Source organism: Squalius cephalus (assembly GCF_949319135.1).
Source record: "Squalius cephalus genome assembly, chromosome: 1".
Lineage (NCBI taxonomy): Eukaryota > Metazoa > Chordata > Actinopteri > Cypriniformes > Leuciscidae > Squalius > Squalius cephalus.
The window spans coordinates 6844875-6916963 of NC_137122.1; the positions used below are offsets into that span (position 1 = coordinate 6844875).

Consider the following 72089-nt stretch of genomic DNA (forward strand, 5'->3'; position numbering starts at 1 on the left):
CTCCACCAGCCCTTACGAGACCCTCCATCACTCCACCAGCCCTTACGAGACCCTCCATCACTCCACCAGCCCTTACGAGACCCTCCATCACTCCACCAGCCCTTATTAGACCCTCCATCACTCCGCCTGCCCTTATGAGACCCTCCATCACTCCGCCTGCCCTTACGAGACCCTCCATCACTCCCCCTGCCCTTATGAGACCATCACTCCACCTGTCCTTATGAGTCCCTCCATCACTCCACCTGCCCTTATGAGACCCTCCATCACTCCACCTGCCCTTACGAGACCCTCCATCACTCCACCTGCCCTTACGAGACCCTCCATCACACCCCCTGCCCTTATGAGTCCCTCCATCACTCCACCTGCCCTTATGAGACCCTCCATCACTCCACCTGCCCTTATGAGACCCTCCATCACTCCACCTGCCCTTACGAGACCCTCCATCACTCCCCCTGCCCTTATGAGTCCCTCCATCACTCCACCTGCCCTTATGAGACCCTCCATCACTCCACCTGCCCTTACGAGACCCTCCATCACTCCCCCTGCCCTTATGAGTCCCTCCATCACTCCACCTGCCCTTATGAGACCCTCCATCACTCCACCTGCTCTTATGAGACCCTCCATCACGCCACCTGCCCGTACGAGACCCTCCATCACTCCCCCTGCCCTTATGAGACCATCACTCCACCTGCCCTTATGAGACCATCACTCCACCTGCCCTTATGAGACCCTCCATCACTCCACCTGCCCTTACGAGACCCTCCATCACTCCCCCTGCCCTTATGAGTCCCTCCATCACTCCACCTGCCCTTATGAGACCCTCCATCACTCCACCTGCTCTTATGAGACCCTCCATCACGCCACCTGCCCGTACGAGACCCTCCATCACTCCCCCTGCCCTTACGAGACCCTCCATCACTCCACCTGCCCTTACGAGACCCTCCATCACTCCACCAGCCCTTACGAGACCCTCCATCTCTCCACCTGCCCTTACGAGACCCTCCATCACTCCACCTGCCCTTACGAGACCCTCCATCACTCCACCTGCCCTTACGAGACCCTCCATCACTCCACCTGCCCTTACGAGACCCTCCATCACGCCACCTGCCCTTACGAGACCCTCCATCACTCCCCCTGCCCTTACGAGACCCTCCATCACTCCACCTGCCCTTACGAGACCCTCCATCACTCCACCAGCCCTTACGAGACCCTCCATCTCTCCACCTGCCCTTACGAGACCCTCCATCACTCCACCTGCCCTTACGAGACCCTCCATCACTCCACCTGCCCTTACGAGACCCTCCATCACTCCACCAGCCCTTACGAGACCCTCCATCACTCCACCAGCCCTTACGAGACCCTCCATCACTCCACCAGCCCTTACGAGACCCTCCATCACTCCACCAGCCCTTACGAGACCCTCCATCACGCCACCTGCCCTTACGAGACCCTCCATCACTCCCCCTGCCCTTACGAGACCCTCCATCACTCCACCTGCCCTTATGAGACCCTCCATCACTCCACCAGCCCTTACGAGACCCTCCATCTCTCATCCTGCCCTTACGAGACCATCCATCACTCCCACTGCCCTTACGAGACCCTCCATCACTCCCACTGCCCTTATGAGACCCTCCATCACTCCACCTGCCCTTACGAGACCCTCCATCACTCCACCTGCCCTTACGAGACCCTCCATCACTCCACCTGCCCTTATGAGACCCTCCATCACTCCACCAGCCCTTACGAGACCCTCCATCACTCCACCTGTCCTTACGAGACCCTCCATCACTCCACCTGTCCTTACGAGACCCTCCATCACTCCACCTGTCCTTACGAGACCCTCCATCACTCCCCCTGCCCTTATGAGTCCCTCCATCACTCCACCTGCCCTTATGAGACCCTCCATCACTCCACCTGCCCTTATGAGACCCTCCATCACTCCACCTGCCCTTACGAGACCCTCCATCACTCCCCCTGCCCTTATGAGTCCCTCCATCACTCCACCTGCCCTTATGAGACCCTCCATCACTCCACCTGCTCTTATGAGACCCTCCATCACTCCACCTGCCCTTACGAGACCCTCCATCACTCCACCAGCCCTTACGAGACCCTCCATCACTCCCCCTGCCCTTATGAGTCCCTCCATCACTCCCCCTGCCCTTATGAGTCCCTCCATCACTCCACCTGCCCTTACGAGACCCTCCATCACTCCCCCTGCCCTTATGAGTCCCTCCATCACTCCACCTGCCCTTATGAGACCCTCCATCACTCCACCTGCTCTTACGAGACCCTCCATCACGCCACCTGCCCGTACGAGACCCTCCATCACTCCCCCTGCCCTTATGAGACCATCACTCCACCTGCCCTTATGAGACCCTCCATCACTCCTCCTGCCCTTATGAGACCCTCCATCACTCCACCTGCCCTTACGAGACCCTCCATCACTCCCCCTGCCCTTATGAGTCCCTCCATCACTCCACCTGCCCTTATGAGACCCTCCATCACTCCACCTGCTCTTATGAGACCCTCCATCACTCCACCTGCCCGTACGAGACCCTCCATCACTCCCCCTACCCTTATGAGACCATCACTCCACCTGTCCTTATGAGTCCCTCCATCACTCCACCTGCCCTTATGAGACCCACCATCACTCCACCTGCCCTTACGAGACCCTCCATCACTCCACCAGCCCTTACGAGACCCTCCATCACTCCACCAGCCCTTACGAGACCCTCCATCACTCCACCAGCCCTTACGAGACCCTCCATCACTCCACCAGCCCTTACGAGACCCTCCATCACTCCACCAGCCCTTATGAGACCCTCCATCACTCCGCCTGCCCTTATGAGACCCTCCATCACTCCGCCTGCCCTTACGAGACCCTCCATCACTCCCCCTGCCCTTATGAGACCATCACTCCACCTGTCCTTATGAGTCCCTCCATCACTCCACCTGCCCTTATGAGACCCTCCATCACTCCACCTGCCCTTACGAGACCCTCCATCACTCCACCTGCCCTTACGAGACCCTCCATCACTCCCCCTGCCCTTATGAGTCCCTCCATCACTCCACCTGCCCTTATGAGACCCTCCATCACTCCACCTGCCCTTATGAGACCCTCCATCACTCCACCTGCCCTTACGAGACCCTCCATCACTCCCCCTGCCCTTATGAGTCCCTCCATCACTCCACCTGCCCTTATGAGACCCTCCATCACTCCACCTGCCCTTACGAGACCCTCCATCACTCCCCCTGCCCTTATGAGTCCCTCCATCACTCCACCTGCCCTTATGAGACCCTCCATCACTCCACCTGCTCTTATGAGACCCTCCATCACGCCACCTGCCCGTACGAGACCCTCCATCACTCCCCCTGCCCTTATGAGACCATCACTCCACCTGCCCTTATGAGACCCTCCATCACTCCACCTGCCCTTACGAGACCCTCCATCACTCCACCAGCCCTTACGAGACCCTCCATCTCTCCACCTGCCCTTACGAGACCCTCCATCACTCCACCTGCCCTTACGAGACCCTCCATCACTCCACCTGCCCTTACGAGACCCTCCATCACTCCACCTGCCCTTACGAGACCCTCCATCACGCCACCTGCCCTTACGAGACCCTCCATCACTCCCCCTGCCCTTACGAGACCCTCCATCACTCCACCTGCCCTTATGAGACCCTCCATCACTCCACCAGCCCTTACGAGACCCTCCATCTCTCCACCTGCCCTTACGAGACCATCCATCACTCCCACTGCCCTTATGAGACCATCACTCCACCTGCCCTTATGAGTCCCTCCATCACTCCACCTGCCCTTATGAGACCCACCATCACTCCAACTGCCCTTACGAGACCCTCCATCACTCCACCAGCCCTTACGAGACCCTCCATCACTCCACCAGCCCTTACGAGACCCTCCATCACTCCACCAGCCCTTACGAGACCCTCCATCACTCCACCAGCCCTTACGAGACCCTCCATCACTCCGCCTGCCCTTATGAGACCCTCCATCACTCCGCCTGCCCTTACGAGACCCTCCATCACTCCCCCTGCCCTTATGAGACCATCACTCCACCTGTCCTTATGAGTCCCTCCATCACTCCACCTGCCCTTATGAGACCCTCCATCACTCCACCTGCCCTTACGAGACCCTCCATCACTCCACCTGCCCTTACGAGACCCTCCATCACTCCCCCTGCCCTTATGAGTCCCTCCATCACTCCACCTGCCCTTATGAGACCCTCCATCACTCCACCTGCCCTTATGAGACCCTCCATCACTCCACCTGCCCTTACGAGACCCTCCATCACTCCCCCTGCCCTTATGAGTCCCTCCATCACTCCACCTGCCCTTATGAGACCCTCCATCACTCCACCTGCCCTTATGAGACCCTCCATCACTCCACCTGCCCTTACGAGACCCTCCATCACTCCCCCTGCCCTTATGAGACCCTCCATCACTCCACCTGCTCTTATGAGACCCTCCATCACGCCACCTGCCCGTACGAGACCCTCCATCACTCCCCCTGCCCTTATGAGACCATCACTCCACCTGCCCTTATGAGACCCTCCATCACTCCACCTGCCCTTATGAGACCCTCCATCACTCCACCTGCCCTTACGAGACCCTCCATCACTCCCCCTGCCCTTATGAGTCCCTCCATCACTCCACCTGCCCTTATGAGACCCTCCATCACTCCACCTGCTCTTATGAGACCCTCCATCACTCCACCTGCCCGTACGAGACCCTCCATCACTCCCCCTGCCCTTATGAGACCATCACTCCACCTGTCCTTATGAGTCCCTCCATCACTCCACCTGCCCTTATGAGACCCACCATCACTCCACCTGCCCTTACGAGACCTTCCATCACTCCACCAGCCCTTACGAGACCCTCCATCACTCCACCAGCCCTTACGAGACCCTCCATCACTCCACCAGCCCTTACGAGACCCTCCATCACTCCACCAGCCCTTATGAGACCCTCCATCACTCCGCCTGCCCTTATGAGACCCTCCATCACTCCGCCTGCCCTTACGAGACCCTCCATCACTCCCCCTGCCCTTATGAGACCATCACTCCACCTGTCCTTATGAGTCCCTCCATCACTCCACCTGCCCTTATGAGACCCTCCATCACTCCACCTGCCCTTACGAGACCCTCCATCACTCCACCTGCCCTTACGAGACCCTCCATCACACCCCCTGCCCTTATGAGTCCCTCCATCACTCCACCTGCCCTTATGAGACCCTCCATCACTCCACCTGCCCTTATGAGACCCTCCATCACTCCACCTGCCCTTACGAGACCCTCCATCTCTCCACCTGCCCTTACGAGACCATCCATCACTCCCACTGCCCTTATGAGACCATCACTCCACCTGCCCTTATGAGTCCCTCCATCACTCCACCTGCCCTTATGAGACCCACCATCACTCCACCTGCCCTTACGAGACCCTCCATCACTCCACCAGCCCTTACGAGACCCTCCATCACTCCACCAGCCCTTACGAGACCCTCCATCACTCCACCAGCCCTTACGAGACCCTCCATCACTCCACCAGCCCTTACGAGACCCTCCATCACGCCACCTGCCCTTACGAGACCCTCCATCACTCCCCCTGCCCTTACGAGACCCTCCATCACTCCCCCTGCCCTTACGAGACCCTCCATCACTCCACCTGCCCTTATGAGACCCTCCATCACTCCACCAGCCCTTACGAGACCCTCCATCTCTCCACCTGCCCTTACGAGACCATCCATCACTCCCACTGCCCTTATGAGACCCTCCATCACTCCACCTGCCCTTACGAGACCCTCCATCACTCCACCTGCCCTTACGAGACCCTCCATCACTCCACCTGCCCTTATGAGACCCTCCATCACTCCACCAGCCCTTACGAGACCCTCCATCACTCCACCTTTCCTTATGAGTCCCTCCATCACTCCACCTGCCCTTACGAGACCCTCCATCACTCCACCTGCCCTTACGAGACCCACCATCACTCCACCTGTCCTTACGAGACCCTCCATCACTCCCCCTGCCCTTATGAGTCCCTCCATCACTCCACCTGCCCTTATGAGACCCTCCATCACTCCACCTGCCCTTATGAGACCCTCCATCACTCCACCTGCCCTTACGAGACCCTCCATCACTCCCCCTGCCCTTATGAGTCCCTCCATCACTCCACCTGCCCTTATGAGACCCTCCATCACTCCACCTGCTCTTATGAGACCCTCCATCACGCCACCTGCCCGTACGAGACCCTCCATTACTCCCCCTGCCCTTATGAGACCATCACTCCACCTGCCCTTATGAGACCCTCCATCACTCCACCTGCCCTTATGAGACCCTCCATCACTCCACCTGCCCTTACGAGACCCTCCATCACTCCCCCTGCCCTTATGAGTCCCTCCATCACTCCACCTGCCCTTATGAGACCCTCCATCACTCCACCTGCTCTTATGAGACCCTCCATCACTCCACCTGCCCATACGAGACCCTCCATCACTCCCCCTGCCCTTATGAGACCATCACTCCACCTGTCCTTATGAGTCCCTCCATCACTCCACCTGCCCTTATGAGACCCACCATCACTCCACCAGCCCTTACGAGACCCTCCATCACTCCACCAGCCCTTACGAGACCCTCCATCACTTCACCAGCCCTTACGAGACCCTCCATCACTCCACCAGCCCTTACGAGACCCTCCATCACTCCACCAGCCCTTATGAGACCCTCCATCACTCCGCCTGCCCTTACGAGACCCTCCATCACTCCCCCTGCCCTTATGAGACCATCACTCCACCTGTCCTTATGAGTCCCTCCATCACTCCACCTGCCCTTATGAGACCCTCCATCACTCCACCTGCCCTTACGAGACCCTCCATCACTCCACCTGCCCTTACGAGACCCTCCATCACTCCCCCTGCCCTTATGAGTCCCTCCATCACTCCACCTGCCCTTATGAGACCCTCCATCACTCCACCTGCCCTTATGAGACCCTCCATCACTCCACCTGCCCTTACGAGACCCTCCATCACTCCCCCTGCCCTTATGAGTCCCTCCATCACTCCACCTGCCCTTATGAGACCCTCCATCACTCCACCTGCTCTTATGAGACCCTCCATCATGCCACCTGCCCGTACGAGACCCTCCATCACTCCCCCTGCCCTTACGAGACCCTCCATCACTCCACCTGCCCTTATGAGACCCTCCCTCACTCCACCAGCCCTTACGAGACCCTCCATCTCTCCACCTGCCCTTTCGAGACCCTCCATCACTCCACCTTCCCTTACGAGACCCTCCATCACTCCACCTGCCCTTACGAGACCCTCCATCACTCCACCTGCTCTTACGAGACCCTCCATCACGCCACCTGCCCTTACGAGACCCTCCATCACTCCCCCTGCCCTTACGAGACCCTCCATCACTCCACCTGCCCTTATGAGACCCTCCATCACTCCACCAGCCCTTACGAGACCCTCCATCTCTCCACCTGCCCTTACGAGACCCTCCATCACTCCACCAGCCCTTACGAGACCCTCCATCACTCCACCTGCCCTTATGAGACCCTCCATCACTCCACCAGCCCTTACGAGACCCTCCATCACTCCCCCTGCCCTTATTGCAACACAACACATCACGCAACAACCTCAGGATTGAGTGTATATACATTTAGAGTGTATTCATGCATAGTTATGTCATATGACATGCATTTCATTTTGTTTGTTTTATTGAATTATCATTTTCATTAAAAAGTCATATAATTAAGTATTGGTCAGCATTTATCGTTGTTATTATTGTATGTTTTGGGTTGGGATAGTAATGCAATTCATTCTGGGGTAATATTAATTTTTAATATTAATGATACTTAAATTTTTTCGAGTATAAAATCAACAGTTTTCTAAAGGTGAATCTGCGCACAGCTGCCCTTTGTGCAGACAATACAAACGCTGAGGAAAACCGTTCTAGTTAGGGCTGTCGAGTTACTGATGTTATGAGGTGTGTGTGTATATATATATATATATATATATATATATATATAGCTTGTATTTTCTTAAATAATTCATTATAATACATTTAAAAAATGCATTTTCAGTAATTTATAGGCCTGAGGGATGAAACGAGAGTTAAATTCAACAAGAAAAAGAGGAAAACAAAGCAGTAAGCCACTTTTGCTTATGGATGAAAATGTTTGGGTATAAAATAAAGAAATTAACAACATATTTAAGAGATGACAATTTTGGGATTTCGTAATAAATAACTATTGTTAAGGATAAAACGGTGGGTCACATTAGTAAGGTTAAATATAAGAACTTAAATCAACCCTAAATGTATTCACAAAATAAATGGGCAGCAGTTTCTTCAAAAAGACCACAAAATTAGCAAGTTTAATCAATATCAAGATATTTACAGATAGATGAATTAAACGTGTCGTTCAAATCTTTAAAGTTGTTGCGCGTGTGATAACGCGTCGTAGGTCACATGATAACGTCAACATGGCAGATGTCCGGTTCGCATTCATACTCAACGAGATCTGGCTATAAAGTACCTACTCTTTTAGCGCTCGTTAAGTACTTATTGAAATTAAGGCCTACTCGTTGAGTATGCGCTTTCGAACGCAGCCCGAGTGTGTGGTCCGCACGCGAGCGACATGCGCGAGAGAGACCAAGTGTGTCCGAGAGCGTGTGCAGCAGGCCCGGCTCCAGATATGAGATGGAAGGTGGGCCAAGTGTTGTTCCAGGTGGGCCGGGTGTATTTTTTTTAGTTTTCTTTTTTTTTTACTATTTAGTAACACTATAGCTATATATATATATATATATATATATATATATATATATATATATATATATATATATAGGCTATATATATACAGTACATATATAGAGAGAGAGAGAGAGAAAGAGAAAAAATTCCATTTCCTTTAAATCCTCGCTTGTCGGGCTTATGCTACTCTGCCTGAACTTTTTTTTTTTTTTTTTTTTGTATTTTGAGCACTTGCGTTTTTTGCATCTGCACGATGACTTGCTTAATTTAGTCCTAATTAGTAAGTCGCTTTGGACAAAAGCATCTGCTAAATGACAAAATGTAATGTAAATGTAAAAATGTTTAACAGGTTTATTTTTACATTCTCTCTTTTTGCGTTTGTAATATATATATATATATATATTATATTATAATTTTTTTTTTTTTTTACCCCTTAACAGATCCTGTACAGTATCAATTAAGTAACTTTAGATTTTTAGATTTGATAAAAAGGGACAGGTCGTTTAAAATAACTATTTACATCACTATACCATTTGCAACAGCTTTTTGCTCATTTTAGAAAACTGTTACAAACTAAAAATGTTAATTTTATCTGAAATGCTGTTTTTCTTAAGAATTATTCTCACGTCTGTTAATGTAGTATAACATTACAGATTTGTGTCCATTGTTATTTTTTACATTTTTATTTTTACATTCTTATGTAGCCTATATTTAGAATTTTTATTTTATTTTATTATTATTATTTTTTTACCACATGACAGATCTTGTATCAGTTTAGTAACTTTAAATTTGAGGAAAACGGGGCAGGTCTTGAAAAAGATCTACTTCATCACTATAAGTTACAACATTAGCTTTCTACTCATTTTAGAGAATTCTGTTACAAACTCATCCATGTCCAGTTCATGTGTTATTGCTTTTTCATGAGCTAAAAATACAAGGTCTTCCTCTCAGAACAAGAAATCTGTTCATGTTGTGTTTTATTAGGCTATACAGAGTGTGGTAACTCTTGATTACAAATCATCATGAAGATTCAAACTTCGCAGGGAGTTTGATTGACAGGCGATCTGACCAATCATAATCCGCCATCTGCGTCCGACAAAGCAGTCAGGAGAGTTAGTAGATTAACGTCGGAGGATTTGAATTTGAAAAACGGAGTTTACTGACGTCTTTCCGCGGTTAAAACAACATTCTTTCTGATGTTCATTTATGTTTATTTAATACTATAAATGAACTAGAAGGAAGAGATGATCGGTTCACCAAGCTATAGCTTTAACTGAGGCTCTACAGCGATCTGTCAGACACATTAAAAAGACACAAAACGGTATTTGTTGTTTAAATTGCGTTAAAAAATGACCAAATTTGAAAGTTGAGACTTTGTTTCATATTAAAAGTACCCTGCTCTGTCCTGTCTGTCAGCGCGTTGTCAGTGTCCTCTCTGCTCCGCGATGTATGTTTCACTGCATAGGAACATGATGCGTGTGTGGCGTGAGAGCAGCGATTGAAGATTGAACAATTTTGTGATTGGCTGTTATGTGGTGTGGGGCCAAGGTGGGCCAAGCTTCTGATTGGGTGGGCCAGGCCCACCCTGGCCCCCCCGTGGAGCCGGGCCTGGTGTGCAGTGTCCGAGAGAGACCAGTGTGTCTATGGTCTGCGCGCGAGAGAGACGTGTGTCCGAGCAAAATTGTATAGTTAATTCCTATATAAGAGGCATGTAAGTTCGATAAATAAAACAATAATAAACAAAATAAAAACAATAATTAAATTCTTACCACCACTGAATTAGCAGGATGTAGGCCTACTTCTCTCTTTTGGTCAGTAAACAAAAACTTGCATAACATAATGCTTTCTCGCCCAATTAGGCCTACGTGTCAAACCTCTCTGAAATCACACTATTTCATATTTATAATAAATTATTCTTCATAAACCAAACTCCAGTGTTACTCGTCCCTAAATAGAACCACAGTGTCACTCGGTCTCTCTCGCGTACCATGGAGCGCGCTCTCGGACACACACTCGGTCTCTCGTCTCGCGCACTATGGAGCGCGCTCTCGGACACACACTCGGTCTCTCCCGCGCACTATGGAGCGCGCTCTCGGACACACACTCGTTCTCTCTCGCGCACTATGGAGCGCGCTCTCGGACACACTCTCGGTCTCTCTCAGCTCGCACCGCGATGATCAGCTGGCCGTGAGCGCGCTGGGTCTGCTGCTGTTTCGCTGCCGGCTCTGTTTTCCTCAGTGAAGAAGACTTCTGTAAAGTTCTGCGAGGTCCGAAGATATCACTGAACATTTATTTAGCCATAGCAAAAGTAGCCTAAATATGTTAATTTTTCATCTCTAATTTTGGTGTTCATTTTAAATTAGACAAAATCTGATATTATTTTAATCTTATATCTGTTATTTAACAGTTGGTTCTTAATGCTTCGATAACCAGCAGAAACACCCGCCCGGTTTATATCCCAGCTGCTCAGGCGGGGCATGTTGTCACACAATGAGCCCCTATTAGAACTATGATATTTTATACTATACTTTTATGAGTTCTATTGAGAAAACATGAGAAACAGACTAAAGACTGAGAGTCAATTTTCAGAAATGATTAATTATTATTAGCTTATGTTTTGAGCTATGCTGTATAGCTGTGGTTTCCAGTGTGTTCGTTGTCAAACTCAAAGAAATAGTTTATATTTAATTATTAAAAAGTGCTATTATTTTATATGAAAAAGTTAATAATTATATTTTATTGAGAAAATATTTTAGTTTGTCTTGTATATTTCTTTTTAAATCTGTCATAAGGTCATGTTACAATGTACTCCACCTATGGGGCATGTTCTTGTTAAAATATACACTGAAACCAGTGAGGATGAGGAATGAACTGTAAAGATAGAGGAGCGATGCGGAAACAACCGAGAAGAAGAAGTGCGAGCCTCTTTAATCTTGTGTTTCCTCTCTAGCTGTAGGCCATTTCCTTTGAGCTAAACCTCTTGCGCGCTGTGTGTGTGTGTGTGTGTGTGTGTGTGTGTGAGTGAGAAGCCACAGAATCTGCTGTTTAAAACATGACCGTGAAATAGGCAATCCAAACTGTGAACTGCAGTTAAGAGAATGTTTTTGCTCTTCAGTTCTTGAAAAACACTTCTTATTACCGACACATTTACTCTGTTTTTATTAGGGGTTCAAGCACTCAGTTATTGTTAATTTTCGGAAAGAGATATTTTCACTACACCTAGGACACATGTTCATGAGCTCAATCTGAGGTCACATGAAAAAAATCGCAACGATTGGCCACATGGTGGCGCTATAACAGGGACAAAATCATGAAAATGGCTATAACTATCATTTTCAATACCTAAGAACTGGTAGCAAACTTATTGGTCGGTTATTCTGAATATTAAGCCATTGCTGCATTTTTCTGAAGATGAATAACCTTTGAATCTTTCCAAGCTAAAGGAAAATCCTTTTTAAATACTGATATTAAAGATGTGGCAAACTGATTCTGCCAAAAAAACATTTCTTCTCTTCATTTATCAACTTTATTTACGAAAAAATCATTGAAATAATATCCAATTTCATATGGTTTTAAAATGAGTCACCTGTATTAGTAAAAGAAGGAATTTTTACCTAGATTTCCTATCCATTATTTCATTGGGTGTGCTCCACATTTTTTACAGTCATATTTACATTATTTACATTTTGTAAAACATTATTTTCTTTTTCCTATTCATTTGAGTTTCTTGATTTCTTAATTTGCAATAGATGTCCCAAACCTCCTTGTTCCCAGTTCTGTTTGCTGTTATCCTTTGCCACATCTCTCTCAAGCATGTTTTTCATTTTGTAAAAATCCATTGTGCCCTAACATTCTTCACTATACATACATATACAGAGTATTTTGATTTTTTTACATTTTTTCTTGTTCTTGTCTTTAACTGGTCATTTATTTCAGAGGAATCACTATTCTATTCATCAGGGCTGCTGAGATCCTTTCCCGAGGCGGCCGTGCCTGTTTGTGGGCTGGAGATTGTTGTATGACGTGTGTGAATAGACTGAGAGGGAAACTTTGTTGGGTTTTTCCCCTATTAAGCTTAGCGGTGGCTGTAGATTTCCCTGAACGCTGTTACCCACGTCTGGTAGAGGTGTAAGAAAGCAAAGCCAGCAGTACACTCTTATTATTGCTTTTGTATGTTTGGTTGACACTGCAGGAGGGATTTTGGCCCACTCCTCCACACAGATCTTCTCTAGATCAGTCAGGTTTCTGGGCTGTCGCTGAGAAACACGGAGTTTGAGCTCCCTCCAAAGATTCTCTATTGGGTTTAGGTCTGGAGACTGGCTAGGCCACGCCAGAACCTTGATATGCTTCTTACAGAGCCACTCCTTGGTTATCCTGGCTGTGTGCTTCGGGTCATTGTCATGTTGGAAGACCCAGCCTCGACCCATCTTCAATGCTCTAACTGAGGGAAGGAGGTTGTTCCCCAAAATCTCGCAATACATGGCCCCGGTCATCCTCTCCTTAATGCAGTGCAGTCGCCCTGTCCCATGTGCAGAAAAACACCCCCAAAGCATGATGCTACCACCCCCATGCTTCACAGTAGGGATGGTGTTCTTGGGATGGTACTCATCATTCTTCTTCCTCCAAACACGTTTAGTGGAATTATGACCAAAAAGTTCTATTTTGGTCTCATCTGACCACATGACTTTCTCCCATGACTCCTCTGGATCATCCAAATGGTCATTGGCAAACTTAAGACGGGCCTTGACATGTGCTGGTTTAAGCAGGGGAACCTTCCGTGCCATGCATGATTTCAAACCATGAGGTCTTAGTGTATTACCAACAGTAACCTTGGAAACGGTGGTCCCAGCTCTTTTCAGGTCATTGACCAGCTCCTCCCGTGTAGTTCTGGGCTGATTTCTCACCTTTCTTAGACTGAGAGGGAAACTTTGTTGTGTTTTTCCCCTATTAAGTTTAGCAATGGCTGTAGATTTCCCTGAACGCAGTTAACCACGTCCTGTAGTGGGTAAGAAAGCCAGCAGTAGGCCTAGTGGCCTACACTCTTATTATTAATGTTGGTATTGCTTTGTTCACCAGTGAGGCCCTATTTTATGTGTGCAACTACTACTGGTCCCCCGGCACTATCTGTGTGTAAAGTAAGGGGGTCGGAGGGCAGGCTATTGTTATTTCCCATATGCTTCTTATACTGTATATTGATGACGGCGATGTATTTATCGTGAGTGGTATTGATAGTATGACCTGATTGATATTTGCTTTGCTGAATATATTATCCTGTTTTTTGATGCCTTATACTTCTCTAAGCAGACTTATTGCTGATTATCATTAAAGGGCACCTATTATGCAAAATTCACTTTTACATGGTGTTTGAACATAAATGTGTGTTGGCAGTGTGTGAGCAAAACCACCCTAGAATGATAAAAATCCACCCAGTGGTTGTTTTACAATCTCAATAAATCATAAGCACTGTCTCAGAACGCCCTGTTCTCAGATTGCTCTCACTGTGACGTAGAATTGCGCTAAGCCCCACCGACGTGATTTGATTGACACTGTGGTTACCCCGCCCTCGGTGATCTGTACACCATCCTCCATTGTTTCAACGACAGCCGGTAATGTCTCCTAAGAAATGTAGGTGTTCTGCTTTGGGATGTAAGAATGGACATAGTAGTCTTCACTGACATCAGAGCCACTGAAAACACAGCGGATGGATTTTATTTATGAAGAAAAGGAGCCACTTAAACTTCCTAAATACGTTTATGTTTGCACGAATCATTTTCTGACTGACTGTTTAGTGAACGAGGGTCAAAGTTAATCCTCAAGTGTGGATCGTTGCCTACTGGCCGCGATCCAACGTCACCTCCAGAAGAATTAAGTGTATTTTATGTCAATCGATGTCAGTTCATCAACAAATGCACCTAAAGCTATTGTCATCGTCAAAGGATGCCATGTCACGTATTATTTTTTGCAGCAATTACAAATGTAAATAAATTAATACAGCTCTATCTCCATAGAAAGTATATAAATGTCAATCTCCTTGCAGCATTTGTTTTCTGGTTCTGTAGCCATCTTCTCACATTTGCCACATAAGCACCTGTACGACAAGTAATGTCAACATGACGCAACAGCACCCCTCGCATAAATATAATTTAGTTTCTACTTAGCAAACGTTATCACAGTATTTGTGTGTGTGTAGTTTCAAAAAATTGCACGAAAGTTATCATAATGTGTGTGTGTGTGTGTGTGTGTGTTGCACATCCATAATTACGAAGGGGACGCGATTAAAACTCTATATTAATGTATCAAATAATTATTCCGAGATGTCTTGGTCCATTCTCATTCGTGTTTCTTCTGCTGGTCAGTGCCGGAGTCTCTTCATCATCTGGGTCCAGCAGGGCGGGGATATGCAGCTCATTTACATTTAAGGTGGTACACACCAAAACAGCTCTTTTTAAAACAGGCCCCAAAAATGACATTTTCAAATGGTTATAATGAAATAACTGTGGGGTATTTTGTGCTGAAACTTCACAAATACATTCTGGGGACACCCAAGACCAATATTACATCTTGTAAAAAGGGGCATAATAGGTGCCCTTTAATTAAAAATACATGGTCAGTTGAATTGTACCTGTCATGATTGCATCAACCTGCTGTCCCCCCTGAGTCTTAATACTATGATGATACAAAAATAAAATTTTTACATTTGCATCTAACGAATTTTGGGTACTTGTATCCAGGCCGTATCCAGATCCGATGAAGGACCTGCGCCTTGACGCGACGACAACGCAGTCCTGAAGTGTCGACCAGTCTCTCCCTGTTTACTGAAATGAGTTGGACCCCGGCCGTATCCATATCAGATGGTGGATCTGCACCTGGACCCATCCCTGAAGTGCCAGCCTCATCAGCCCTGTGAAGGCCTCATCAACACGACCAATCTGACCTCTGACCTGTAATGCTGCCTGGATCATAATCATACACTGTTCCCTCGTTGGCCAGAGGAGAACTGGCCCCCGCCTGAGCCTGGGTTCTCCCAAGGTTGGCTGTCTTGTGGGATGGGCAGGTTGAGGGGCGGGCAGCTTGGCCGACTGACTGGGGCGGAGCAGGTGGGAGAGGAGACGAGGGCGGAACCGAAGAGCCGACGCACCAGGGTGACACAGAGGTCCCGACGGGACACGGCGAAGCTGGCGGCTCTGGCGACTGATGCACAGACAGGGACCCCGAAGGCCGCGGCGGCTCCGGAGCGACCGAAGACCCCCGTGGAGCTGGAGGGAGTGAGGAGCCCAACTGAGCCTGAGGGACGGAGTGACGAGGCAAAACCGGAGGAAGGTAGTCCCAGAGCGAGGGCGGGTCGACGAGGAACCAAGGCGGAGCCGGAGGGATGAGAGAGCCTGGCAGAGCTGGTGGAGCTGAGGGCGGTTGGAGCCAAGGCTGCGTCGATGGCTCGACGGGCTGAGGCGGAGTCCAGGTAGCGATGACATTACTCCCCCTGGCCGTCACGCCCTGGCCGCCTGCACTGCCTGCTCCACCCTGGCCACCTGCTCCGCCTTGGTCCCTCTTCAGCGCGAGGTTGCGCATTCCGGAGGGGGGGAGTAATGTCACGCTTGGAGTTGGAGACCGAGGATCCTCCGAGCCTGATGAAGCTGGTGGCAGGCAGACCAACGGCGACTCCACCTCCCCAAAGGTGGATAGAGGAGCCGAGGGGTTGACAGGCAGTGGAGGAGGAAAGGTAGAGAGGAGGCAGATGGGAGGAAGTGGGAGAGGGTGGCTGGGTGGGAATTCAGGCTCTGAGGTGGTAACAGGCTCAGGGCTGGGCGGAACCAGCGGCGAAAAAGTCTTTGGGCTGGACGGGACCAGTGGTGAAGGCTCAGCGGGCATTACGTGTACAGTCTCTGGCTCGGCAGGCATTACGTGAAGCGCAGGCTCAGCAGGACTGACGTGAAGCGCAGGCTCGGCGGGCAAGACGTGATGCGCGGGCTCAGCGCTGGACGGGACCAGCTGTGAAGGCTTTGGGCTGGACGGGACCAGCGGTGAAGGCTCTGGGCTGGACGGGACCAGCGGTGAAGGCTCTGGGCTGGATGGGGCCAGCGGTGAAGGCTCTGGGCTGGATGGGACCAGCAGTGAAGGCTCTGGCTTTGTTCCAGACCGGGACACAACGCACTCCAGACATCGGAGGACTGTATCCCTCCAATTCAGTCCCGTGGTGTCAGGGAGATCCATGGGATGGTCGAAAGTGGCCCCGATCCGGAACAGAGTTTTCAGGCTCTCGTCATCCACGGTGCTGGTGAGGGCAATTTTTAAAAACTCAATTTTTACAAACTTACAACTTGTAAAAAAATTGACCATATAAAGATTTATTAAAAATAAAGGCAGAACCTTAGTGATTACATGACCAAATGGGTGAATGCTGCACATATTTACAGTTGACGCGTGCACTTTGTAAAGTGCTTTGAGTAGTACAGTATGAATGCAGTTCATTTGTTATTTCTCATCCACTCGATAAGAAAGTTTGATTATTATATTGCACCTGTAATTCTGTCATAATCCATGCCTGTAATTGTTATGAACTCAAGAATTCCTGAGTATCACTTATATTTGCTGTGTGTTCAAATTTTGCTCTGCTAGATAATTTAGGTCTGTGATTTGTTACGGTGAAGATGTGATTACTTAAGGGTATTACCACTAAAATAAAAACTACAAATCACAATTACATCTGCCTTCGAAGTCAACAGCATGTTTGCAAACCAGGTTTACAATAATAAACGTGGGACATTCCTCGGCATAAATGTATCCACACATGAATAACCTTATATCCTCCCTCAGATCCTGCTTCCTGCGGGAGTCGTGCCTCCTCTGCATCCTGCTCCGTTTGTCAGGAGGAGGCGCACGAGAGGTGACACTGGCTCTATGGTCCTCAGACCAAGACGGGCCAGGCCTTCCCGCCTGTTTGGGCACGGACCCGGATCTCAGCGGTATACAGCTTTTGAAAACAGCTGAGCGCGCCCTCGCCTCCTTGAACTTTTCAACTCAACGGAAGGGCCAAAAAGTTCAGCAGGCGAAACCAGCGAATCGAGGAGAAAGGTTTTTTCTTTATCCCCGATGTCGGCCAGGTTGAGCCACAGATGGCTCTCCGTGGCCACCATGGCCACCATCGACCGGCCGATCGCTGCTGTCATACTGGAGGCCTTCTCTGAGCCGCCTGCTGTCATCCCAGAGGCCATCCCCGAATCCCCGAGCAGCCTGCTGTCGTCCAGGAGGCCATCCCCGAGCAGCCTGCTGTCGTCCAGGAGGCCATCCCCGAGCAGCCTGCTGTCGTCCAGGAGGCCATCCCCGAGCAGCCTGCTGTCGTCCAGGAGGCCATCCCCGAGCAGCCTGCTGTCGTCCCGGAGGCCATCCCCGAGCAGCCTGCTGTCGTCCTGGAGGCCATCCCCGAGCAGCCTGCTGTCGTCCTGGAGGCCATCCCCGAGCAGCCTGCTGTCGTCCCGGAGGCCATCCCCGAGCAGCCTGCTGTCGTCCTGGAGGCCATCCCCGAGCAGCCTGCTGTCGTCCTGGAGGCCATCCCCGAGCAGCCTGCTGTCGTCCCGGAGGCCATCCCCGAGCAGCCTGCTGTCGTCCTGGAGGCCATCCCCGAGCAGCCTGCTGTCGTCCAGGAGGCCATCCCCGAGCAGCCTGCTGTCGTCCCGGAGGCCATCCCCGAGCAGCCTGCTGTCGTCCCGGAGGCCATCCCCGAGCAGCCTGCTGTCGTCCTGGAGGCCATCCCCGAGCAGCCTGCTGTCGTCCCGGAGGCCATCCCCGAGCAGCCTGCTGTCGTCCCGGAGGCCATCCCCGAGCAGCCTGCTGTCGTCCCGGAGGCCGTCCTCGCGGTCTCCAGATAAGATGGCTGACTCTACGGCTGTGTCCCCAGACAAGATGGCCGACAGGTTACGCACTGGCCTCCTGAATGTCAGGTTCAGCTCCTGGTCATCTACATGGTCTGCTCCACCCTGGACGCCTGCTCAGATTAAATTAAATAAATAATAATAATAACATACTGTTATAAGAAACTACAATTTAATGCACAACCGGGTAGGCAAGTCACAACTCAGGCATGGATCTAGTATCAGTCATCATTAGAAGTAATATTCTGAATTAAATTCTCCCACATCCCACACGTCAAGGTCTTCCACAACAGGTAAATGTGATTTCCATCGACTGTATGGCATTTTCTGTGCTTTTCAGACCCTGCCCTCTTCATACACACATGCATGAGGTCATCCACAAGTTCTTCAAACTTCGGTTTTTAACATTACTGCAGCATAGGGATTAATTTCACATCATAATATGATATGTTTATTGTTATTTACTGTTTTTCACCTTATAACACAATATTTTCATATTTTATCTATAATAACTGATTGATTTATCCCTTCACTTATTTACTTATACTTATTATACATCTAAGTCTAATTAAAAGTAATTAAAAAGTAAGGGAAGTGATTAGTAAATATTGTTGTGTATATGATACTTTCAGGCAGCAGAACAACTTGGGGCGCACACACACACACACACCACACACACACAGAGAGAGAGAGAGAGAATGCAGTGTATATATCTGTTGACTGGGCTATATTGACATTTGAGAAGACATGTGCCTCCCCCACCCATATGCCTGATAACCCTGACTAATGACTAATGAGCTGTCTCTCAAATGCACACATATTTACTGAAAATGATTAATCGCTCACCAATTGGTATCTTTTACTTTTTCTGTAACAACTGCTACTTATCAACGCACAGCCTCCCTGAGACTGGCACATCACAGAGCAACCGAAGGCCAGAGAGATCTACAGTCTCTTCCTTTCTTTCAGCCAAGTCAAGCGATAGATAAACTGGGCCGGAGCTCTTTGAAGTGGTAAGACTGTGAGCAGGAACCTGCACGCTGGTGCTTTCCCCCAACAGGAAGCCGAGGTGATGGGTAAACTCTTTCTGTGAGCGTGCACTGCACTCACTCACTGTGTCTAGTTTTGGGTAGACATGGAGGGAAAGTGTCATCCGTCTCTGCCAATGTAAACAAACAATGTTATCGTCGCCTTCAAAGGAACAAAAGCTTGAGAACGCGTGGGCAGAATTGGGATATTGAGTTCCACTCCATTATTAATACTACTTAGTCATTTTCCAGATTTTCAACCACGAGTGCTATGACAGGATGTAAACATGAAACAAGTGTAGCGTAGCATTGGAGGAAAACTAGCGAGGTATTAGAAGACACATCCACTGAATCATTTTTTAAATCATGTATGAAATATGTTGGGAATTCATTGATGACCGAAGGCCTTTATTTATATCTGTGACGTATATTCATTTCACTTGTTCGTTCTGCATATGAAATCCACAGTCAGCATGGAGTGTAGACCGTGGACAGCTGACGAGAGAGAGAGAGAGAGAGAGAGAGAGAGAGAGAGAGCGACCGACCGACCGACCGACCGACCAACAGACCTTCCTTCCTTCCTTCCTTACATATTGAACCGTACTACACTGGTGCCGAAACCCGGGAAGGAAGATGGAAGCTGCTGCCGCAAACTGTTCTATACATTTTAACCAGTGCTAATTTAAATCAAATTAATGCATTTAAATGGATGAATAAACAAACATGTTGCCCAATTGTTATTTTCTTTATTTATCTTTATTTATAATATTTGCAATGAACGATTATTTACCTTTACATCATTAAAAATGGGTGCCTCAACTGTACCACATATAGTTGAGACAAAAAGCACCTTATTTTTATGAGCTAATTGTGGAAAATATAAACTATAATGAGTATTATTGATTGATAATATCTTCGTCTACAAGCTATTGTAATATGTGGAAATTCACTTCTTGTCAGTATCTATTTTTGTGTGAAAAATCAAAACGCAAAAAGTGTCTCATCTGTTGAGGTAAGCTACTCATTGTTTCTGCATCCAGTACAGACAGGAGGTTGCAGGGGTGCTGCTGACTCCTCTGTTGTTAAGTCTGCTAAAAAAGGCAGGGACAAGGATTTAATATGAATATCTTGCTGAACGTTTCCCCACACTGATTAAATGTTGCTGAAATGTAGGCTAGCCTGCAGCTAGCTAGCTTATTTCACTATGGACAACATGTTAATACCACTCACAGACTACCCAGCTTTCTTGGGGAAAAACTGGGTTACAGATTGGCACCCTTTCTTTTGTCTTTTCTCTTTCTCTTTTCTCTCTCTCCAATCAGAAACAATCTAGAGTGATGACACTCACACTGCACATGCACAGTTAAGACACCACACCCCACCCCACCACCACCCCCCAACCACCACCACCACCACCACCACCACCAACAAGAGGACATACGACGTATTCTACATCTTCTCATTTATTGAATAAAACTTGTTTTGGAGGTATGAAAGTACTTTTTTTTTTCACGAGATGTATTTTTGTCATTCTGTCCTGACATTTTGTATGAATTAATCAAAACTTACTTAGTTTGAATAATTGTTGTGTTGACTTCTAAGTGCCATGGTTAGCATGTGTCAGAGTCAGTGTGTCTAGCAGGAATATGATGCTCTGTCGTGGCTGATAGGGTCGGGGACGGTTGCAACAAGTTATAAATTGCACGTTTAATAAAAGTTTGTTGCATTGCAAATTGTTCAGTTCTTCCTGTCTGACACTGAAATATGGAGAGATTGAATAGCATCTGTAATTCCTGATCACTGAATATATGTAGGCCTATGTTCTACACAATCAAAACTCAATAACTGCTATTTGATAAATAAGTAAATAATAGGCTATGATAATATTACTGAATAAATAAATAATACTATAATATTATAGTAGGCCTAAAACAGTTCATATTTTCAGAATTCTATGCTCATTGAGACAAAAAGCTAAAGTTAATTAGTGAAATTTTTTTATACATGTTGCCATTTTCATCTGGCTTCTTCCATTCAAATAAATACTGTGAACGATATGTCATATGTAATCATCTTTAAATGGTATGGGTAATTAGCAGACAGATGCAAGTTTAATATATACAAATTTGGTTGGTCTAGTCCAAATAGTCTCTGAGTAACTGAGAGAAATGCAAAAAGTGTTGCAACTGTCCCCGGTCTCCCCTATTTACTTCTGGTCCAGTTCATCATTCCTCACTGGTTTCTCGTGTTTCTCCTCATAAAGCTGTTCATCTACAGTTCATTCATGTTTTTCTGTTCATAAAAGCTGAAAAAATATATTTAGAAATCCTGTTTTAGAAGAAGTTTTATTAGAAATTGTGTCAGTGGTACAGATGCTAATGAATGTGAACAATATAAGCCCTGTTTAATCCTGCAGACTTGAGCTTCATTAAGAATTCAACACATCTAAACCTGCTGATCAAGTTCTTCACAATTCACTGACATTTTTAGGCAGGTGTGTTGGTTATTTATGTGAATAAAATAATTAAATTAAATATTACAACACCTCCACTGACACAGAAGTGCTGAACAGGAATATAAAATAATATAATAATATCTGATGCACTGAAGGGAATGCTGTGCAGAAAGTTTTGAACGGTCTTTCATATTGCGTTTGCTAGACTTAAACTCCTTTTCTCCGAATACTGAAGCCATTATTAAATAACGCCGTGCTTTGCACAGCCATAACAGCGCTGAGACTCACTCGTACGCTATATTGGCTGGTGTAATATCCTTTTGTGCATCATACATGTGGAGACATGGAGATAAGTGACTTTGAATATTTATTAACAGGTGCAGAGCGGATAACAGATTACAGACTGACCCGGAACAACACTACTCTCTGCTCCAGTGCATCAGGAGAAAAGGTAACATATGCAAACCCATGCCGCCCTCTATTGGACAACCTTGTCTATAGCATCACATTTACTACATCCCCTTTCCCCAGATAACACTAGCTTCAAATAGTTATCTACATTACTCTTTACAATATAGGCTATCATGTTTAATAACTATTGTAAATTTCACCAAGTTTTAATATATGTAAGAAAAACAACACAAAACCATAACAACTGTGCACAGAGGCGTAGGTTTGATTTTGAGATTGGTGGGGACATCCCCTGAAGCTGAGGATTGAGTGGAATTGAGGAAATGAATAGGATAATGTATTAAGTTTTTTTTTTTAGTCTACATTGACCTACACTGTAAATGCAAACATGGTATTTAATTTAAAAAAAAGTAAATTGACCTTAATCATTTTTTTCCAACCTGCTATTAACACTCATTTTTAGTAAGTTACTTGTACTTTGAGGTTGAAAAATCTTACCAGCTCAGTCTACTTGAGCTGGATTCATTTAGAAAAAGTAAGTTTATGACCTGTGGGCATGTGCAGATCAGTCTTCTCTACGCTAGACGTCGATATATGGCCACGCCAAGACTCGCCCTTCAATAGCTACTATTGGCCTAAGGTGAAAACCGTAATTTTAAGCCACCATTGTGGTGATTAGTGTTTGTTTTAGTTGGGCTCTTTACCCTTATATCGTTAATTTAACATTTTGTTTGGCGGCTGTACCTGAGTTATAACAGCCAGATGAACAAATAGAAAAGGTGATCTGATGGTGTTGTTTGTGTTTTAACATAATCGTTATTTCACAATCATTTGACCTGATTCACTGAACTCATATAGAGCCCAATTTCTGAGTTAGGTTTACTTTATTAATTATAGCAGCACTGTCCTGGTACAGCATAATATTTTTAGCCATTTCAATGAAATCCAAATAATCAAATAAATAAAAATAAAAAAAACGTAAATTTTTTTTTTATGTAGGCACACACAGACATCAAGAATTAGCGTATGAATCTCAACAATGGTGACAAACAGATCACCCCTGATCATAAGCTCATTATTTATTTATGCAGCAATGCATGATGGGAGCCATGAATGAGTTTTGATTGGGTGCACCCAGAATGCACTGCAACATGCTTTATAATTGTCACCATTGTTGAGATTCACAGGCTGATTCTTGATGTCAATGTGTCTAAAATGGCATACCCAAACACTCTATTGCTCGTCTTCAATTAGTACAGAATGCTGCTGCAAAGTTTCTCAAAAGAAAACGCAAATTTGATCATGTTTCACCTATTTTAAAATCGCTGCATTGGCTACCAGTGCATTTTAGAATTGAATTTAAAATTCTTCTCTTTGTTTTTAAATCCGTAAATAATCTGGCACCGAGCTATTTGTCCGAGCTTCTCTGTCCACATAATCCAACACGAAACCTGAGGTCTGGTGATCAGAAACATTTGTCTGTCCCCAGATCACGGTTAAAGAATAGAGGAGACAGAGCCTTTGCGATTGCTGGCCCTAGGCTGTGGAACAGCCTTTCATTTTACATCAGAGCGGCTCAATCTCTAACTGTTTTTAAATCCTCTCTTAAAACCTACTTTTTTTCTTTAGCTTTTAATACATTGTGAGCTTTTGTCATGAATGTGTGATTATGTTTTGTATCTTGTGTATTGTTCAGCACTTTGGTCAGCCCTGTTTGCTGTTTTTAAATGTGCTATATAAATAAATACAAACTTGAAACTTGAATGTGTCTAAAAACTAAATTAAACAAAAAATGGAAGCTTTTAAGAAATTTTAAATATTATGCTGTACAAGGGCAGTGCTATAATTAATAAAATAAACTTAACTCAGATATTGGTTTCTTTAATTTAAGTGAACTTGAAAAATGAGTGAGCAGAACTAAAAATGTTAAGTTGTAGGTATTTAGTAATTCTAAGTGGGGTTAAATTTATATCAAGCAATCCACACAAAATGAAAAAACTATAAGTTAACAATAATCATGGCTATTAAGTTACATGAACAAAAAAAAAAACGTGCTAGTGGTACTACTTGATTTAGTAGGCTACTGCACACTTAAAATAAACAAGCTTTTCTAACTCACTAATCTTAAGCTTACTTTGCTTAATTTTTTTGAGGCAACGAGTTTGCATACTTTTTTTAAGTAAGGTCAACTAATTACATTTTACAGTGTATGTTAATTGAACATTAAATATGTTAATTCATGAATTCTGTAATGTTACAGGTATAACAAATAATGACAAGGCAGTTTGACAGACTTATTAACTTTACTCCGCTTATATTGTAATGCAGTAATTAATTCTGTAATGTTACAAACAAATAATGACAAGGAGGCAGTTCGTTTTGTTCATGTTTGGGGGCAATATATATTTGTACAAATATTTGTTATAAAGTAGCTCCTAATGTCTACCTTTCTTTTTTTTAGCTGCCATCCTGACTCAGCACATCAAAAAAATTGCCTAATTGACAAACATGTTTGTTTCACTATATTAATAAGCATTGCAGACTTCCACTTTTTTTTATCAAGCTCATAATTCATATTTGACATGAACTAGACCAAACCCTACCCCTAAACACAACCCTTACAGAAACTTGTGCAAAACAATACTTAAATAGAAACATGATTTGTCAGATTTATACATCTTCTTAAATAGCAAGCACATATAAATAGCCTGTTGTCATGATCTTTCACTGTAAGTGCCCATCACAAAATGTACACAGACATTTTTTTATGTATTGTGATATTTATATATATTTTATATACATTTTTATACTGTACAAACTGTGTAAAATTGTCTACAGTACACGAACCCTACCCATCACAGAAAACTTTTTGCATTTTTACATTTTAAAAAAACACTTCTAATTTATACACTGTTTTCCTCATGTGGATCAAAAAATCCTTGTCCCCATAAGGACAAGGATTACGGATATTGCCATCATTGTGGGGCAATTTACACCCACAAGGGTTTACCAGGACATACCATAAGAAATAGGGACATACAGAGAGAGACAGAAAGACAGACACACACACACACACACACACACACAGTTTGGGTTTGCTACTTATCCCGCGATTGTCATACATTGAAAAAAAACTGCACTGTCCCAGAATCAACATTTGACGCGATTTGTCCCGTATTTTTGTTCACAGAGCTATGATTTCTCCCTCACTTACCGCATCTAGGTTTCGGAGGAATTTTGCCGGTTCTCACAACCAAATTAAGCTACAGCCTTTCACAAGTTAGAAAGAAAAAGCAAAGCCAATCGGATTAGCAATGTGGGTTCGCGAGGCGGGACTTCTACGAGATCTATTAACCAATTGTGTACCAGGAATTGCGCCTTTTTCACACAACGCTCTTGTAAGAGTGGTTTTATAATAGCCTACATATATTTTAATATATATATAAAATGCGTGTTATATATTATATATATTTTTTTAAAATCTAAATTATTGCAAGGGACAAATCAGTGGTCATTGGCTATTGGTAGGGACACGTCCCTAGCGTCCCTACTAAATTCTACGGCCCTGTCTGTGTATTTACAACATAAACTAGGGACTTCGGGTGGACTACCTCCGTCCCAGTGAGCTCCAGGACGCATTCTTGCCCTGTGGCTGATTTACTCAATTCTAACTACTCATAGTCCTGTAAGTAACTCGGAGTCTTCTTCTCCTTAAAGCCCCATTATGTAGGATTTCCGTTTTGGTCAAACAACGACCCCTAGAGTCGCTGTGGACTACTTGTATTTAACGTTACTGTCGTAAATACCACTCACGCAGAGCAGTCTCTTCACTCACTGATCCTGAGCCTGATGCGTCCCTGTTCAGTCGGATAGAAGCTGTAACGAGTGGCAATAAGGTGTGTCCCCTTTAAGAGCTGCACGCCCTGTTGAACTGCCTCGGCACAGTCTGTATTGTATGTGCGCCTCGAACAAACCGTAAGCGGATTGTTTCTGTTTGATGCTCATTCTTGTCCTATTTTTGTCTATCAAGTAATGCTGTGGACGGTAGAACGTGGTGTGACAGACAGTTGTAACTGTCACGAGTTCGATTGGGGAATAAACACAACGCGTTACAAATCGTCGGACATCGAACAATCACAGCTAGCCTCCGAAGGTGTCTACTAATCCATCAACAAGAACGTTTCCTCCAACTCCAGAGTTTCCTCTGAAGGCACAACATGCCTGTTCCTCTCTTGATCTATGTGCCGGCGCACTATCTGGCCATTTCCAAGTGCAACAGTACAAGACACCGGTCCCGTCTGTTTCTGAACTGTCCCAGGAATCCAGATAGGCCCATGTGGCATAAGTTTTTACCATGCCTTCTATTTCCGCGTCCATCTGTGGCCACCACATGTAACTTCGTGCCAAACCTTTCATTCGGGTTATTCCAGGGTGATTGATGTGTAATTGTTTCAACAAAGCAGCGCGGCCCGGCGGGGGAATCACTCGCGCTCCCCACAGAACACAGCCTCCCTGTACACTGAGTTCCTCTGCTTTCTGATTATATGCCCCAAAAACGGACTCGTCCATTCTCTTTGGCCATCCTCTGAGCACATACTCGAGCTAAAACTGCATCTTTGTCAGTCCATTTTCTCACATGTTCTGCTTTGACAAGGGGCACATAATTTTCTTCAAGTAGACGTACTCTTTCTTCCTCCGCTTGAGTCTCTACTGCTTTCTCTTTTAAAGGCAGTCTGCTTAGTCCATCAGCATTTTGATGTTCCTTGCCAGCTTTATAAACAATGGTGTATTCATATCTACACAAGGTCACAGCCCATCTCTGTATATGTGGTGATGCCATTTGTGGCACTTCTCTCAGTTCATTAAATAATGAAATCAATGGTTTGTGATCCGTTACAATGGTGAACTGCCTCCCATACAAGTATGTGTGGAACTTCTTCACACCAAAAATGACAGCTAGACCTTCCTTCTCTAATTGACAGTAACTCTTCTCAGCTGCATTCAGTGTACTTGACACAAACCCAATCGGCCGCTCTGTGCCGTCCTCCATCCGGTGCGACAACACGGCTCCAGCCCCGTATGGGGAAGGGTCACAAGACAGAATGAGCGGTCTCTTTATGTCATAATGCACTAGTATGCCTGACGACTGCAGAAGATCTTTTGACTTCTCGAAGGCTTCTTTTTGTTCAGAGCCCCATGTCCGTTTTGTCTCCTTCCTCAACAGTGCATGTAATGGTGCTAACAAGGTGGATAGACTAGGCAGGCAGGGTTCGAAATGAGGGGGGTCTGGGGGGGGTCCCGGACCCTCCATAAGTCATTAGGGACCCCCCATAAGGATTTATTTTTGGATTTTGGGGGGTCCCCGACAAATGTATTTTAACATTAATAATGACTGTGAAAATTATAGGTCTTTAGTGACGTTTTATATTTATAACAGTAATTAATTTATTTCCTAGTGCGAGGCAGCAATAAGGGCAGCTATTAGCCGAGTGAGTTCCTACAGCGTCACAGATTGTTGTTGTGGTGCTCCCGCAGACACGCACTGTAGCTGAACGCGGCAAAACGAAACCTCACAAAGAGTGAAATCCTGAATGAAAATCCTGTAAGTGCTTCGATTATGTTTATATCTCCATAATTGCTTATAGTAAAATAATAGGAGTTCGAGTTCCTATATCAAAAGTTGCATTATACCCAGTGTAATGATTAGAAGAGTACGTCAACGTTTCTTGCTGTTTGTGTATGAAGCCAAATGATCTGCCAGCTAACACAGCAAACTATGGGAGCTTGTTTCCGCCACAGAGTGAAAAATAAAAAAGGTAATTGCGACTTTTTAATCTCACAATTCTGACTTTTTATCTCAGAATTAACGTTACGTGATATAAAGTCGCAATTGCAGGTTATAAAGTCATGCGTGATATAAAGTCACAATTGCGTTGTGTGTTATTAAGTCAGAATTGCGTGATATAAAGTCGCAATTGCGTGTTATAAAGTCAGAATTATGAGATACAAACTCGCAATTGCGAGAAATATACTTTTTATCTCACAATTCTGACTTTTTTCTCAGAATTGCATGTTTATATCTCGCAATTCTGACTTTATAATACGCAATTGGGAGATATAAAGTCAGAATTGCATGAAATAAAGTCGCAATTGCGTGTTATAAAGTCAGAATTGTGAGATATAACTTTTCTGAGGTAAAAAATAAATAAAATAAAATAAAAAGTCTGTCTTTTTTCCCTTAGAATGGATTTTTTTCTGAGGTAAAAAATAAAATAAAATAAAAAGTCTGTCTTTTTTCCCTTAGAATGGATTTTATATGAGTTTATATCTCACAATTCTGAGAAAATATATCAGAATTGCGTTATAAAGTCAGAATTGCGAGAAAAAAAGTCAGAATTCTGACTTTATAACATGCAATTGTGACTTTATTTCACACAATTCTGACTTTATATCTCGCAATTCTGAGAAATAAAGTCAGAATTTCGAGATGTAACTCAACTGTGAGATAAAAAGTTGCAATTATCTTTTAAAATGTTTTATTCTGTGGCAGAAACGAGCTTCCATAGCAGACCTAGCAGCTAGACTAGTTATTCAAATCTAGCTTAACAACCTACTTGTCCAGTCAGTGATTACGAAAGATAGCCAGTCCAGGACTTAATTCAAGTCTGTGAGTTGATTAAAGTGAATGTGATTTGAGCATGAATGAGTATACATGAGAGCTTGGTAAGCTATCTAGGAAGCTAATATTATGTTTCTTAATTTAGAATCCTGCATCATGGAGAGAAAAAGAGGAAAAAGAACTTGTAACTTTGTTGCTCCAGAGTTAGAGGTTTACCTGTTAGATTATAGCCACTTCTCCAGACACCACTACAATACTGGGCCTAGCCCAAACCATGAAAAACATCCCAAGACCATTATCCCACCTTCAACATTGGTCCATATAATTTTGCCTACAGTATATAATGTAGCAAGGTAGTCTTCAGAATTTTTAATAATTTAATCATTAAATTTTAGGGGACCCCCCAAGAGTCTTAAGTCATTTCGAAACCTGTAGGCAGGGACTTATGATAATAGTTCAACAGGCCTAAATAAGTCTTTAGCTCACTCACAGACTGCGGTGTGGAGGCTTCCTGGATCGCTTTGACTTTTTCTGCGACTGGTTGCACACCTGTGGCACTGATTTTGTGGCCTAGAAATACCACCTCCTCTCCAAAGAACTCACACTTGCTGCGTTTCAGCCTCAGCCCACTTCTTTTTAGCCGAGACAATACCTCGTCCAGGTTCCTTAGATGTTCTTCGTCACTAGTCCCTGTGACTAAAATGCCATCCAAATAAACTGTGACGTGTGGCATGTTTTGCAAGATTCCTTCCATGGTGCGTTGGAAGATGGCTAGGCTTTACGCTTCTCCGAATGGTAGCCTACAGTAAGTGTACAGTCCTTTGTGTGTATTGATAGTGACATATTTCTTTGCCCTTTAATTGTTTTATGTGTCCACGCTTCCCACATTTATGACAGAGTTCATTCACAAAACCTGCATTCCTCGGGCGCATGATTTCATTTTTTCGGGCCTTTCTTGTCCACTGAATACACTCTATGCACCGATGTTTGTCCTTTCAGCATCCTCATTGCTTGCGCTGTCTCATCTGATAACATTCCTTGTAAATCTTTTGCATTTTTGTTTGCCGACTCCATTGCTTGACAGATATTAAGTGCTTTCCCGGAGTTTAAGTCTCTGCATCCTGTCATCATTCACTCCACACACGAGTCTGTCTCGCAGCATTTGTGAAAGCGTTGCCCCGTACTCACAATGTTGTGCTAATGTTTTCAACTCCGCCACATAGTCAGCAACGGTCTCTCCGTGTGCGTGAATTAAACTTATATCTTTGCACGATTTCACTCGGCTTTGGATTGTAATTCGCCTACCCCACTTAATAGCACTGCTTTCTTTTTGTCAGCGTCGGTAATCTCGTTTGCTTGAAAGAAAAATTCCAGCATTTCACTGTATTCCTCCCATAATTGTGTCTCACCGTCAAAAGGGCTCACCGTTCCTGCCAGCGCATTTATCCACAAACTGCTCTTCTCCGCACGTGGACTGTACTCCGTGTACAGTTTTCAGCCTGGTTCCTTAGTGCCTTTTTATCCTCGTCGCCAATTATGTAATATCCTTTTGTGCATCATAAATGTGGAGACATGGAGATAAATTACTTTGAATCTTTATTAACAGGTGCAGAGCGGACAACACATCAGCAGATCACAGACTCACGCCAGAACAACACTACTCTGCTCCAGTGCATCAGGAGAAAAGGTAACATATGTAAACCCATGCCGCCCTCTACTGGACAACCTTGCTCATTTCACCATATGATTCAGGTGGTAGGATTGCTCGTTTAAACTACCACTGGGAGACTAGGAGTTACTGAGACTAGGAGTTACTGAGATCATAACACCGACTACACTACAGAAAACTGAGTATACGAGTTGAAGTAGCGAATATTTCGATTTTCTAGTCGCAGAATTGGGTGTTGTGGGGAATACTGTGCAGGACTATAGACCGAACAGCCTGTATAGGTCCGGAACAGTAGTCCTGCGGGGTTCCTTACAAACTCGAACAGAATGGCAGGGAGGGAGACAGATGATAATAACAGTATGGAGTATAGTGAGGAAGAGGGAAATGACGTAGATGAGGGGGGAGGAAAAGGGTGGAAAGAGGTGGTACAACGGAGAGAGAACAGGAACGCAAGTAGGGAAAGAAAACTAGGGCAGAAAGTGAGGGAGGAGAAAATGAGAAGAAGAATCCAAAGGCAGGAATACTTAATGTAGTGTTAAGAATTGATGGGGAGGGGGGAGTAAAGAAAATTGAGTTTTCAAAAAATTGAAAATGGGGGGTGGGTGGGGGGGGGGATGGAATGGAGGGAATGGAGCTACCCGGTTCTGGTTGAGGGGAATGAGACAGCAGTAACAAATAGGGAAAAAGCAGAGATAATGGCAAAAAGTTTTGTTACGGTACATAGCTCAAATAATTTGAAGGACGAAGGTAGAAGAAGTAAAGAGAAAACAAAATCTGAAAATATAGAGGTTTTAGGTAGGAAAATTAGTATGGAGGATGGACAGAATGTTCCCTTTAGAATAGGAGAGTTAATAAGGGCACTAGACAAAGCAGGAGACGGGGAACGCCAGGGAAAGATGAAATATGTTATTGTATGATAAAGCATCTAAGTGTAGAAAGTATGGATTATTATTGATGTTGTACGATAGAGTGTGGGTAGATGGAATAATACCAGGGAGTTGGAAGGAGGCTATAATAATTCCAGTAAGGAAACCTGGAGAAGATGCCAGTAGACCTGGAAGCTATAGACCAATTGCCTTGACATCTCATATCTGTAAGATAATGGTGAATGAGAGGTTGACATACTTCTTGGAGGAAAGAGAAATGGTGGCTTCATATCAAAGCGGTTTCAGGAAAGGAAGGAGTACTATAGATCCAGTGTTGGGGCTAGAAGATGAAATAAGGAAAGCTGAAATATTAATATGTAGTGACTCTGTGGAAGCTCTTATAAGCATGAAGACAGGTACAACTAGAAGTCACCTAGACCTGCTGTATGAAGTGTTATTTACGAACTCAAGAATAGTTAGGCAGGGGAAAAATGTCATATTTCTGAGGGTCCCTGCACACTCGGGAATTCAGGGAAATGAGAAAGCGGATAAGGTGGCAAAAGAAGCAGTTAAAAAAGGAGATGTTGAAGTCGACATTAAATGATCAAAATCAGAGGGGAAAGGCATAGTGTGGAGAAGTATAAATCAACAATAGCAACAGAGCTGGGATAATGCAACAAAAGGGAGACATTTACACGAAATCCAAAGGGGGAACAAAGAGGAAAGAGCAGGTGATAATAAACAGGCTGAGAATTGGGCATAGCAATCTTAACGACACACTTTTAATTACAGGACAACATCCTACAGGAATGTGTGAACAATGTCAGGAAGCTGAACATAGTCTTACAACATGCAGGAAATTTACCCAGGAAAGACAAGAAATGATAACACAGTTAAAAAAAAAAAAATAGGACGGGTAGATAATACAGTAAAAAGTTTATTGGAGCATGGAGAGAGTGCGGAGGGTAGGAAATGGATATTTGGTTTTCTGAGGATGACTGAATTAAATAGGCGTATTTAGTATGAATGAACGCTCTCAACGCTTTCTCCGGTCCGCTGGCAATCCCAAAAAGCACTGCGTGAGCGTGAAGCTCGACTTCCATAAGAATTAATTGAAAACGCTCGCTCCGCTCCGCTCGCACCGCGCCAGTGGACACGCACCGTGAGACGAGCTGATCTCACTGTGAGAACATGCCGCTCTCATCTCTCCGCTCTCGGGTCACGTTCTTCTCATAAATATTAGGCTACAATAATATTACTGTATAAATAAATAATACTATAATATTATAGTAGGCCTAAAACAGTTCATATTTTCAGAATTCTCTGCTCACTGAGACCAAAAGCTGAAGTTAATTAATGAATTTTTTTGAAAGTTAATTAATGAAGTATTTATTTGAATGGAAGAAGCCAGATGGAAATTGCAACATGTTAAAAATACCTTAAAGGACAAGTTCGGTATTTTACACTTAAAGCCCTGTTTACAGATCGTTTCTGATGAAATAGAACGGTTGAGATTAAAATTTGGACACATGCTGCTGTCCCGAGAATTTTAGGTGTCTTTCGCTTTCCCCCCCCACCTCCAGAATGGCTGCATTAAACTTTCGTTTACAAAGACGTGAAACTCACCGAGTGGTCAGGGGTGTTCACTGATATGCTCACCCAAAAATCGCTGCAAAAGATGCTTTCCAACAGGTTTTATCGTAGTTTTTGTCCAACTCCATTGACTTGTATTGGATGTGCTGTGAGGTACGGTATCGGAAACTGGGCTGGAAAGCGAAAGAAACCTAAAATTCTCGGGACAGCAGCATGTGTCCAAATTTTAATCTTAACCGTTCTATTTCATCAGAAACGATCTGTAAACAGGGCTTTAAGTGTAAAATACCGAACTGTGCTTTAAGGTATTTTTAACATGATGCAATTTTCATCTGGCTTCTTCCATTCAAATAAATACTGTGAACGATATGTCATATGTAATCATCTTTAAATGGTATGGGTAATTAGCAGACAGATGCATGTTTAATAAATACAAATTTGGTTGGTCTAGTCCAAATAGTCTCTGAGTAACTGAGAGAAATGCAAAAAGTGTTGCTACTGTCCCCGGTCTCCCCTATTTACTTCTGGTCCAGTTCATCATTCCTCACTGGTTTCTCGTGTGTTTCTCCTCATAAAGCTGTTCATCTACAGTTCATTCATGTTTTTCTGCTCAGTAAAGCTGATTCTCCACATCCAGCATGAACAGGAGGAGTTTGGTTGTGCTCTTCATCTTCCATCACTCACTCTCTTCAGGTATCAGCTGTGTTTCATATATGTGGACTGACGTTTGATATGAAAAAGAGATTTTTAATACAAGAATGTCTGCGTGAAAAATATTTACACGAAAAAACAACATGGGCGTCTTTATTTCTCTGATGCTCGATATGAAATGATGCTGTCACAAAATCCTGACTTTATTAGAGTGTGTGTCAATGTCAGTGCTGAAGCTCATTCATAACATTGAGCATGCGCAGAGTTTGATCTGTGTTGAGAAAACACCCCAGGTGAATAGGGTAAATATATAAATATATATATATCACCAGACTTCAACAGTTGATTGATTACATTGATAATTGCAAAAAAAAAATTTGCATTACAAGTTTTCTGAAATATTTAAATTATGCGTTAAACAAACTATGCGTTATCTAATTAAGTATGCACTAATTTGCATACCTTTATAGAACAAAAATCAGAGCATTGGATGAAGTCAGGTTCTAAAAGTGTAAATCTATAGTGTTCAGAGCGTTTATTTTTCACCACATTCATTTCCCACATGTCTAGTACAATTATGTGGTTTTGTTGTATTAATACAGTGTATATTTTATTATTGATATACCCTGAAAGAATCTAAGTGAAATGTGACAACATGCCCCATAGGTGGGGTACATTATAACATGACCATATGACAGATTAAAATGCTATCATGGCAAACGGCGATACACAAGTGAAACTCCAAACCGTCACTACAATGCACTCCAGTGGTTATCCTCAGCCCCGCACGGCACAATAGAAATCGTGATCAAACAGCAATCAGTTTATCAAGTGGGAAAATCAGCGAGTCGCCAGGCCAGCGTACCCTAAGTATAATGTCCATATAACTTAAACTCAAAACCACAACAATCACACTCACACATTCACACCACACATGAGGAATTAAAATATAAAACACTTCCCCGTTTCCAGGAAACAAGACCCCACCCCGGGGTCTAGGAAAAGGAATCAGCCGTGCCGAATTTATCCACCGGGAAGGCACGTGCTCTTCTTCGAGGTATTCCCGTCCCCGCAGTGGCAGCGATTACTCACAATGAAACTGGCATTAATTTGTCCTCTTTGCACAGCACGCTTCTCTTTGGGAATCAAACACAATGTCTCTTTGTGCAACACGTAGTTCTTAAAACCGCTCCTGGAACATGTGGCCAGCGCTCCTACACACCCCGTCCCACTATTATCTAACTACACCGATACGATCTATCTAACTAGCTATCTTCGTTGCCGGACAAACCCTAACGGTCTCGAGCAACACCAAGCGTCCCCATTCCTTTGCCGAGCACGGAAAAGCCAGTCACGTTTACCACTGTCCCAACCATTCTCTCACCTCTCCTCTCTTAAATGTCCTCCACGCCAGGTGAAATCAATTATCCCTGCCTTCAGGTAATACGACAAAGTGCTGCAGAAAGGTTCAGGTGGGCGGAATCAAAGCCAAACACAAAGATAAATCCCCGCATTCATCACAATATCAACTAGTGTTGATATGGCAACTATACACTAAGTTTCGTCATGCTAGCATGTGGAAGTATAGGGTGTTACCAGGGCCGTAGCCAGAGGATTCAGGGCCCCTTGGAATAACATTGATGCAAACCGTGTTTAATCCTGTTTAAGGGACATTCTACCAGAAACGTACATTTGCTGTCCTGGCACTACTATTGTTTTATAAAACTGGTGTAATCCACATATTTCCCAAAACTGTCATACAGTGAATTAATTTAGAGGGTTTTACAACAGAATATGTTATGTATTTGATTAAATTGTTTTTTATTTTTGTTTAAAAAACAGTTTTTAAAATTAAGAACCCCTAAAATGTACTGTCCCAGGTCAAATCTCAATTCTATACATCATATAAATAATAATTATACATTTGAAATTCATAGAAAAAACAATACCATAGCACATTTAAGATGTTATAATTTGTATTATTCGATTAAAATCTTCAGTAGAATGAATTAATAATAAATAAACTGATTTTTTAGAAGTGTCCCCGGGTTTCTGTCATGCCCTGTCACACTTGCATAAAAGATTCCAAGAAAAGTGTGTGATATGTCTTTAAGGTCCCAAATCATAGGAAGTGACCTCCTTTGCCTCTCATCACACACTGACACCAACCAGAGGTAATTTCTGTCCTTGAATTTTGTAATTTTAAGCCTTTCTGCATGTTTTTACCTGAGGTCGAGCTACTACGTCAGTTCCTGTCACGCAATAATGTCCCAGAAAATGTATGTCAATAGGTTTAGATTTGGAACAAATTAAATCTTTTGTGTAAATACTCTCTGAACTGTTGTCAGTTTTTATGCTAGCATGCTAAATAGCTGAGTCATAGCTGTTAAAATGTCTGACTGTCAGGCCCTGTCACATTTCACTGTGACAGGGCCTGACATTCTGTGACGGGGCCTGATACATTGCTTGTTTGTAGTGAATACCACAGGTAATCTTGTTTCATTGCAGATGAATATGTTGACTTCTGCTAACATTTGTTTATTTATTTATTTTGAATAAACGCCTAATTTCAATTCAGATTCAATTTAATTTTGATGCTGCAAACACTCATAAATGATAGATACAAATCTCTCTTTTGTCTGCGACAAAGATGAGCTGCATTTTAAGTTGTGTTTTGTTTATAAAAAAAAGAACAAATGTTTATAACTGTATATTTGCATAATAATGAGTAATCAATGAAATTCAAACAGATTCCAATGGCACCAGTTAGTGCAGTGGAGAGGCAAAGACAGTGGCGGGCCGTCGAAATGCTGATCCATGAAATACATCAATTTGTTATGTGTTTTTTAAAAGCTTACATAACTGAATCAGTTTAGTATTACCTGTAAGGATTTAATAGTTAATGATTTAAAGAATATATCTTGAACTCGTTTAAAAATGTGCTTTATGTGTTGCTACTTGTTCATCATTATTCAATTTTAAAATGATGATATTTGTGTAGAAGAGAGCATATTCTTTAACACACTTACATTATCAGCCATGTCTGTGACGGAGCCTGACATTTTAAAGAGTAACTGCATATTAAAATGCTTATTATTCAAAAATTATTATGTGCCGAGGTGGGATTTCAATAATTTACAATTATTCACTATCTCCTTTGTTAAAGTCAGTGTTAAAGTTGAAGGTTATTAATACTTTTTTTTTTTTTTGGGGGGGATAGAAAATGTACGCTTCTGGTAGAATGTCCCTTAATCCTGCAGATTTGAGCTTCATTAAGAATTCAACACATCTAAACCTGCTGATCAAGTTCTTCACAATTCACTGACATTTTTAGGCAGGTGTGTTGGTTATTTATGTGATTAAAAATAATTCAATTAAATATTACAACACCTCTACTGACAACAGAAGTGCTGAACAGGAAAATAATATAATAATATCTGGCTGGTCAGTGGGAACTGCACTAACCTATGGCGGAGTGGCGTAACTACGGGAACCAATCGGAGCACGCCGATCTGAGCGCACAGCCCAAGTAAAATGCAGCTCATTTCGCCATATGATTCAGGTTCTTGACTGAAGCGACGATTTTCGGACCTCTTAGAATATCCAGAAACTCTTTTTTCCCCGAGGAAAACAGAGCCAGCTCACGGCCAGCTGGTCATCGCGCGGCGAGCTGTCGCTAGCACTTAGCACTTAAACATGAACACAACACACAAATGGCTTTTGATTGGATTATTTAGTTAGCAAACATGTCACTATAATTAAGTTCTTTCCATCGATCTGCACAAAAACGATTAACATGATTGTTTGCGGCCCCTTTGAGTAAAGTAAAAAAAATAAATAAAAATAAATCTACGAGCGTCCACAAATCTTTCTACCGCGAAAGATCTTTCTATCTTTTTGTCGGCAGGGCGGCGAGAGCGACTTTTGACGACGCTCTCGCCGGCGGCGACTGACGGTGCGTGTCCACTACAGCGGCAAAATTCCGCTCAGTGCTGTTGCAAGTGTGTTTAATCTAAGTTTTTTTCAACACACGGACAGTATAATCATCAGCGATGCACGCGATTACATTTAGAAATAGGCAAGCTTTGTTTCCAAATGCACCAAGCAAAGATATCCTTTCAATTTTATAAACTTTTATTAACCCAGCCAATATAATCACAATGAACACATCCAAAATAAAATCTTTAACATATATAACAACTGCAAAGCGTCTAATTTGTAAACAAAATGATTTACGCACTAAATCCAGCATAAACTCCGGCACAATTTGCATATTTTTAAACTCTCAAAACAGACGTCACATCGAACCTCACAGCAATTGGCTGCCGACCGCGTTTCTCGCTTGATATTTGCATAAAGTCGAGAACTGCCCAATCTTTTGACGCTCTCGGTCGCTCTCAACGCTTTCTCCGCTGTCAATCCCAAAATGCACTGCGCGAGCGTGAAGCTCGACTTCCATAGGAATTAATTGAAAACGCTCGCTCCGCTCCGCTCGCACCGCGCCAGTGGACACGCACCGTTAGAAGAGCTGCTCACACTTTGAGAACATGCCGCTCTCATCTCTCCGCTCTCGGGTCACGGTCTTCTCAGAGCGCGACTCCGGTCCTCGCGCTCTCCGGTCTGCTTTCCCCCTCGAGCCTCGAGGAAACGGCGGAGTCAGAGGGAGGAGCAGCTGGACGTCAGTGAGTTCACGCCGACATCGGTGCCGTTCACCCATCCACACTACTCTCAACTGTCATAATCAATTCAGCCAATCCAAACAACGATACGACAGTCATAAAGTTATAGAGTTTTAGTAAAGTTATAACTCTGCACTTTTATGCTCTGCATTGGCCATTTATACTTTGATATTTTTGTGTAATAAAACATAATAATAAGATACTCTAAGATAAAGCAAACTAGTATTTTTTTCTATTGTATCTATTTGGCTACATTTGTTTTAGACTAAACTCTTTATTATGAATATTTAATTTAGAATAACTTGACAAATTTGTTACACAAATAGGAGTTTGTATTTGTATTTTTTTTTAATTATTAATAATGTTTTCCCAGATTTTGCAGTAATGTCAACTCTTACTTTCACTTTCATTATTTCATCAGTGACAATAGCGCCCTCTTGTGCCCTACATATTCAAATAATGTCATTTCTGCATGTCATTGTTTTGTTCCAGTTTATATGAGTTTCTTCTGAAATGTGATGCTTCCTGAGAGGAAAATATTGGAATTAAGGTTATTTGTTGAAAACTTCATATTTTAAGGGGTAATTTTCACTGGTAAAATGCACATCACTACACATTTTCCACATACGTTTAAATGTTTGTTCTACAACACAATATTAATAAACTGCAGTCATTTGGTTCTTTAAAACATTTCTCTCCTGTTTTTAGCACTGAAACATGAACAGAATCAATAAAACATGTGCAGAGATTCAGACTGACGGCGGGTTTGAATACAGACTTCAGTCTAATGTACTGAATCAAACCAATATTCCTGAATGTGATCAGAGCTGGTATTCAGAGGTGTGTGTGTGTGTGTGTGTGTGTGTATGTGTGTGTGTGTTTCTGTCCTCAAACTACACCATTATACAAACTCACTCACACATACACACTCACTCTTGATCTTCTTGTGTTTGGTGTGTTCAGGACGGGCGTCTGATAGCAGATCCATCATATCCTGAAACACTGATGGATCCTGGTATTTCAGTCTCATCTGATCGTCTCGTCACGTCTCGCTGTGTGGAGGAGCTTTATCATGAGATTCAGTGTCATTCTAATGCAGTAAATCAACTCTCTCTCTCAACATTCATCTGTTTTCATATAGAGTGGTGCAAGTATGACATCTTTCTGTAGGCCAAGCCGCGGAAGCGAGTTGCATTTTAGCACTTGCATTTTTTATTTTCCCGAAGTCATTGGGTTTTTTGATTGGAGTTTTGGTTAAATGGCTGAAAACTTTCACGCTTTATTCCACGACATAAAATACATCAGTATTACCCACTCGTGATTTTTTTAAAGCTGTTATGTGTCTTGAAAAAGGCGAATGCTAATAAGTGGCTAAATGGGACTACAGAGGCTGTCGAGGAGATTAAACGTCATCACGCTGAACATGTGAACTCTTTTACAGGCTTGTTATTGTAACGCTGAGGTTGAAGCAGAGGCAGAATCCAGATCCACATGCAGCACACACTTTATTTAAACAAACTCAAAACTAAACAAAGACAGACTCAGACTAGGGAACAGGACTCAGGAACAGAACAACCAACATACAACACCAAGAACCCACAAACACTGACACAAGACACAGGGTTTAAGTACAGAGGCAAACAAGATAACAAGGGGGCGTGGTTAACCAGAGACACCTGGGGAGACCAACAGGCATTAAACATAACGGGGAACTGCTAAACATGGGACAATACAGGGGAACACAAACATGAATCATGACAGTTATGCTTATAATCATGCTCTTATACACTTAACTGAAGTTGTCGGAAGCTGATGGTGACTTTGAATTCCTGTGACCATGGTGTAGTTAGTTTATAGCCTACCTTTAGCTGTTTACTTCTGCATTCAGCACCCCCAATAAAGGAGTGGTTCTGCAGGTGGTGACCACAGACCACTTCTCAGTTCCTCTGCTTCCTGGCTGATGTTTTGGTCACTTTTGAATGCTGGCGGTGCTTTCACTCTAGTGGTAGCATGAGACGGAGTCTACAACCCACACAAGTGGCTCAGGTAGTGCAGCTCATCCAGAATGGCACATCAATGCGAGCTGTGGCTAAAAGGTTTGCTGTGTCTGTCAGCGTAGTGTCCAGAGCATGGAGGCGCTACCAGGAGACAGGCCAGTACATCAGGAGACGTGGAGGAGGCCGTATGAGGGCAACAACCCAGCAGCAGGACCGCTACCTCCGCCTTTGTGCAAGGAGGAGCAGGAGGAGCACTGCCAGAGCCCTGCAAAATGACCTCCAGCAGGCCACAAATGTGCATGTGTCTGCTCAAACGGTCAGAAACAGACTCCATGAGGGTGGTATGAGGTCCACAGGTGGGGGTTGTGCTTACAGCCCAACACCGTGCAGGACGTTTGGCATTTGCCAGAGAACACCAAGATTGGCAAATTCGCCACTGGCGCCCTGTGCTCTTCACAGATGAAAGCAGGTTCACACTGAGCACATGTGACAGACGTGACAGAGTCTGGAGACGCCGTGGACAACGTTCTGCTGCCTGCTTTCATCTGTGAAGAGTCGCTCATCAGTAATCACGCCATCGGCCTCGTGCCGTTCTCTCACGGCCCTCGGCCTCGTCCTGCTCGCCAAAGTATATTTATGTCAAAATCTGCAGACCTGACATTCTCAGGGGAGCCAAGCCCGCCTCCGCACATCCGTGAATTCGTAACATGTGCCTTGATAGGTGAAATGAAGAATCTTCCTGTGCGACGGATAAATGTTGTGGTCGTGTCTAGGAGCAGGTCCTCCATCTGATCTGGATACGGCCCGGATCCGGCTGACTACATCATGCGTTGTGGTCGTGTCTAGGTGCAGGTCCTAGTAATGTCATACCTGCACCACTCTATTTAACACAAAAATTATGATAATGTTATTTTGATTTAATTATGAATCATTAGACTTGCAGTTCATCAGAACATTAAACAAACAATAATTTATATTTAATCCTTAATGAAACTTTATAAATGCTGCTTTAATGCTTCGTTTCTTTCATTTCAGTTCAGAATGGAGACCATGTTCAGAGGTGAGAGAGACTCTTGCGTAAAACATCAGTGTGTCCTGAATCAGACTAAACTGTGTTGAACTGAATCTTCTGTAAGTGAATCTTGATGATTGTGAATGTGTTTTTCAGTGAGGAATGAAACTGCAGCGACTCCAAACTCAGGTGAGTTTCAGCTGATAAACGTGTGTCTAATTCACTAATAAAACACTGATTCAGATCTGATTCAGACTCAATCCAGTGTGAATGTTTTCTGTCATATTGTCTGATATTTGTGATCGCTGTGTGTTTTAAAGATGTGAATGAAGTGACTCCGTCTCTCCAGATCTCAGGTAAAACATCAAGAGCTTTAAACAAACTCTAATATTGATTAATCATTATAGATCAGCTGATTTCATTGGTTCATTAATTGAGTGTATCAGCTGATTGTATTATTTTGTTGTTTGTGTATGGCTTGTATAGATCAGTTCTGGTGGATTTCTGCTCTTTTCATCATCATTCTGCTCTTGATGTGTTTCATACTGCGTAAAAAAATCTTCAGGTGAGTCCAGACTGATCTCAGTTCAGTCAGTAAATCTCAAGAGTTCATGTCATCATATTCACCGCCATCATCAGATTGCAGTATCTTAACCATCTAAAAAGTATATGTTAATATGTAATAATCAGAGTCAGTGTGTTGTCAGATGTCTTCAGAGATAAGGGCGGTTCATCTGTCAGACTGATGATGATATAGACAACAGGTGAGTGAATCCTGTAGCTCAACACTAGATGATGATCATGGGTTCAATTCCCAGCCTTTCTTTCTCTCAGTTTGAGATCCACTCCATTACATTTACATGAATGAATCAAATGTGCTCTTTTTTGATAACAAGAAAGATAGACATTAAATTATTTGAATGGAAGAGTAATTATATTTCAAGAACATAAATTGAATTAGGACTAAGCCTAACAATTGTATTTAAAGGGATAGTTCACTTTGAAATAAAATTTTGGTATGTTTTAGCTTACCTCAAGGGCATCCAAGATGTAGGTGTCTTTTTTTCCGCAGTAGTTTCAATTTTGATATTTTTAGGTCAAACCGTTCTTGTCTGTCAGTCATTTAATGCAGGTCTGTGGTCACTGTCTCAAAGAGCATGCACAAAGTCCAAATTAAACAATTCCCCATCGTAAGTACACATTGATGGCCTAAGACATGAAACGAGCGGTTTGTGTGAGAAAACAAACAGTATTTATATCGTTTTTACTTCTAATAACACAGCCACGTCCAAATGATCTGAGGGCTCGGGCGGGTATAGATGTATACATAGATGTCGCATTGGCTACTGCAGTTCATTGGAACGAAACCGTAGCCAAGGCGACATCTATGTGTATATCTATACCCGCCCGAGCCCTCAGATCATTTGGACGTGGCTGTGTTATTAGAAGTAAAAACGATATAAATACTGTTTGTTTTCTCACACAAACCGCTCGTTTCGTGTCTTAGGCCATCAATGTGTAATTACGATGGGGAATTGTTTAATTTGGACGATGGGGAATTGTTTTAATTTGGACTCTGTGCATGCTCTTTGAGACAGTGACCATAGACCTGCATTATATGACTGACAGACAAGAACGGTTTGACCTAAAAATATCAAAATTGAAACTACTGCGGAAAAAAAGACACCTACATCTTGGATGCCCTTGAGGTAAGCTAAAACATACCAAAATTTTATTTCAAAGTGAACTATCCCTTTAAGTATTTAAAATATGTTTGTAACACGTTTGTTATTCATTAGGGTACATACACTTTTTAAGCTGCTGAAAATCTTTGCAACACTACCTGTCTCAACAGCCACTGTTGAACGCCCATTCTCGAAGTTGAAGCTGGTGAAAACTAAACTTTGTAATGCATGTGAACAAGAACGACGCTCTGATCTTCTGAAAAATACATCCCAATCATAAAATATGAGGTTATGAAGATCTTTCCTTATCAAAACATCTACAATAAAGTCTAACATGTATTTGAGCGTGTTCTGTCTTCTCTTTTAATTGTATATTTTGTAATAACTGGATAATTTGTGTTAACAAGCAACCACCCCCTTAGTGCCCCTTTTTTTGGTTTAGGCCACTGCCCCTCAAAATGTCTGTGCACGGCCCTGGTTTTCTTTATAGCCTTCACAACAAAATCTACCAGTACAAACAACAAATACATAAATACACTCTATACAAAACACACAACAAAATAAATTAAATAAATAATAATAATAAAATATTGTTATAAGAAACTACACTTTAATGCACAACCGGGTCACAATTCAGGCATGAATCTAGTCTCAGTCATCATTAGAAGTAATATTCTGAATTAAATTCTCCCACATCCCACACGTCAAGGTCTTCCACAACATGGCAAAGGTGATTTCCATCGACTGTATGGCATTTTCTGTGCTTTCCAGACCCTGCCCTCTTCATACACACATGCATGAGGTCATCCACAAGTTCTTCAAACTTTGCTTTTCAACATTACTGCAGCATAGGGATCAATTTCACATCATAATAATATGATATGTTTATTGTTATAACAAGATGTTTTTTTAATGGAAGGTATTTTCTGCCAAATTTAAATAAATAAATTAAATGATTAAAATGAAAATTAAAACCAGATTAACGATTTCATTATAGAAAACTGTACGCAAAATATGTGACAAAATTGAGAATGAAATTAAATGATTTCATTTTCACGGTGACAGTGCATCCTGTCAAATTGAAAAATAAAATGCAATTGGTGATTTCACATTTCATTTTCACTACAATCTCGAGGCAAGTCTGCCAATATTAAAATGAAAAGCTAAACATGAAAAAGAAACTACAAATACAGTTTTTACAAAGCTCTTTATTAACGCTCACGCAATAATAGTGACACAATTCAAATTCAAATGTAAATTTTCGTTTTCATTTTAATTCCTCTTATTTCACAATTTTCATTTTCGTTTTCATTTTCGAAGACAACCTGAATGCAAATTCTATGTTAAGGAGTGGGTGTGGCTTATTCAAGTAACGGCGCTAGTGACACACCTTCTGTAAAGCGAAGTTGTCGACGTCCCGTGTGCATGAGTGAATGTGTAAAACGAAATTATTTAAATGTGATTATATTGTAATCGAGACGACGAGACATGGCGAAATCTGTTAGTGAGCTTTCGCGGGAAGCTGCATTAGGACGTGGAAACAACCAGCCTGACCAGCATGCGTCAAACCCTCGGCCCACTGCAGTTCCTCGGCCTGAGTCGCGACCCGTTCTCATTCCCATGGCGTCATATACGCTTTTGTCCCAGTTATTTACTTTCTCCTGTCCCACTATCCTGTGGTGCTATACCTTAAAGGTCCCATGACATGCTACTTTTTGTAGGCTTTAATATAGGCCTTAGTGGTCCCTAGTACTGTATCTGAAATCTCTTTCCAAAAATTCAGCCTCGGTGCAGAATTATAGCCACTACAAGCCAGTCCCAGAATGAGCTTCCTTCAGACGGGCCGTTTCGGTGTCTGTAGCTTTAAATACTAATGAGGAGGAGAAAGGCGGCGTAAGGTGGAGGGTGGGTGTGGCCTTGACCATCTTGCGCAACGGTACCATGCATGTTTACATTGGATATAGCAATGGCACGAAGACACGCAGTCGTTCAAGCATTTCAGTTTGACCCAGAATCTGATCCAGATGGAGAAGCAACGGATGAAGAAGTTGCAACTCAGCGGCTCCAGCAGGACGTTTCCGAATGGTTAGTTTAAAATATTATGTCTGGATACTATTCGGATGGTTTACAGTTATTATCATGTAGCTAACGCTAACCTACTGTTGCCTTTTCATGTAACGTCTGTATTTATCTTATTACAATTACATCAAGCTCTGCGATCTTGAAATGCGGATATCGCGCGCCATATAACCAACAGGAAAACGGTTATCCAAATAACAAAGAAGTGTACAACACTCGCATTACAGTGTGTGTATTCACACACATAAACTGCATAGCTAATGTTACAGCCACATTCTATGTGTAACAATCTAGGTAACCATAAACAGTAAAGCAACACACTTATATATCATTAGTTGACTTACTGTTCCGAGGTGTGTAGCTGAGCCAAAGAGAGTGATCCAGACTTTAGTTTCAGACGTTCAGCAAGCCCAGCTCTGTATTGACCCTTCGGTGTTCATTTGTACATCCAATTATTGAGCAATTGTTATGCTTCGCTCGCTCAAAAGCCATGATATCTCTCTTGGACAAACTAAAATCGCGCGCGTTCCTACTTCCTATCGCATTTTCTCATGGGCGGAAAATATTCTCTGGGCGGGCAAAGCAGAGACAGGGGAGGTAACATTTCTCCTTATAACGTCAAAAAGAGGAGATTCAAGATCAGCGCGATTGAGCGTCCATTTTCTCAAAGGCAGAGAAAGATAGCAAAAGCTCGATTTCCACCGATTGAAATTTCTAGAAACTTGGGGACCATATACAGGCTAGGGGAACTCATATTAAAGGAGAACTCCGGTCAATTTTAACATTGAGCTCATTTTTTTGTACATTTGGAGTGCTGTCAATACAGAGAACAACGACAAAAATCAGTGTTGCCTACACCGAGTTATTCTATTTTTAAAATTTGCACCCTGTTGACTTCAATGGGGCAAGTACTAAACCTGCTTTTAGCCTCTTAACATCCTTGATGTGTCATTACAAGTGCACAGAAAATGTGAGTGATTCCTTCTGAGTGAACACGAGTGAGTCTGACTGCAGTAGATGTGAAAGAAATGTATAAAAATGATGTTATTTAAGCAAGCGCAAATACCTTTGTTTACATCCTGTTTTTCGGTTGAAGTCCAAAGTAGTCGATTGCAGAGTTCACACGCATAGGTTTAATACCTATGATCACGCGCGTGAACTCGGCAATCGACTACTTTGGACTTCAACCGAAAAACAGGATGTAAACAAAGGTATTTGCGCTTGCTTAAATAACATCATTTTTATACATTTCTTTCACATCTACTGCAGTCAGACTCACTCGTGTTCACTCAGAAGGAATCACTCACATTTTCTGTGCACTTGTAATGACACATCAAGGATGTTAAGAGGCTAAAAGCAGGTTTAGTACTTGCCCCATTGAAGTCAACAGGGTGCAAATTTTAAAAATAGAATAACTCGGTGTAGGCAACACCGATTTTTGTCGTTGTTCTCTGTATTGACAGCACTCCAGATGTACAAAAAAATGAGCTCAATGTTAAAATTGACCGGAGTTCTCCTTTAATGTTAAAAAACCTCAGAAAGTAAAAATTTCATGTCATGGGACCTTTAATTTTCTACAGTGAATTGAATTTGATATTAGCCACTGAAGATTTCCTTCTGCTTTTGTCTATTGCAGTCCATTCCAGCACTGTGATGTGTAATTAGCATTAAAAGTAGATTTCCTAATATTGTTGAGATTTTAGCAGTTGGGGAAGTGCTGGAAGAGCAAGAGAGTAAATGGTTTACTGACAACAAAGTGTGAGGCGTTTGATATTTGTTGCACTAAGGAGAAAATCTCACAATATTGCATGAGTGTAATAACACAAGTGCAGTTGTTAAAAGACTTTACATTAGCTCAGATACTATATTTTCTCTAGGGAGCATGGTGGCTTAAAGGTGAACTAAGTAACTTTTTTACCTTAACTGAACAGCTTCGGAGTCATTGGAATGGTTATATTGCTTATTTCGGGTTGAATGGTGGTCGTTTCGCACCCCCCTGGTGCCCGTGAGCGGAAAATACGCACTTGCAACTTTGAGCCGGCGGGCCGCTGGCCACCGCGTCAGGAAGTCTCACGTGATATCAGGTCTCGCGATGTAAACAATTGCTTTACGGCCAAAAGAAATCTGCTAAAATGCTGTCATTATTGCACTCCCTCACGCTGTCCGAACCCGAATGAAGAAGACGTTTTAAAGAATGTCCCGTCTGCTTTGATGTCGTTGATCTATAGCCTCTGGTGTCTGAGAATCACCAACGAGTTTTTACAACAGTGTTGTCAAATATCTATTCCGAAGCTGTGGGGGGAGCTCTAGAGAGAAACCTGCGAGCAAAAAGCGAGAATACAGCGAAGAAATCCCGAAGCTACTGAGTGCTGCTTTAAGAAATGGGTGGTTGACGTGACGCTACATTTTTGTGTTCATGGTGACAAATATAAATAAAAATGTAAAATATTTCATTAAAATATCTGTTGTTATATACAGTATAATCTTCCAGAACTAATACATCTGTAATTAATGAGTATTAAAATTCAAATATGTAAATATTTAGTTTTAAACATGACATTTGTCCACTGGCGTGACTGTCCGAGGTAGCGTTGCTTATCTTAAAACTACTGTAATTAAATGAAAAATAAGTCTAAATACATTAAAATACTTGAATAGATGTTATAGCGGTGTTAACTTAATGAAACTAAAGGTTATAAGTCATAAGGTCCCTATTTAGAATAATTGTGACCCATTACATTTTGTCCGCAAAACTGGTGTCCACCTGGTGTGACGCCATTCTGTAGATATAAAACGGGCATTAATTTGGGCACCTTATTACTAAGAGGGGCCCTTCTTCATCCAGGAAGTACAGTAGACCTCACTGGAGTACATGAACTGCCCACAAGGTGAGTTCTGTTTCAAATATTTTCATAATATTGCTATTTCCGTGCACTGTTGGAAATGGGATCCATTATGCAGTCCTTTGGTGTGACATAATCTAAGTATTGATCTGAAAATTTTCATCAATTTTTATTGATTGACTATTGAAAATAATGTAAACCTTAACATTGTTAGTCAGGATTGAAGACTGTCTCTCATATAGCTAGGCCGCAAACTGACCTTGATCTTGAAAATGTCCACTGGTGTGACAGCACTGTCCTATAGTGTGACATGAAATCAGCGTCACACTGGTGGACATGGCTGTCACACCAGTGGACGTAAACATTCTTTGTTCCTATAAAATAACCAAAATCAGACAGAAATCACACACACAAACCAGATATATTTGAATCCTGCAATATTAGCTTCTTGAATCAGATGAAGAGATGTGTTTAGTTATGTTTGTAGCTCAGAATGAGGAACTATACACAGACAGCATCATTGCATTAGAACAGCCTTGTGGTCTGGTTGGTTCACGTGAGATGATTGACAGCTTTAGGAAGGTTAGGAAAAAGGCAAAACTTGAAAAAAAGAAAATGCAAACATCACTACTACAATAAGCTACTAAAGGTTGGGAGGAAAGATATGAAGGGGATAGGAAGCAGGGAGGTTGGGAGGCGGGAGGAAGTTAGGAGTAAGGGAGGTAAGAAAGGAGGGAAGTTTGAAGGGGGAGATTGATAGGGAGGGAGGTGGGGGGGTGAGATGGAGGGAGGTTAGGAGGGAGAGAGTGATGATTTTGTACCCCTTGATAGAGGTGTGACGGTTAGTATATAACCGTGAGACTGACGGTTATAGTTGAACACCGTCATTAGAACAGTCTGCACACAGCTAGGCGAGACTGCATTATGCACAGCAAGGACCAACTTGTCCATTACCCTTCAAATTGCGCAAATTGAAATTGCGAATTGGAAATACGCTCAATGGAAACACGTCAATTTCGCAAAAACTCCCATTTATCGAAAAAAAGTTTTTCTGCTCGCATGAGGAGGTTTTTCAGGCAATTTTAAAAAGGAATATTTCGCAAAACTGCAATGGAAACAGTTTTTGCGCATTTACAGTCACCTGACTTAGAAGACGCGGTGTGTTTGGACAGAATACGAGACAGAGTTCTTTATTAAATTCATAAAAGACAAAAGAATTACAGGAATACTGGATTCTAAACCTCAAATAAATGTCACAATCAAGACCTCGATGCAGATATGAGGGAGAAACACCCAGAAACTCCTCATATGTGCTATAAGTAGCCTAAGGATTTGTCCTTGCCATTAATGCTTGGATAACAAGCCTAATGTGATATATACACTCACCTAAAGGATTATTAGGAACACCATACTAATACTGTGTTTGACCCCCTTTCGCCTTCAGAACTGCCTTAATTCTACGTGGCATTGATTCAACAAGGTGCTGAAAGCATTCTTTAGAAATGTTGGCCCATATTGATAGGATAGCATCTTGCAGTTGATGGAGATTTGTGGGATGCACATCCAGGGCACGAAGCTCCCGTTCCACCACATCCCAAAGATGCTCTATTGGGTTGAGATCTGGTGACTGTGGGGGCCATTTTAGTACAGTGAACTCATTGTCATGTTCAAGAAACCAATTTGAAATGATTCGAGCTTTGTGACCTGCTGGAAGTAGCCATCAGAGGATGGGTACATGGTGGTCATAAAGGGATGGACATGGTCAGAAACAATGCTCAGGTAGGCCGTGGCATTTAAACGATGCCCAATTGGCACTAAGGGGCCTAAAGTGTGCCAAGAAAACATCCCCCACACCATTACACCACCACCACCAGCCTGCACAGTGGTAACAAGGCATGATGGATCCATGTTCTCATTCTGTTTACACCAAATTCTGACTCTACCATCTGAATGTCTCAACAGAAATCGAGACTCATCAGACCAGGCAACATTTTTCCAGTCTTCAACTGTCCAATTTTGGTGAGCTCGTGCAAATTGTAGCCTCTTTTTCCTATTTGTAGTGGAGATGAGTGGTACCCGGTGGGGTCTTCTGCTGTTGTAGCCCATCCGCCTCAAGGTTGTGCGTGTTGTGGCTTCACAAATGCTTTGCTGCATACCTCGGTTGTAACGAGTGGTTATTTCAGTCAAAGTTGCTCTTCTATCAGCTTGAATCAGTCGGCCCATTCTCCTCTGACCTCTAGCATCAACAAGGCATTTTCGCCCACAGGACTGCCGCATACTGGATGTTTTTCCCTTTTCACACCATTCTTTGTAAACCCTAAAAATGGTTTTGCGTGAAAACTGAGCAGTAACTGAGCAGATTGTGAAATACTCAGACCGGCCCGTCTGGCACCAACGACCATGCCACGCTCAAAATTGCTTAAATCACCTTTCTTTCCCATTCTGACATTCAGTGTGGAGTTCAGGAGATTGTCTTGACCAGGACCACACCCCTAAATGCATTGAAGCAATTGCCATGTGATTGGTTGATCAGATAATTGCATTACTGAGAAATTGAACAGGTGTTCCTAATAATCCTTTAGGTGAGTGTATGTAAACCTACCAATGTCCGTTGCCATGATTTTTGGAATGACTTATCGTGAGAGGAAAAAATGACGCTGTAGTCGCATAACATCGGTTAATGGAAACGCCGTCATTTCGCAATAGTTTTTTATAGGTATTTAAAAAAAAAACCCGCAAAAGTTTTGCGCAAATCTGTAATGGAAACGCACCTATTGTCATCTCTGAGCCAGAGCCCCACCAGTGTGCAGCCCAGCTCACCAAATATGACTGGCTGCTGTTCAATGAGGTGTGAAAGGCGGATGAGTCCTTAAACTCAAACACTACTGTTTTTTTTTATTTATTTTTTATTTCATGGTGTACTCTGTTGTACAGCACAGTTCCTAAAGAAAATAATCAATTAACTATGAATTATTTTTAAGAACCACAGGATGTTTTGCTGTTTTATTTAGGTCAATTCCATTTATGGTTATGAAATATGACAAGGTGGCCCTATGGCTGTTCAAAAAATGATTTTACTTGAGTTGTACTAAAAATATGACTGAATTAAATACAGAGAACAGTAGTTTTAACTTTTTATCCCGTATAACTTTTAACTTAAAACTTACCTTTTTATTTTAGTGATTTTTAAAATAAATTTGAGCAAGAAATGTAATAAGCCAGGTCAATTTTGTTTACATGTTCATGTTATGTTGCTACATGTTACGATGGCTCCCAGGTCTTTTTTATGAGAATGTTGGTTTCTTCTTCTTTCTTCTGACTTTATTGTACAAAACACGTTTGAACTTGAAGTTGTAACTTTATTTTAATGAATTTTTAAAATTATTTGAACAAGAAATAATAAATGTGACTTTATACAAACAGGGGCATACAGGTACTTTTTGTAGTCCAATGGTGTGACGAAATGTCCTGTGGTGTGACAAAGTGAATTATAAGTGGAAAAGGCATTTAAATGCACAAATTTATGTAAAAGGTGTTGAATAGTATAATAATGATATCATCACTATGCACATATAAGGATGGAATGAAGCTTCATTAGGTTTTATACTAATTATAATGAAAATAATCCAGACATTTGGGTAAAGTCCCTATGTGTACATCTTATAGTGGGATAATAACATAATTATGAATTTTTATTGGTTACTTTTGATGTGGGAATGTAATTAGGACAAATTGATAAGGATTGTGCATATTAGTCTTATCGGTCACACAATCTCTGAATTAAATATTAACATACAAAATGTTGTCACACCGGTGGACAATATTTGGGACTACCACACAAAAAGTTAATAAAATGCAAAATAAATAAGGAATTAGAAAGGGACACATTCAGTTTTGAGTTATTCACATATTAAGCAATATAATTATAAGACATTTGACATATATTTTAGAAATATATTTTTTTCCACTTTGGATTTGAGTTCACGTCAACCACCCAAATGTATTAATTAATGAACAACTACTCCAAATAAGTATAATATTTCCAATTCCTGCCACAGATAAATGACAAATTAATGATCAGGCTTCTCAGTTTATTTAAACGTGTTTATATAAGGTTATTATTGACTGTTCAAACTGTATCTTCTTTGCATTAAAATCTACTCTTACTGAGTCTTATGAATAAATGAACATCAACTGCAGATGCTGCTTGCTATTATTTAATAATACCATGTGCTGTTGTTAACAAGTAATGCATTATTTTAATGATGTTGAAAATCCTGACATGATTCATTTACATTTGCAGAAATGACAAATCCGAAAACTAAACCATGCCCTTCCTGCCAGACTCCTAACAGGCTGAACACAAAGACCTGCGTTGCCTGCCTGTGCTGTCTCCAATGGGCCGCTGATCTATGTGTTTCATGGGCCGGTCTGTCAGGAAAAAAACTAACGCTGACTTTTTTTAACCAGTGCATTTCACTGGCACTAACCCAGCGCCGCCAATTAAGCAAAACAAAACAAAACAAAACGAATGGGCCGCCGATAAAAAAAAAAATAAAAAAATAATAACAATTATGTTTGAGTGTGAGATGTAATGGCCCAAAAAGCACGTCGGCCCACCGGGAAAATGCCCAGTATGCCCGATGGCCAGTCCAGCCTTGAGTATGACATATGAAGACAGAGGGCATGTTTCAACTTGTCATAGCTGAGGTTATTCTTTTAACTTTTATTATACCATGGTCTGGGTGAACGATTCTGATTGGCTGCAGGGTGTCCATTAAAAAGTGATAGAGGACACCTAATAAATAAACCGTCATGGCGTATCCAGGGAAACCAAGTTATCGTTTGTAAAAACTTTAGATTTTGATTGTAAAACTAGTTAAAATATAAACTAATGTTTTAAAAATGTGTTATTTGGCAAGTGACCATGGTATAAGCGGGTTAATGCCCTTCGAGGTCTTCGGCGGAGGCTCCGCTGCGCGTCGGGACGGTTCACGCCTCGCAAAGAAAGAAGGGAAGTTAGAAATAAATAAAATATCTGGGTATTGCAAATAATATCCTATATAAGCCAACAAACTGCAAAGGTGAATGGGTTGGCCTTAAACCAACCTCTTCAGGCCTGTAGACAAAAACAAACAAACAAAAAACAAGCAAAACGCTTAATTGTATCTTCAAAGTGCTCTTTGAAGCGTGGCCCTAGATATCATATGGACCTAGAATGCCAAAATTAAAACTTTGGATTAGATCCAAACCAAGTACATCGTTGGAAAGGTCTCGTCCTGGAGAGTAACATATGTCAGTAAAAAGATTCTTCATGGCTCCTGCTTTGATATATTGACCTTTGAACCCTATATTAAGTTCTATAATTAAGCAAAAATATATAAATAGATACAGACATGGGGCCAACTGTTATGGAAAGCTCTTGACCTCATCTAACATGTCAGTGTGGTCAATAACAGGGGGCGCAATCACATATAGGTAAAATAGATTCTCACCCATTTCACAATTATATATTTAAAATCTAATTACACACGTGTGTGTATCATCCCCTTAAATACCACAGTAAACTCTCAATTCAGTATTTACAACTAACAATGGAAGAACAGTAGTGTAGACTAAAAACTACAATTCCCTACAGCCGCGCTATGCAGCTTGATACAATAAGCGCCTTATATGTAGTTTTTCGGTTTATAAACCCTAGTTTATACCAATTAGGTTTGTAAAAACATATCAGCTTAATATATAAAAAATATATTACAGTCAAACTAGTGATTACACGGCATCTATCGAAATAGCACGATTGCTGTTAAAGCCCATGTTGCGTATTTGTGTGGGCAAGGTTTAGCTGGAGGCAGAAAGATCCCTCTGGCCGCTTCACTAACGTTAGTTTGCCAGTTTTGTTAGCTTGTTTTTTAGCAATGATCTGGAGAAAATCCAATTTTATCTTAATGTGCAAGGTCACTCACTGTCCAGGGCCGCGATTGTTATTTGCAAAAGTTGATTTTAACGGACGGAACCAGATTGGCCGACCCGTACACTCAGTCAGTCAATGGATGGACGATTTGTGGTGTGAGGAGAACAGGGCGAGAGAACAGTGTTAGCTTATAGTTGTATTCACTTTAGCCGACGATATGTACAACACTATGCTCAGATCACAATACTGTACAGATTATTATCATCATGTATCAGGCAATAGCAAAGCTAGTACTTAGACCCTTACCTGCATGTGTTGTGTGTGTCAGCCTTTAGGAGACAGTTTCCAGAGGAAGAGGGACTTTATAAAGGCTTTGAATTGACCCATTTGGTGACGATGAATAAAAAAAATTATCACAATCACAACTGTCTTACTGTATAAAAACTTTATATGTAGAAACAGCCAACACAAACATTAAAGTCTGTTTGTACAGATTGAAAATGAATTATAGAACATAATAGTTATAATAATTAAATAATATTATTAATAATATAATAATAATAATAATAAGTGTCGGCTGCAGACTAATAACAAACACATAAATGCATTACATTACAAGTTTATGTAGGATATGTTAATGAATTAAATTAAGACAAGGCACATTTTGTAAAACAGATGTACAACAACAAGTGATCTCTGACGGATCCGTGAGCGTCATGTTTCCCGCCGGTGGCCGAACCACATGCTGACGGCGGACCGGGTGACCCGATGAAGGAGCAGGTGTTGTGCCGAATTTCGACCCCCTGCCAAATTATTACCCCCCTCGTTGAGGTCAGTACCTGATTGCCTAATCCTAACCCCACCCCTAATCCTAACCCCTCCCCCACAACTAATCCTAAACCTACCAATACTAGGGGGGTAATAATTTGGCGGGGGTTGAAATTCGGCACAACACCAGGACAGTGTGCACAAATCGCCGGGATTATAATCATTCGGTCTATAGTGAACGCTACACACTACCGCGTTTTTCAAAGCAGAAGTGAAGTCTCTTGCCCTGCACAAAACGCACACAGGCACGGAAGATCACACCGTCCTTTTTTCTTATTCGGAAACCTGTGGACTCGATGTCCTGACAGGCCATAGTTCACAATCATTTACCACGACGATGATTAATTGAAATACAATAACCAGCAAAAACACACTGAATCATGACCGCTCCAACTGAATACCAAACTACTCCGCACTGAGCGAACGCACGACTCCCTCATGTGACGTCATATGACGCGATGGTGAAAACGGTTTTTCAACACGGTCAAGGAAACTGTCACGTTTTCTATTGAATTTGTGCCCTTATGTCTTGCAAAACAATTTCTAATCCTGCATTTACTTTTCATATGGTATTTTCATACAAGGTTATATTAATTTTGAAAAAAGAAAAAAACCTGCAACATGGGCTTTAATGCTGGCACACTGTCATGTTAACTCCCAGCGCAATGCGAATGCCCTGTTCATCTGTCAGTCAGACGCGTTGTGTCGGTTAACACACTTCAGAGCAGGTCTAGAGACGCGTTTTTAAGAGTCATTTTAACTCGAGTTACGTGTTTTAGAAAGCCGAGTCATGCAGGACGATACTTTACTCAGGTCTGAAAGCGAGATGCTCAAACACTGTTTACAGTAAAACGATGGAAAAATAGCATAATGAAAATCTTAAGTTTCATTCTGACATCTACTTCATCTGAGCTTGTAGACCACAGTATGGGGTTTCCCTCATTCTCCTCATGCAGGACTGCCGAATGACTGAAGAAACACTGTCAGTAAGATGGTAGAAAACTGCACATTTCTCGTCTATTACCACCCACTTCTTTCTTCTTCTTCTTCCACCACCCCATCATTCTATTGTTATTCATAATCAAACAGTTGAAATAGTGGACAGTTTCACATAACTTGGAGTACATTGGACAACACACTTTGATCAGCACATTATGGACATTCAGAAAAGAAGTCATGTCAGTCATTCATAAACTCCAAGGACTTAACGCTGCTCCTCGATTATTATCGCTTTATCAAAGCATCTTTCAGCCAATTTTATTGTATATTGTTCTATTTGTTTTTCAATATGCTTTCTGTTAAGCATCACTGAGTGTTATCTTAACTGTGTTTTTTTCTTCTCTATATTATGTCTTTTGTATTATATTGTTATATTGATAAATTATCATTTGAGAGGGCAAGGTCTGACATGCCATTCAGGGAAATCGGACACTTCTTAGGCTGCATCCCCATCATGGCTTTCACACCCTCCCATGCAGGACGCGATTTACCTGTGCTCAGCATGTTCTCAACTTTGTCCTTATAGGCCTATAATTAAGTTTTGCAAGCTTAAAGGGATACTTCACCTCTGGACAGATGAATGTGTATTTAAATTGGGTCATTTATGTAGTAGAAATGTGAAATTATTTTTGAATTTGGAGCCTTCTAGACTGAGAAAAGCCAGAAAATGTATTTTTGGCTTATGTGGATGAAAGACAACAACTCCCAGAATGCACTTTCTTCGCTGCCCTAGGACTCCCAAGCCATGCCTACCGGTTAGAGAGCAGTTGTAAACAACAAAGCTAAGCTACTAGTCACCGTGAGTCTACCCGGGTTTTTGAGATCGCACAAAATGTCCGGGATTCGGCTTTTGAGTTCTACAGTCGCCATTCATCATGTTTACTGTGGCGAGCAGGACGAGGCTACATTTAGTCATTTAGAAGACGCTTTTATCCAAAGGCTAGGCTAGGGCCGCGGAAGAACGACGCGAGGCCGGTGGCGTGATTACTGATGAGTGAGACCTGTGAGACTCACCGAGACATTACTGAGATGCATATCGGTCTCGTATCTCTCACGGAGGAGCGGGTATTTTCTTAGCAATAAAACGCACATCAAGCGATCACTTGTTTAGCATCATGTAAACACTACATTCAGATTCACCAGTCGGAATGAATTCAGAGTTAGATTGAAACAAAAGGTGTGCATGTAAACAATGAATGGCGACTGCAGAAAGCAAAAGCCGAATCCCGGACATTTTGTGTGATCTTGATGGCCGGACATGTCCGGGAAAAAGAGGATGGTAACCCCTACTACTCAGCTTTCTCCACAGAATAAGAAACTGCTAGCTTAGCTTCGAAAGAAAGATGGCCGACACTGCTTGACTGTATATTCTGTGAGTGAGATCCCTCCCTCTATGGGCGGTTTGAAAAGATGCGGGACAGCTCCTCCTACTGGCTGTAGTCTTTAGCCTCTGGCCAGAAAATCCTCCGATGACGCAAAATGACGATTTTTGCGTCATCGGAGGATTTTTTCCAGACAAAAAATACATAAATCTCTCCTCTCAGAGGGATATGAGGGTGGAAAGCAGGGTAATTCGAAAATACTACAGGTTTTCTACTAATACAAAGCTTAATGCTAAATCCTGAAGTATCCCTTTAAGTTCCTTTCAGCTTGTTTTTGAAGTACTCTGTATTGAGTCATGTTACCTTGATTGAAACTAATATTTCAATGATTAATTATGCTGTTGACAGATTTGGAGACCCATGGTTTATTATTTGTATACAGTGCTATGCATAAGTTTAGACACCCATGCTAAAGTTGACTAAAAAGAGGAATAAAAAATCATCCTTTGGAAATTGAACTTAATGCCTTAATTTAAAAAATTAGGAAAAATCCAACCTTTAAGGACACCAATTTTCTTTGTGAATGAATAATGTATTGTAAATAAATAAATGTTCTTTCTTAAAATACAGGGTGCATAAGTTTGGACACCCCTATGTTAAATTCCCATAGAGGCAGGCAGATTTTTATTTTTAAGTATTTTTAAAAAAAATTTTTTAGGATACTATGCATCCTGATAAAGTTCCCTTGGCCTTTGGAATTAAAATAGCCCCACATCATCACATAGCCTTCACCATACCTAGAGATTGGCATGGTTTTATTTCAGTTAGCCTAAAAGCTAGTTTGATTTACATTGAGAGATGATCTTATGGAAAGTACCCCATGCCAATCTCTAGGTATGGTGAAGGCTATGTGATGATGTGGGGCTATTTTAATTCCAAAGGCCAAGGGAACTTTATCAGGATGCATAGTATCCTGGATCCATGAAGTAACTGGCCTTTAAAAGTAAAAATCTCCCTGCCTCTATGGGAATTTAACATAGGGGTGTCCAGACTATGCACACTGTATTTTAAGAAAGAACATTTATTTATTTACGATACATTATTCATTCACAAAGAAAATTGGTGTCCTTAAAGGTTGAATTTTTCCTCATTTTTTAAATTAAGGCATTAAGTTCAGTTTCCAAAATATGATTTTTTTATTCCTCTTTTTAGTCAACTTTAGCATGGGTGTCTAAACTTATTCATAGCACTGTATATGGAAATGGGTTTTACGAGGGATGACTAAGTCCTCACAGAAGGTGATGTGTGCGGAAACAGTCTCTGTGAGCTCATCAGTGTCCTTACATTCATTTTTGAATAGATCCCAGTCAGTGCATCCGTAACATTCCTGTAGACACTGGATTGAGTCCTCTGACCAATAGTTTAAATTTAATAAGAAGAAAAAGAAAGAAAGAAAGAATTTTGATTTGTAAATAATAATAATAATAATAATAATAAAAAGAAAGAAAGAAAGAATGATAATAATAATACAAATTAAAAAGTTATGTAGGCTACTAGCTATTTTTTTGTTATGTTTTTGGCAGTTTTTGGGCTACAGAAATTTTTACAAAATTTAACAATAAATAATTTGATCTGATCTTTGAAGTAGCCTATTAGATAGAGATAGCTTCGATATTTGATCAATATGGTGAGTTACAAAGACTTTACTATTCTGAAAATAATAACGAGATACAAACCTGTAAATATTCAATCGACTTTTCTTAAATTCAAAACAAAATATTAATGCATTCGTAATTTCCATTTCTGAATAGTTGCTATGGTCACGCAGGTTTGCGCATTAAACTCATGGCCCTGAAAAATAGCCAATTATGTTGTTTCCCCGAACATGACCCCTCTCTGCCAACTTTTTGAACATTTGGTCATTTATTTATTATTATTATTTAAATAACACATAGGCCTAAATAGAAATGATCAGAAACAAATCCACAGCTGAACCGCTTCAACACGTCGAGTTGTTTTTGATTCGGTGTATTTTAAGGAATCAAACGAGTGGATTGAACTCACTCATTAAGACAGTGACTTTCTGCCACCTGGTGTCTGTTTTAGTTTCATATTAAACGTAGGCCTATCACTTCATTGATTCCATCATGTCATATTTATGTCTTTAAAATGTAAAACACTTCATAATATTTTTATGCACTTGTAGGCTAATTGCTGTGTAAATGCATTAAGTATTCTCTTAATCTCTTCTGTATTGATGGCTCTGATGAAGCTCTGGTTGGATTTTAGTGGTAGGCTAACTGCCCTACAGTCTTATCCTCTAACTGAGTTTATCGATGTGGATTAACGTGACGTTCATACATTTAATAAGGTTGCCCCTGGACATGAGTTTATGGAGGTAGGCTAAAGACTACCACCGCTTAATAGAATTAAAAAAAAAATTCTGTTGCTGTCAGTATTGTTTTTGGAAATTAGGCTACATTAAAATGCAATGGTCTCGTTTCAAAAGCATTGGTCAATACGCTTGCGTGGACTTCACTGTAGCCTATATGTGCCCTGCTTCCTTCCTTTCCGTGAGTTCTGACCAAAAAATGGAAAATATCAAGCGCTTGTTTCAGAGTCCGTTTCATGTTTGTTAGCCCAGGACATTTTACAAATCCAGACAAACGATGTTCTACGGCCATGTCCGGAATAAAGAGAAGCCTATCCATGTCACACAGTAAGATTTAGGATTTTGACCATATACCTCGCAGTCACAGACCGCATCAACGTCAGTGAGCTATGCTTATTGTATTTCGCCACAGGGTGTCACTGTGGCCTCAACCCTTCGCCTTCGCTTACTCTGAGCTCGATTGCTATGTCTGAGGTAAACCACGCCCTCCTCATTACCCTATGCAGGAAGAAATGTAGAAATAAATAAATGTAGAAATGAATAAATGTAGAAATGAATAAAAGAATAAATAAATAAATATGGGAAAAAAATATATATACATAAATAAATATATATATATATATATATATATATATATATATATATATATATATATATATATATATGTTTTTTTTTAATTTAATGTATATTTATTTATTTATTTTTAATATTGGCAGCTTTAGAATTCCATATTATGACTGCCTAAGTGAAATGAGTACCTTTCCCTTTATTTGATGTGATGTCACAGAGATAGGAATGTTTCTGGTCCAAGCTACCAGATGATGGCAGTAATGCACTGTAAAGTGCGGTTGCCAATAAAATGAAAAAGAAGAAGAAGAAGAAGTCAATATCATGTCCTGTTCTGTCCCCTCCTCTTCCTCTTTGCATTGGTGATCCACTGGAGTGGTGAGGTTATTTTGGGCTCCTGATATTCTTTTTTAATTGTTGCGTTTATGTCTATATTTTCACTCTAATTTATGTATAATAATATTTTACCTATCTGTGTGGTTATTTTTGTCACTTCATCCCGTTTAAGTTATATTTTTGCATCTGTGCCTACATGTGAAATGAGAGCACATGTGACAAGTGTACATCACATGTGTTTTATAGCTAAAGCGAGGGCGAATCTCACTAAGAGGCTGATTACATTTGTTTGTATATCAGGATTCAGGAATAAAAGATCGGTGAAACTGCGAATGCTGTCTTGTTCTTCTCATACCAACCAAAACACAACACAGACAACAGACCAGTTACACTCGTGTGAAGAGTTGCCGTGAGATCGGGTTAGACACATCGTGTAGTGACAGACAGCGGTCTTTCTTCCCGGAAACGCGGAAGTGTTTTATCATTTAATTCTCTTTCTTGTTTTGTAGTTCTGAGTATTAAAGTTTATATGAACATGATTTCTCCGTACGCTGGAGTATAGCCTACAGAAGCGCTGATTTCTGCACTTTATGAACTGATCATTGTGCCGTGTGGGAGTTTCACTAGAAACACGAGGTTTAAAACTTTACACACATGATGAAACTTAGTGCACTAATTTCCATATCAGCTCTATTGTTCCGGCCCTGGACGTCATGTGTTATTCCCCTTTGCTGTGTGTGTGATGTCTCGATGCCGTGACAGTGAGTGTGTAGTTCGGGTTCTCCGCTCCTCAGTGAGGGCTTGATCGGGTTCAGATGCGGCAGATTTGTGATACTTGTGTATCTCAAGTTTCCCCTTTGTTTTGCAATTGATATTTATTTTGTTTACTTATCTTGTCGCCGAGTTATGTATTTAGGCTAATATTTATTTATTTCGGAAGCCGTAGGGAGGACGTTGCCATTCGTTTTCTCTTGTTTATTGGTCAGTTGGGGAATAAGGGAAGGCTTCTGTATTTTATTTGGGATTTGTCTTTTGTCAGGTAAGTTACATTTAATTCCTCTTTAGTTTGATTCACTTTTGTTTGTTATTTTGGCCTGAACCCCTCCTGAAGATTCACGCTTCCTGATATTCATTTCTGTGTGAATAAGCTTTTGTGTCACTAAATCTCGCTCTGTAGTGTTTATGTGTGAGCTGGGACAGGAGAAGGGATATAGCAAACTATTTACTTTGTCATCGGCATTCCCAATCCTAGATGGGAAGTAGTGACACTATATAGAGAAAAATATTGAGCAAAAATAAAAAAAAACTTTGGGAGATATCACTGAACATGTATTTAACCATTTACACAAAGTTTTTGTGTTTATTTAAAACTAGACAAATCTGATATTATTTTAATCTTTGTTATTTAACAGTTGATATGGTTCTTTAATAATGATCTAACAGCAGAAACACTTGCTGGGTTTAGTTGCTCAGGCAGGGCATGTTGTCACACTGCGCTACAATTAGAACTATTCTATTCTATTGAGAAACCATGAGAAAAAGGTGAATAAAGACTGAGAGTCAGTGTTCAGAAATGATTATGTTTTGAACTATATGCTGTATAGCTGTGTTTTCTGTTTGTCATCCTCAAAATTGATTTTTAATTATTATAAAATGCAGTTATTTTATATGAGAATTGTAGTAATTGTATTTTATTGACAAAATATTTTAGTTTGTCTTGTATATATATTTTTTATTAGTTCAGATAACATTTTAATCTGTCATATGGTCATGTAATAAACTCCTCCTGTGGGGCATGTCACAGTCCACTTCCATTATTTCAGGTTATTAAAAATTGAGGATGACAAACAGAAAACACTATACAGCATAAAGTTCAAAACATAATCATTTCTGAACACTGACTCGGTCTTTATTCACCTTTTTTCTCATTGTTTCTCAATAGAAAAGAATAGAATAGAATAGTTCTAATTGTAGCGCAGTGTGACAACATGCCCCGCCTGAGCAACTAAACCCGGCGAGTGTTTCTGCTGTTAGATCATTATTAAAGAACCATATCAACTGTTAAATAACAGATAAAGATTAAAATAATATCAGATTAGTCTAGTTTTAGATAAACAAAAAAAAAAAAACACAGAGATGAAACATGTACTTCAGTAAATGGTTAAATACATGTTCAGTGATATCTTCCAAAGATTTTTTATTTTTCTCAATATTTTTCTCTATATAGTGTCACTACCTCCCATCTAGGATTAGGAATGCCGATGACAAAATAAATAGTTTGCTATATCCCTTCTCCTGTCCCAGCTCACACACAAACACTACAGAGCGAGATATAGTGACACAAAAGCTTAATCACACAGAAATGAATATCAGGAAGCGTGAATCTTCAGGAGGGGTTCAGGCCAAAATAACAAACAAAAGTGAATCAAACTAAAGAGGAATTAAATGTAACTTACCTGACAAAAGACAAATCCCAAATAAAATACAGAAGCCTTCCCTTATTCCCCAACTGACCAATAAACAAGAGAAAACGAATGGCAACGTCCTCCCTACGGCTTCCGAAATAAATAAATATTAGCCTAAACACATAACTCAGCGACAAGATAAGTAAACAAAAGAAATATATATCAATTGCAAAACAAAAGAGAAACTTAAGATACACAAGTATCACAAATCTGCCGCATCTGAACCCGATCAAGCCCTCACTAAGGAGCGGAGAACCCGAACTACACAATCACTGTCACGGCATCGAGACATCAGACACACAGCAAAGGGGAATAACACAGTACGTCCAGGGCCGGAACAATAGAGCTGATACGGCAACTAGTGCACTAAGTTTCATCATGTGTGTAAAGTTTTAAACCTCGAGTGTTTCTAGTGAAACTCCCACACGGCACAATGATCTGTTCATAAAGTGGAGAAATCAGCGCTTCTGTAGGCTATACTCCAGCGTACGGAGAAATCATGTTCATATAAACTTTAATACTCAGAACTACAACACAAGAAAGAGAATTAAATGATAAAACACTTCCGCGTTTCCGGGAAGAAAGACCGCTGTCTGTCACTACACGATGTGTCTAACCCGATCTCACGGCAACTCTTCACACGAGTGTAACTGGTCTGTTGTCTGCGTTGTGTTTTGGTTGGTATGAGAAGAACAAGACAGCATTCGCAGTTTCACCGATCTTTTTATTCCTGAATCCTGATATACAAACAAATGTAATCAGCCTCTTAGTGAGATTCGCCCTCGCTTTAGCTATAAAACACATGATGTACACTTGTCACATGTGCTCTCATTTCACATGTAGGCACAGATGCAAAAATATAACTTAAACGGGATGAAGTGACAAAAATAACCACACAGATAGGTAAAATATTATTATATACATAAATTAGAGCGAAAATATAGACATAAAAGCAACAATTAAAAAAGAATATCAGGAGCCCAAAATAACCTCACCTCTCCAGTGGATCACCAATGCAAAGAGGAAGAGGAGGGGACAGGACATGATATTGACTCATGATATCACATCAATTAAAGGGAAAGGTACTCATTTCACAGGCAGTCATAACATGCACAATATTACGATATTTCTTCAAAAGCAGATCGTGGAGACATTTTAATCGCCCACGATCAAAAATCATCATATCGCACACCCCTATATCAAATAATATGACAATCCTGCCAAAACTGGTTTTCAGGAAAATAAATTACTCACCAATTATGTCAGACACTTTCTGAGCCTCCAGTTGTGGCTTTGCTTCTTTGTCTCTGAAGGCATTGGAACTTTTTCCAGTGTTGCTCTTCCAGAGACCGCCACAAGGAGGTCTTTTGCTGCTTTTTTTTTTTGCATCTGTCCATCTCATGTGGCCGAACTGTTCGGCACCGATGGACGTGTTGGGGCCAATTCTAACCTGAAAACAGTGATCGAACAATGAAACAGTAACAGAGTTAAAAAGTGAACTTAATAATATTTTGTTTATGATGAAACCTATGAGCATAGATTCAGAATCATCCAAGAGCAAAAGTTACTGATGCCATTGTAGAAAGCACTATTTTTTTTTTCAGCCATGATTAATTAATTCTGTTAATTACATTTCAAGTTTTCTGAAATGTTATGTTTAAATATGAGCTAATTTGCATATATCTCTAGGAAAAATACAAAAATAAAACAAACAGTGGAGGACGTTGTCAGGATTATGTTGTGTTTACTTGTATTTTTGTTCCTTTAAAGTGTCAGATTTACAATTCTGTCCATGTTACATACCGTAATCTGTATCATGTCTCATGTAAAATGGCATTTTCGTTTTTTTGGCCGAAAGAGAAAAATGGCTGAAAATATGGACCAAACAATTCTGACTTCTTTTAATATTATAAACTCTTGTGGTCAAATCATGCAGCCCTAGTAAGAAGGCATTGTTACTTAAAAACGATACCTTTTTGGAGTCATTATTACTCCTAGTCTCATTTACACGAAGAGGCAGTAGAGATGACAGGCGAAGAGTCTGGGGCTGGCAAATCCGAAGTGGGTCCAGGGAGAGGTTGGACTGGTTAATGGAGTGCATCCAGGAGCAAAATAGGTTTTTATATCTTTTGACGCAATCACTTAGAAAAATGTAAAACTTTTCATAGGGTTACCATTTTTTTAAAGTGTTAGAGTTTCCACAAGAACAGTCTTAATCTCTTTTAATTCAGCCAAAATGTGTTGATTGACTCCACTGTCATTGCTCGTCCTTGCTGATGTTGTTGCCTCCCTGCTTGATTCCTAAAATTGTAAAACATTTGTTAATACAGTTTGTATGTAGTTATTAAAGGGGTAGTTCAGTTGCTGAAAATGTACTCAACACCCAGTGGCGTCATGCCCATTCAAAGTGAGGTGGAGCGTTGAGCTGACAATGTTTTACAGATGGTCTTGAAGTGGTAGGCTAAGTGGGCAAAGCAACAAATCAACATTGAATTAGTTATCGGATTATATTAAAAGGTAGTGGGATTATTTGTGGTTGACCTGGAAATTTTAACTTGATCAAAAAGTTATGGATTTGATATTAGCTGCGAATTCAGAGCATTAACTTAAGTTGTGTCAGTGTAACTTTATCGATAGCTAGCCTAGTCTAACCGTAAACTAGTTGGCTAACGTTACTGCCATACAAAGCCATAGTAACGTTATCTGATCGGTTTTGAAACATCTGTTCTGTTTTGTCTTGTGTCAAAGTCTCCAGCTGGTTCAATTGTTTTCAGTTTCATAGAAACGAGGGTGTTAAATTTGTTGGAGGCTAACTGCAAAATCCAACCTAACGTTATACTTTTTACTAATGTAATGTTACATATTACAACAAACATTAGTGATTTGATTACTTTTTTACATTTCTGTCAAATATTAACCATTTTCAAATAAACGGGGTAGTGTTAACCTTATTCGGCACTGAAATCTGTCAAACTTCTTTCAAAGTCCTTCATCACATATTAATATTAAAATAACTTAATTTCAGAGCACCACAAAGTCAGACCTCAGCACATTTATGTACCTTTAATATAAGATCGTTCACATACCAATTTAAAATCATAACATAAAAACTGCAATGGTACTGTTTTTAAAATCATGTGTAGTAGGCCTAAGTGTACAGTAAGTGTGTGTGTAAACATGCTTTAATGAAGTAGACTTCAAAAGCTTTTGAATTTGAGCTTACAGTTCTTTCATCAACCTGTCTTTTACATAAACTTACTAAATAGATACTTTAACTTAGTCCTCAGATAGAGGAGGGTTGCTGCTAGCTCCGTTAAGGTATTTCTGTCCCTCCCAAACTGCATTGAAATGGTATGTTTGGCAGCCAGAATTTAAACATTTTCAGAGGGAGAAACCCCCTGACCCCTCCTAACATGATCCATATCACCCGTCAGAAAACAATTGCAACGTCTCAGATTGTGCCCCCCCAGAATTTTGGCTTGCATGACGCCCCTGTCAACACCAGACCATCCAAGATGTAGATGAGCTTGTGAGTAATAATAAATAAGAGTCTTGTGAGAACTTTAATAAGAATCAATGTTTAATTTATACAGTAAAGTCTACAGTGTTTTATTTTTTTATATTTGTTAATTTAATTTCTTTCTTGTATGCTACTGTTAAATACATCTAGAATGAGGATTAATCCTGAAGCATCCCTTTAGTTCCTGTGTTTCCTCCGTGCATGGTCAGTTATTGGTTGTGAGTTATTATCTGAGTTTTATCTGAAATCTTTGGACTTTTAGAGCTGTGACAGAATAACCGACCACAAGATGAATTATGCAGCTGAATTTGGTGTGTGAATGCAGCAGAGACAATGAGCTCAGTGAAGTAAAGAATACATTATTGGTTAGGATATATTGGTGCATGTTGATTCAGTTGGCATCATCTTAATTCCTCTGATAACAGATCACTCTAAATTGTAATTTTGAACACATTCATTTTCTGTAAAGCTTCCCTGAAACGATATATATTGTGAAAAACTTGTCCATTTTGATCTATGACATTGAAAAATAATATATATTATATATTTCATATCAGCCGCATCTGTAGATCACCACATTTCATCACAGAGGCATTTTATGGTTTGTCCTTATCTCTGAGAATAAGTACGAATCTAATATCAAAATAAGTAAAAGGAATAAACGTTTTTATTTGAACAGACCAAACCATGAATTACACACACACACACACACACACACACACACACATGGTTCTATAAAAGATACTTATCAATATGACTTATCAATATTTTAGAGAAGATGGTAATAAATAAAATATATAATTATATATAACACGCAAAATATAAAATACACATGATATTAAAATAAAAGCAAAACAATTATTATAGTTTTAGTTAAATAAACATAATAAAAACACCTTCTGTTGTTGAAAATGTTTATGGTCAGCTGCTGTTTTCTTTTTCATTTATTCACATTGTGCTTCTTTTCTGCACCAAATGTTTTTAAAGAAGATCAAACAAGCATGACGAGGAATAAGGAAAGAAATGAGGAAATAATGAGGAAAGCACATTCGGAAGTGTTACTTCACACTTTTTTTTTTTTTTAAAGAATGTTAACCAATCATCAACCTTAACAATTTGTTCCACATTTTTTTCATGTGTGGCATTCATGCAATTGTCCTCCAGAAATGTATGGAATGAACTATTTAATTAACTTTCAGAATTGAGGAATGCATGTTTTACTTTACTGCATTACTGATAACTAAAGAAAGAGAGAGAGAAGAAATCCTAATAAAACTAACAAAATATTTAGCCCTGAAAAAAAAAAAAAAAAACGGAAGTAGTAACATTCCTGAAAAGATCCTGATGTTGGAGAAAAAGACACAATTTCCTTCTTGGTATGACAAAAAAAAAATCACAAATTTTACTTTTAATTTTAAATCATTAAGTGACAGCAACCAGAAGAAAAACATTTGTTATAAATGTAAAAAATCTGTTTTGTGAAATATTGTTCAGAATGGGGAATTGGAGAAGAAAACCAGACATGTTGATGAATTCAATGTTGATGTTGGTGAATTCAATGCAGAGTTGAAACATTATTCTGAAAGTGTTGCAGCAAATTTGTAAAAGAGAAAAAAAGATAGGGCACTGTATCCAAAATATTTAAAGTTATTTAAATATATGTTCAAATTTGGTCAAATATATTGAATATGATATTATATTATATATATATATATATTACTGCTTTTCTGATTTGCTAAACTGAAATCGCTAAACCTCATTCTCTGAACCAAATTCTCAATAGCCTAAACCAATCTGTTGAATAAATCACTCTTTCTGTAAAACATTAAGCAGTTAAAACACTGTTTGCGGATCTCATGCACTCTTTTAACAAAACTCTAAACACATTCTCACTCACTAAAACACATTTCAACGAATCACGAAAGCGAAAAAACACATGCGATAATTTCGGACTCAGTCTCAGTGTGCAAGGGCCGTAAGGGAGTAAGAGAAAGAAGAGAATGGGATTAGGATGAGTATGAGGAAGAGGATGAGTATGAGGAAGAGGATGAGGAAGAAGAAGAGGAGGAGGAAGAGGAAGAGTATGTGAAAGCAAGGTGTGGGGAATGTTGTCAGGACAGGATCCGAGACACTAGAGGGTTTTCCCCTTGACTGGAAAAAGACGATGTCGCCTGTGCTGTTGAGTCAAGTCAAGTCAGCTTTATTTATACAGCTCTTTTTACAGTACAGAGTGTTTCATTTACAGAGATAACAGAAAAATAATGCAACAAAGTTTGTTTCCAGAAGAAAATAGAGTCACAGTCCAGCTTAAAATCAGTGATGTTATTATTTTAATTAATATATATATATATATATATATATATATATATATATATATATCTACTATAGCGTACAATATTCAGTACAATACTACAATTGGAGTGCATACAATATACAGTTTATTCACCTCACTACTGTAAATTGCTAGATTAATTTACTTTGTTACAATATAGTTTTTTCTGTAACTGCATACTCTTTGTAGTGTCTAATGAAGGATCTTTGCCAGAAGAGCCATGCAGCGTTTCTCTGAATGTGGTTTGAAGATTTGGTTTTGTGCACTGAAAAAAATGATACTTTGGATTAACTTAAAAAAGTTGATGTAATTTGTTACAGCTAATTGTTTTTTAGATTTTCTCAAATTGTATTTATGATTTAGTTTAAACCAAAATGTTTTGATTTCATGTCAAACCAAAATTTACATTTTTTTACTCAAGAGTGTTGAAGTTAATGAGATAATTAAGTGATTAATTGAGTGATGATTGAGCATTATTGAAGACACCTGATGTTAACAAGCAGAATCACTGAAGGAGAAAATCACAAATTATGGTGATTAGTGTTTGCTTTAGTTGAGCTCTTGACCCTTATACATTCACTTTAGATTTTGTTTGTCTGCTGTTATTGATTTATAACAGTCAGATGAACAAAGAGACAATGTGATCTGATGGTGTTGGTTATGTTTTGACATAATCATGCTGTGATCTGAAAAACAAAACTTATTGAGATAGTTTGGTTTAACTTGTTAATTACAGCAGCCCTGTGATTCTACAGCCTATGATTTTCAATATTTTTCTTATAATCCAAAATATTTAATACACATTGTTCTGATCAAAAGACTTTCAAATTAATTTATTTAGAAACACAGACATCAATAATCAGCCTGTGAATCTCAACAATGGTGACAATAATAAAGCATTTTGCAGTGGCTACTAGAGATGCGCGGATGGGCTATTATTTCATCCGCAACCGCATAACAAAACTCATCATCCGTCCGCCATCCATCCGCACCAACGTTTTTGACCAATTTTCAAAACCGCACCCGCCCGCCATCCGCTGATTGGGCGATGCAAGGCGCTGCTGATGACAGCCGCGAGACTAGAAAGCTCTTACTTCAGAATATCAGCAGTGAACTGTCTCCGTCTCCGATCGGCGCACAGGGACAAAAATAAATAAATTATTTAAATAAATAAATACCCTAAATTAAACGTGTTTCGGCATAACTGACCTTATCTGATAGGCTACTGTACATTATTTTCATTGTAGCCTAATAGAAAACGCATTTTGGCACATCATTTAGGCTTTTTCGTTGGTGCGCCATAGGCTTATGCCTACAAAAGACAGATGAAATCTAATATTAATAATTGATCCATGTCGGTATACACAGCCTAATATTTTACACTTATAATAAAAAATAGCCTATAGCCTACAATCAAAAGAGCCTATTTACTTTTTAAAATATTAAATCCAGAACATGGTTAGTTAATGAAACATGGATTAAAATTAAGATACAATTAATACCAAACGAAATTCGCTTTAAAGAAGGGCTTTGTGCTTTCTGTTTGAGGTCTCTGTGAAAGTTTGAATGTCTTTTAGAGTCGCTCTGGTCGCCGTAACAGAACTGTCACGTAACATTGTTTTTTCCTCATAAATGCAAACACGAAAAATAAATGACAAAAGACTTTTTAAAAAAGACAAACCATCAATTTTTGGAAAAAATTTATGGATTTATAGCGTTTTGGTAAAAACAAAAAAAGTATGGATAACCTTCTATTTCCTTTGTTTTTAATTCTCCTTTTTGAGTTTGTCACGTACCTCCTTCGCCGGTGTTACCATCTCTGATAATAACAAGCAGTCTGCATAGACTCTGCATAGGCGAGAACATTTGACTATTTCAAAGTGTGCTTTGCAAAAAATTACAAAAGCGATTTTTTTGGGATGTAGGTATAGTCAGATAACAATATCTAACAATGTATACATATATTTTGATTTTATTGGTTCAACCGCCCGCCACCCGCCCGAATTTAATTAAAATATTATTTTTCATCGCGTCATCCGCCCGATCCGCGGTTTATCCGCGGAATCCGCGGCTATAACCGCCAACCGCGCATCTCTAGTGGCTACCACCAATCAGGGGTGCCGCCAGAAATTCTGGGCCCTATGGAAACCAAAATTTCTGGGCCCCCTACATTTTTTACAGATAAAATTTAACCCAATAAACATGCCCTGTATACTTTAAAAAAGATACTTAGCACATTGCGTAGTTAAAATGTCTAAAGATGAGTACAAAGCCTACAAAAACAAGAAAAAAAAAAATATATTTATACAAATTTGACTTATAAGTCAAACACACACGTAATAACCATATTATTTCTATTGGCCTATTTAGTTTTCATAATATTAAAATATCTATTTTGTAAACTCCTTCTAGCCAATGGTTACTATACAGACACATGTTTTATTCATTTTTTTATATTATTTTTTTCTGGGGCATTTTATTCATATTAAGAACGTCAAGTTTGACATAATCGATTGTAGCAGCAACACTGTCACTTAACAGAACACACGACACACGGCAAACTGATTTTGTGATTTTTGAAGCGTAGGCCTATAGATTACTTTTAGTTTTGTAAAGTTATCATCATGTGGCGAACACAGTAGAAGACGTGTTGAGAGGCTTCAATCTTCGTGAAGTTTCGCGCTCAGGCTCATCTTGTTCGGCTGAAGGTCCTTGCTCACTGAAGCCGAAATTTTCGCATGCGTTTTTTGTAGGCCTATTTATTTTTTAACGTGCTAAAATATCGGACGCGAATTTCGCACGGAGGGAGAAGGAGGACGTGTGTGTGCAGCAGCCGCTGAATATGTGTAGCTATTTTTTACAGTCTATGGTGTAGAGACATGATAACCCAGAGATGTTATTATTGTTGGATGTAAATCATAATTCAGTAATTATTTTACTAAGCTAGCTAGATAAAAGCAGGTCATCATGTAGCAACAAAAATAAGTAGCCTAACTCTGAAAGTTTTGGAATACAGGAATAGGGCAAGATACCTTTCTTTTTGAAAAACTGTGTGACATACTGTCGACTTCAGCGTTCTCTGTCTTCTCTTTCCTTTCCTTTCCTTTTTTGATGCCCTAACTTTTGATGTGACATGCCTGCGTGTGTCACTGTCTGCGCTGCATCATAGCAAGTGCAATAAGCAA

The 72089-nt window shown here is 41.1% G+C and overlaps 1 protein-coding gene across 1 annotated transcript; it reads left to right on the forward strand.

The window, feature by feature from the left end:
* Positions 1–21084: 21084 nt before the first annotated feature.
* Positions 21085–42386, forward strand: LOC307156609 (uncharacterized protein). The gene is made up of 11 exons (XM_079868070.1): positions 21085–21158; positions 22503–22576; positions 30762–30842; positions 33898–33976; positions 39322–39453; positions 39577–39711; positions 41646–41670; positions 41779–41811; positions 41943–41978; positions 42109–42187; positions 42330–42386. The coding sequence occupies exons 5-11, from the start codon at positions 39331–39333 to the stop codon at positions 42343–42345; spliced, it is 447 nt and encodes a 148-aa protein (XP_079724196.1). The 5' UTR covers positions 21085–21158; positions 22503–22576; positions 30762–30842; positions 33898–33976; positions 39322–39330; the 3' UTR covers positions 42346–42386.
* The last annotated feature ends 29703 nt before the right edge of the window (positions 42387–72089 follow it).

Bases quoted from the DNA above. Each gene is read 5' to 3' on its own strand.
- LOC307156609 (XM_079868070.1), top strand. From the start codon at position 39,331: ATGAACAGAATCAATAAAACATGTGCAGAGATTCAGACTGACGGCGGG. The intron at 39,454-39,576 runs GTGTGTGTGTGT...TGGTGTGTTCAG, and splicing joins ATCAGAGCTGGTATTCAGAG to GACGGGCGTCTGATAGCAGA. The intron at 39,712-41,645 runs GTAAATCAACTC...CTTTCATTTCAG, and splicing joins TTCAGTGTCATTCTAATGCA to TTCAGAATGGAGACCATGTT.